General features: G+C 47.4%; 4 protein-coding genes and 1 pseudogene across 14 annotated transcripts in view; 2 read left to right on the forward strand and 3 right to left on the reverse strand.

Moving 5' to 3' along the window:
- LOC8029575 (transcription factor 12) overlaps positions 1 to 8718 on the forward strand; it is a 214047-nt gene extending 205329 nt beyond the window's left edge. For all 9 annotated transcript variants that reach the window (XM_042290360.1, XM_042290370.1, XM_042290373.1 and 6 more), the window contains 3 exons: positions 1591 to 1745; positions 3629 to 3703; positions 5113 to 8718. In XM_042290360.1, the coding sequence (XP_042146294.1) occupies positions 1591 to 1745; positions 3629 to 3682 (209 nt within the window). In that variant the 3' untranslated portion in view covers positions 3683 to 3703; positions 5113 to 8718. The remainder of the gene's footprint in view (positions 1 to 1590; positions 1746 to 3628; positions 3704 to 5112) is intronic.
- Positions 8719 to 17516: 8798 nt separating this feature from the next.
- On the reverse strand, positions 17517 to 30124 carry LOC8039060 (nascent polypeptide-associated complex subunit alpha). 3 transcript variants are annotated; one of them, XM_029979381.4, is made up of 7 exons: positions 30020 to 30124; positions 29489 to 29579; positions 29316 to 29395; positions 27679 to 27903; positions 19356 to 19493; positions 17816 to 17938; positions 17517 to 17706 (listed from the first exon to the last, which is right to left on the reverse strand). In XM_029979381.4, the coding sequence occupies exons 2-7, from the start codon at positions 29559 to 29561 to the stop codon at positions 17692 to 17694; spliced, it is 654 nt and encodes a 217-aa protein (XP_029835241.1). In that variant the 5' UTR covers positions 29562 to 29579; positions 30020 to 30124; the 3' UTR covers positions 17517 to 17691. The 3 variants fall into 3 exon arrangements, with proteins under 3 accessions (XP_029835241.1, XP_002413138.1, XP_040355984.1); XM_002413093.4 differs by lacking the exon at positions 30020 to 30124 and adding an exon at positions 29704 to 29931; XM_040500050.2 differs by having other exon boundaries at positions 29316 to 29579.
- Positions 30125 to 30205: 81 nt separating this feature from the next.
- On the forward strand, positions 30206 to 42065 carry LOC115319386 (non-homologous end-joining factor 1). The gene is made up of 6 exons (XM_029979361.4): positions 30206 to 30699; positions 32010 to 32234; positions 34680 to 34818; positions 34978 to 35039; positions 35104 to 35221; positions 41111 to 42065. Exons 1-6 carry the CDS (start codon positions 30502 to 30504, stop codon positions 41263 to 41265), a joined length of 897 nt encoding a protein of 298 aa, XP_029835221.2. The 5' UTR covers positions 30206 to 30501; the 3' UTR covers positions 41266 to 42065.
- Positions 42066 to 43146: 1081 nt separating this feature from the next.
- Positions 43147 to 44200, reverse strand: LOC115319354 (annotated as a pseudogene).
- A 2121-nt stretch (positions 44201 to 46321) lies between these two features.
- Positions 46322 to 47445, reverse strand: LOC120838067 (tigger transposable element-derived protein 4-like). The gene has a single exon (XM_040207812.2). It carries the CDS (start codon positions 47336 to 47338, stop codon positions 46526 to 46528), a length of 813 nt encoding a protein of 270 aa, XP_040063746.2. The 5' UTR covers positions 47339 to 47445; the 3' UTR covers positions 46322 to 46525.
- Between the last annotated feature and the right edge of the window lie 22769 nt (positions 47446 to 70214).

The following is a 70214-nucleotide window of genomic DNA, read 5'->3' on the forward strand; positions in this document are numbered from 1 at the left end:
GAGCAGCTCGTTTTGGATGAAGGGAATAAAATAAATAAATGAAAATATATAAGAAAAATAATAAGTATGAGATGGAAAGTTAAAATAAAAAGAATGCAAAATTTACCGCAAACCACGCACAAATTGTGGAATGTGCGAGATTGTAAGTTTTGCTGCCATCTTACCTTCGCCGCATTGTAAGGACATCGGTTCTGAGGTCGAAGACTATGGAGGCATTCTCACCTTAGAAGTCTCGCTAAAAATGTTTGACTCGCATGCATTGAAGAATTATAGAAGACAGCGACAACTACAAAACTGAACCTGATCTGCACTTTTCCAGCCGTTGCATTCTCGGACACTGGTCAGGTCTAAATAGGTGTAGGATTTATGCATTAACCTGGTGCTATTTTCATTTTAAGAATTTGGTCTTGCCGGTACTTATGTAACAAAAATGAGCCCAGTTTTAAAGAACAAGAATATGTGCAAACATAGTGGGCTTGTTCGATTTGCCTGCACCAGCTGCGCTCGGCGCATGTCGCCGTATTCGGTAGGTGAGCGCAGCCTATCTGAAAACACAAACAGAAGTACATTGCATTTCCTGCACCAGTGCAGGCTGGTACAGGGAAATAGAATGAGCCCAATGTCTAAATTAATTATCGCAAGGCCGCCAAAAATTGTCACTTGGTTCAAGTGCAGGCAATAACATTATGCCACAGCGCGGAAGCTAGTGAGGGCGGTGGAAACAACAAAAACATAGCTGCGCTAACAAAAAAAAAAAAGATTTTTTTTTTTTTTGGCGAAGTTATTTTGGTTGTTGGAAGAAGAAACCAGTTCAATGAGCAACCTCGTGGTTCACAGTAGTTTAGGTTCCGTGTTCTGTTAAAGACGAGCGAATAATAAATGGTTCGAGCACTGCTTGCAATTTTACAAAAGTAGACGGGTGTCATGTTGGGGATGCGCTTCTATAACAACTGCAAGATCCAAGCACCAGGCTTAGTGCATTGAACAACCCCGACATGCACATGTGCCTACAGCAATTTAGGCCATGGTTTATTAGATTTCTTTGGAGGATGCCTTTGGAGGTGGGCTCCTTCAATTTTTTGTGCAGCAACCCTTAATAGAAAACAATGCTCTAAAAGTGTACCAATTTCATGCTCTTATGAAAAAAAAAAAAAAATGAAAGACGTTTACAATCCCCTGTAACGCCAAATTAGAGCGCAGTTTTTGAGGAGGAGGAGGGAAGGGTACTGAAGGGAGAAGGTGGGAAGTCCTCCAGTACTAACATGGGTGTGGATCGACGTGTGCTTAACGCAAGTCGCAGAAAACGCACATCTTTGGTGAGGGCATCGTGTGTAAATTTGGCGAAAATTTAGCGGGGCGATTACGCGCAGGCATTGTTCATAAAGAGGTCGACCTGTTCTCAGATAAATACAGTAAGTGTGCTTAGTTCTCATAAAAGTTCTCAAACTGGTATATTTTTATTAGAGCATTCCTTTTTACCGTAGAACGTTGGCCGTTTCTGGTCTCAAAATGCCTGGAACGGTAGTGCCTGGTTGAAGCAGGGAGCGTGGGGAGAGATGCTTGAACCGCCTGCCCGTGCTCCCCTTGCAGAGCGCAACTTGAATCCCAAGACGGCATGCCTGAAGAGGCGTGAGGAAGAGAAGAGTGAGGAGGGCCCCAAGCTGGGGGCCCACGGCCTGCCCCCCCACCAGGGCCCCGGGGGACCCCTGGACGCCCTGGCACACCCCAGGCTGGCCTCTCTGCCTGTGAGTAGCCTCCCAAGTACACCCTCCCCTCTCCAGGCCAGGCAGAGGCGCGAGAAGACCCGACAGGCCTTTCCAGTCAACCACGCGCCGCACGGGGCGTTGAGGGGCCGTTGCAACAAGCGCTCGGGCCAGCGCGTATGCTCCACGCGTCCTGGAAGTGGCTCGGTTCCTTCCCTTACACCTGCGAGTTCAGAAAACGTGAAAAACAGAGCGAAGGAATCACAAAGCCTACGTGTAATGTGTTGTCGTCCTTTTTTCTTTTACGTGCTGAAAGTGCGCAACGCTCAACAAGCACTATCTTTCCTTCTACTCGTGGGTACTACTTCGCACGCCTTACGTCGGATTGCCATAGTATGTTGAAAGGACGATGGGGAGCGATTGGTATTTCTGGAATGGTCTACTGAAAGCGGTCGAGTTGCTTCGGCTGTTACAGTTTCGAAAGCACGGCAGAAGCTGCAAGAGCAAGCTCCGAGCATTCGGTGTCCCTGCCAAGCACGCATGTGCTTGTGCAGTGTAGGCATTGTTCGGAGGAATATGCTTGTGCTTGTAGCTTTGCCCTCGTTCGCTCACAGGCTGTGCATTCTTGTTGACCTCAAGAAATGTAGTGAACAGGTTTGGCTCTGCGGCTTACTAATGTCCCCCCACTTGCGGTGAATTGAGGTAGTGGTGTGTTCATTTAACGATACTTGTTGTTTTGTTAAAATGCGCGTGTTCTGAGTGCAAATGGTTTCACTTTTTTTCTTGGACAGCCACTCGTAAAAACTGCGTCATAGAGTTTAGTTACCATACTTAGAAAAAAGTCTCCGCAGTAGCCCCCACAGGTAGTGCCACAAAAGCAAGTGGCGCGACTTGCTTGGTAACCTTCGATAAAGAGTACCTCATTGGAACTCGTCCGTCCTTGGTGGCCGCTGCGTAACTTCGGCCGTGGAGGTTGAGTCAACTATCGCTGGCTCTGCGGCCATTGCGACGAGTTGCGCAGCTAGGACGTCCGACGGAGGCACGCTGGATTCTCTTCGGCTAGAGGTAGTCGATATAAGAGATAACTATACTCTGTCTCATCCTACGATGGACTAAAGCCCAATGCTACGGTCCGCCGGGTCCAATCACAAACCTGTTAGAGACCACGTGGCATTTTGCTCCGTCGTACGTATCGGTGCGCCAGTACACGTCGTGTGGAGGCGAGTTTTTCGTCTGCTTATCGAGCCCTCCCAAACGCTCCGTCTGCTTTCTACTGCTGAAGTTTACTGAAGGGATTAAATACCGTCTAGAAGCGACGGGCCAAGAGAACCCGAGATCAGAACCAGTGGCCATCAAGAAATGAAGATGAGTCGCATAGAGTGTTTGACACAGGAGCGTATCTACAAACCACGTGCAGAAGTGAGATGCAGGTTTGGGTATGTTTTACATGCACAAAAGTTAAATTGGATTGGATTGTTATGGCTAAGGCGAAGCGACTTTATGTCAGTGTTGCCTGCGCGCCGTCCAACTTCTCCAAACAGTTGACCTGTTTACGAAATATGGCAAGAATGTTAATGGGACTAAATACCGTGCACCTTTAGTTCACCAATATAAAATAGAGCACTATTTTACAGAGAACCATACGCATTAGATTAGTGCTCATCGTAGTCTGCGTATCGGAATTTCTCTTGCACTCTTTCGCAATGCGGATGCAAGCTTTTCTGAGGGAGTGATCAGCCCTCCAGCCTTCGGGTCCTAGTCCATCGTAAGGTGAGACAAAGTATAGACACCTTCGTGTGTAAGAGTGAGCATTCTAAACAAAGTTCTTGGACTGCGGCAATTGTCCCTCGCCTGGGAGACCTCGCAGTTTTCCGTTTTCCAATCCTCTTTGGTTCAGTCTCAAATCCTTAACTCGTTATTTCCAGTGGACCGAATTTCCCACAGCCATGGACGGAGAGACGAGCAACTCTGAGATGTGAACTTCAAAAAGAGTTAAACAGGCAAGTCAGTTTCTTGCACCATTGATGAGCCATTGACGCTCGCGCGCTCGTTTCCCACGTCGCTTCGCATAAATGTGCCGTGCTGCGCAGAGCGCGTCCTTGACCAGCGTGTTTAGCGTCTGTCCCACCCACGCATCAAAAGTGGCGCCCAAGTGTCAACAAATGACGTCGCAGAAGCCGGAATGTCCCGCTCTCGGATGTCGCAATCCTGGTGGTTAGTTGTAGAAATGCCGGCGAAAAGCACGAGCGAGCGTCGCCGTCTCCACGGCGTCCTAACTGGTGGCTGTCGAAGCTCCCGGTAACTGCCGCACTTAAAGGCGACCTGCAGTAGAACAGGCGTCTGCAACATACGCTACCGCTGCTGGGACGCCTCCAGGATCGCAGTCAGCGACAACCTGACACTTCTGCAACATCATCGGGTGGAAATCGAGGAACCACTTTTTAGAACGTGGTGATCACACCAGTCGGGCGTTCCAGGAACCGTACTTGGCCCACACCAGCCCATTACCTCAAGTTGACTTTTATCAAAGATGAAATTCAAATAACATTGTTTATTCGTTTGCCTTTTTTTCTTAATATTTTACGTGAAACATTCTTTGACTAGGTGTTCTTCTTTTCGTGAAGACCGCATAAAAGCATGGCCACAAGGCCCGACTGATTGATTAACAGGGAGGTTACGTGACCAGGGGTGAAATGAGGATGGGAGGTGGGGTGGGTCAGAAGGTTCCCGAAGATCACTGGACTTATTGTTTCAAGCGTATACGTGCCATGCATTGAATTATCCGATGAAGAGCGCCTTGAACGTAGGCGCCTGGCTGAACGGGCCAGACGTGCTGCTGAACGATAATATAAACGTTTGCAATGCTAGGACGTTTCACTTATGCAACACAGTTGCATAGCAATTTGCCTTATATTTTAGAGCGCAGCTCTTAGGCGCCCGTTTCCGGCTTGAGCGGCGTCGGCGTAATTGCACGGTGCATTATGGTGCGCGCAACGTCGCTGATGGCGTCACTGATGACGTCATCTGATACGTCATCGGCATCGTCATCGTCATCGTCACGTCACTGATAACGTCATTGGCATCCGCATTGTCACTGATGACGTCATCGGCCTTTGCATCATCATTGTCACTGATGACGATGACATCATCAGTGACATCGCTGATGTCATAGTCACGTGACCTCTAGGGGTCACGTCACATGACCCCCGTGAGGTCGCGTGACCCTCGTGAGGCGACGGCGACGCCGCTCTCAGGGAGGAGTAGCAGACAGGATGAGGAGGCGAGGAGGAGGGAAGAGGGGTATACCTTCCCCTCAGTACCCTTCTCTCCTCCTCAATATCTGCGCTCTAATTCGGCGTTACAGGAAGTTGTAAACGGCTTTCATTATCTTTCTTTTCTTTTTCTGCAGGGTTAATGATGCCCCTTTGCCAACACAAGACAGACTCTTCTTCCAAAGAAGAAAATTCTCTTCCATCTTCAAGTAGACAAGCAGAGCGAAAAAAGGAATTTTACTCTACATCACCAGTTCTTCCCTCGAGCATTTCTACCTTTTTTTTTTTAAACAAGAACTCTCCGAACCCACCAACTGTTTGTGCGCTTTGCCCACTGCGCATTGCGAATGCACGCACACGCCATGGGAGACGTCAACGAAAGAAGATTCCGCGTGTGTGCGTGTGTCGGGTGGGGCTTGCATTTGCATTGCGACATGTATACATACTACCATAACGCATTCATCGGTGCATTTCAGTGTTGCGCGGGCACGGGAGAGAGTACGACGGAATCAGGGGACTCTGCGACGTGTATTTAAGTGGAATGTCTGTCCTGTGCGTGTCATGACTCAGCGCCCTTCCTCGTTTTGGGGGGAGCATTGGGGAGCATTATTGCCCTGTTCTCGGTTCCTCTCCTGGGCAGCAGGCACAAGCTCCAGCGGAGCGGTTTCCTCACTCTTTTTTATCCCCAGTTGGGTCGACGGCTTGTTTGTCTCCACTGTTTTTACTTGGTCTTCGTCCTTGTTTAATTTGTGCTGTTCATTTTTTTCCAAGTTTCCCCCCTTTTCTCGCGGTCAAGAAACATTGCGCGAGTACAGTTTTATTTTTGGGGGGCGTCTGTGTGGCGAGTGTGCGTCTAGAGCGAATGTGTGCGCGAGTGAGGTTATACACATAAAGAAATATATATATATATATATTATACACACACACACACTACACCTTTGGAAAAAAAATGTATAGAATCATCTCTAATTTTTTTTTTCTCTTCATTGTCATTTTATTTGTCAACTGTATAAATTTTTGACGGGAGGCTTTTTTGGGTGTTGGCTTGGCGTTGAAGTGATGGAGAAGCAGTGATTGAACGATGTTTGTGCATTTATCTTTTTTCCGACCGACAACAGCAGCTCTCATTTTTATTGCTCGTGATTTTAATCGGAGCTGTGCTAGGAGGAATCGTGCATTCTATTGTGGGGGTCTTTAATTGGCTTCAAAGGGACAGTAAAGCGATATTTATTTGTAGCCAAATGATGCAGTGTGGCCTAAATTTGCGATGCCTATATTTTTAAGCCGCTATTGAAAACAATATCCTTGGCCCTCTTAGCTGACTGCGGTTACGTCGTGTGTCGAAACCTAGATGAGTTAACTCCCGCATAATCGCTTCTCTGTTTTTGCAGCATGCAAGCGTAGTTAGTTTTTGGTCTCTCTCTGTTGCTTACTAAGGATAGCCTAACTTGAACAGGCAAAAAGTTTTATATAGCATTAACTATTGACCGAAGCCCTGCAGGCATCATTTCATGCACCCCTTCTTAACTTGCCATAATATCTGGAAAGCTATCCCACTCCCATTTTCTGTCCAGTTTGCTGTTCCCAGAAAAACGCAGAAACGTGCCTCCTAGGGGAAATGGTCATTTGTGTTCCGACTAAGGGCAACTGCTTTTTTGACCGCCATTGATCGACAGCAACGGATAAGGAAAGATTTTTCTTTATTTTATGTAACTCGGCTCATTATGCGGTCCAGGGCAGCTGACATAAGCATAAGGTAAAGTAAGGAAATTAAGTCGAGCAATTCTCACAGTTCTCAGGTTTGCAGTACAAAAGTTAGCCCATCTCCCTTTTTCGCCTAATCCGGTGTGCAAGGGCAGGTGAGGTATCCTTAAGGATAAAAATTGGCAGCGACCTTTAAGCGCCGTTCACACATGTGCAACCGAGTAAGACAGAGAGAGACCAGACCGGCTTTAAAGCCTTTTGAGACATCTTAGGACCGGATGCGCTGCAGCGAAGCTGGTCTTAAGACGTCGCAACAGGCTTAAAACCCGCTCTGGTCTCTCTCTGTTTTACCTCGGTTGCATATTGTGAACGGCGCTTTATCTCTGGAGGCCTATAATGCGTGGAATGCCGTATTTATGGAACAATAGTTTAAGTTTGTTTAGAAGGCACTAAGCGGTTGTTTTGGGGAGTGAAGACTGATTGCTTATTATATCTCCACTAAATTCGTGTCACGCGACATCTATTTCTTGGCTAAATTATCACGAAACTGAGCTGGTGTATAGGTCATATGATGTGCCTTTTCCCGTTAAATTGAGCAGGCAACTGAATTGGCGTTTAGTGTACATGACGTCTGTTCCCCTCTAAATTTAATGTGGAAATAGACAAACGGACAAATTTCTGGGATTAGGGGGCTCTGTTAAAAAGCATTCCATGTTTTGGTAGCTTCGAAAGCCAGCTAGGCTTAAACATTATTCGCCTTGCCTCGTATGCTTTCCTAGCTGGTTGGATACCTAAGCCATAGTAAGTTTCTCTTTCTAGTGGTGGCTCTCCCAACTTGATTTCAAAGTGACATTTGTCATGACCACCATATTGTAATGCTTCGATCAAGCTGTGCAGTAGTTTGGCGCTGTTTTAAAAAAGCCTTGGTTTGCAAATTTTAAAAAAAAATTGCTCGAAACTGTTGGCAAAATTTTGTGCATTACCACAATGTGCTTTCAAAGCAACTTTCAGTGGAAGGTTCCTTTACTGTCCTTTTAAGCATGCAATATTAAGGAATTCTTTTTAGTTAGTGTTTAGTTTAGTTGCTGTTAGGGCCCTTGCATGGACAAAAACTGCTCGAATGGGTTTTGTTATCATGATTGCAATTTTTTTTTATCAATTGTTTATTTTTGTGCTAAAATTCAAAATGTTTTTTTTTTTTTATTCCCTTAATGGTGCAGTGGTTTATTTTTACTGCCAGTTCAAAACGGGCAGTTTCGAAATCTTGCGTGAAGCAGCCAAAGCCCTGCACGAAAACTGTGCTCAGTATATTCAGTTGAAGCAAAGAAACCGAAAAGATTGGCCCGTGAAAATGGTTTACATACTTTATGGTGTTCACCACTGACTAAGGTTTTCCAGTTAAGCATTATGCACAGTGGAGATGCCAAAGGAGAGATTAAAATTGTGCGTCGTAACAGGGTTTCTAAACACGAAGGAAACTGCTTGCATGGCAGAGCAGCATTGTACTCCAGTGCAAACGAACATGTGCATTTTTGAAACATGGCAGTATTGATTGACGTTGCATTTTAAGACTGGCAATGCCAAAAGGAGGAGGGTGTGTGCATTCACTGTTCTCCAAGGACTTCCTGTTCTCCCAATCTGTTGCCAACCCTTCCACCACTTTTGACGGAAGGGTTAGACAGTTTTTCTTTTCCGAGGTACTTAATTTTACGGAAAGGTTGTAGTGGTACTTCTCTGTCTGAATGCAGTGCATTTTTATCGAGCAGCAAAGGAGACAGATATGTGCATAAAGGATGATGAACTCTATGAGAGCCCTCTCTGATCGTGTCACTGTTTGTTAATTTGTGATTTAAAAAAAAAGGTGTTCTTTTTGCAGTTACTTGTTGGTGAGTGCACTCCACACGGGCAAATTGAAAAAAAAGCGCTCTTATTTTTTACTTTTCCTTCCGACATGTGCAGCATCTCAACCACCACATGTTAAGACTTCCTCACTGGATGCAATTACGTTTTTAAGTAACTGTGTGTTTTTTTGTTTTTTTTTTTGTGTTGCAGTTGTCTATTTAATGACAAAGGGACATCGAATCACGCGCGTAATCACCAAGCAGCCTGCATTGTCTTTTGAGCTTTGTTTCTTTTCTGTTCCCTCCTCCTCAGTCTTCTCTGTTTCTTGTTTTTACCTATTTGGGGAATGTTCCCCCACTCCCATTATTTTTTTGCCTGTTTTCGTTACTCCCGTTTATTGTTATGCAGGATTTTTCTTTTGAGAAATGCTGTCTTGGCCTCGGTTGCATTGTACCGGCCGAGTTATACATACATATATGCGTGCCGTCTATACACGTCTGGGTGCGTGTGCATTCTTCATTTGTTTCTTTTTTTTTTTCCGTTTTTGTTTTCTTTATGTTGAGTTCTTTTCCTTTGGAAGTGTCCGTTTTTCTTGCTTTGTCCTGAGTTTTCAGGCTGACCATTGCACATACACTTGAGTTGTCCTCTGCTGACGCTTTGTCCAGTCATCCAGAGTAAAGAAAAAGTGCCATTTTTCGTAAAAAAAAAAAAAAAGAGAGTGGCAGCTTGACTTCTTTGTTTCTCCCTCCACCCACCCTACACGGCTTACCGCCCACACAAAAGACGAGGAGCACACACATTAAGTCGGGGCGCAGCCAACGCTTGGAACAGATGGGGCCAATCAGAGACTGCCAAAAGTGTAGCATCACGGCATTTGTCATTGTCATTTCACTTTTCGTCAGCTACAGTCAGCTAAACCAATTGAAGGCACTAAATGTATCATGACCTTGTGCTTTCAATGTGTCTTGACCTTTGACTGCATTCCCACTTAAAGGGGTCATGAAACGCTTTTCCAACTTTTTCCTGTTTAGCTTTCCTCCTCAACTCATAAATCGCGCATTCTACCAAAAAGTTTAAGAAGACGAAAAGAAGGGAGGCCCGTGTTGCCCGGAATCTGGTTTATATGTACCCAGACAGAGCCATTGTCCCCCTAGAAGATTAGCCCGTCGCTCAAAATTCAGACAAATGTTGCTTTCTCCAACCCATTCACCCCGAAGCTGACAGTGCTGTGGAAGCTACATGCTCGTTGGGCCAGCCACACGATCACGCTCCTTCGCGCATACCCAAGCGCAGAGAATGAGGCCAGGTGATGAAACGGAGGCGGCTGATTGGTCCGGCAAGTGCGTAGCTTCCACCACAATGTCAGCTTAGGGGTGAAGGGATTAAGTGAGGTCCGGTTTCGTGTGACGTGCGTTTGGACCCGATGTATCACAGTGAAAAGGTAGAGAGCTTACGAAGGGGAGGAGGTACGAAATAGTCCGCTGTGTATTCAAATTTTCGCACTGAAAGTTGGGCTTTTGACCTTCTACCTTTTTTCTTTTGGCCCATTGAACGATGTGCTATTAGTAAAATCCCAATCTAAAATTATTTATCCCAACACAAAATTCGTTTCATGTGCCCTTTAATGGTGAAACAAAATATAGTTCTGTGCCAGCTCTCATGGGCACCTTCCACTGCGGCATGATGAGCAAAGGCATGTGCTGTAAATTCCCAAAGGCAGTCTTTCTATTTTTTTTTATGAGACAAGTGGGAAGTTGCAATGACTATAAACCTTTCCAAGAAATACTCGGCCCCATGGACCTGGTGCAGATCCTTTTTCGAGCCCAGTCACTAGGTTTGAGACCAGTCTCTAACCGGCATCCCTCCCAACTCTAACAAAGTGGACTGTGATTTCGATAGGTGCAGCCTGCGTACGCACAATTTCAAACACTGTTGGCGGCTACATTCTAGTTTTTTTCCGCTATATTTTGTGAGTCATGGTGCACGTATTTTCCCGAGAACATTGAGAAAGCACTGTACCACATTTAAAAAAAGCAAAAAAAAAATATATTTTTGTTGGGTGCGCCAGAACTAATGCAACTGAAATGTTAGTTGTTGTTTTTCTTTTTTTACTATAAGTTTTGATGGTGCGGCTTCATTAGCCACGTGCCAAACGACAAAGCGCTTAGCTGTTGAAGGTAATTTACAACAGAAGATAGCTGAAAGGCATGCATTTTTCACGCTCGCAAATAACGTGTTTACCGATGGACAGGGCATGGACATACAATTTAGGAAGTGTTAACATACAAACAATACATTATACGTACCACACGGTACATTATCTGTGAATAATTTATTAGGGGCAAAGCTCCTTAGGGTCTAGCCTTGTCTGGCATCCGTGCTCACATCAATTGCACTGCCTACAGGATCGGCCCACTTTAAGAAAAAAAAAAACGTACGCCCGCACGGGGGTTCAAACTCTGGACCACTTGCTTACGAGGCAGGCGCCTTAACCACTACGCTACACTCCTTTTTTTTTTTTCTTTATTGCATGGAAGCACAGACGGTGGGCACATGGGTCATAGTTGCAGTTTTGAAACGAGAACGCACTGAGATTATACAAGCTTATTCAGATACATTTTTACCAACACTTTTACAATTCAGACAAATTTGCATAGCTCTTCAAGTGCGCAGGACTGACCCGACTGTATCAAAAATCAGGAAACAAGAGGCACTTTTCAAGTCCCCAGTACCATCTTGGATTTTCCGGAGTTGATCAAGGACACTTATTGTTGCATGTAGCCGCTCAACGTCTTTACAGGAGAGGGCGCTGCGGTCAAATGCGTATATAATCGCGTTAAACTTTGCATGCATTGGCTCAACCTTTATAGACGAGAGGGCGCTGCGGTCAACTGCATATATAACCACGATCTATACCACACATTCTCTTTCTGACATGGACCTTTGACGTAAAGGGGCCCTGCAACAACTTTTTTACTTTTTTTTAATTTGTACCGAACTTGAGCGCACTGAACGTAGTAACTTAATGAAACTTTTCTCAAATTTCGCTTTATTTTAAAAGTTATAGGCAAATTACAATTACAAAAACAAGCAAAAAATAATGTGCTTCATGACAACGTCGGTCCAGGCTGGAGTGGTTGTGAACTAGAGGAGGGGTAGTGAGCTCATCGAGCGCTCACGGCTGTTGCTCTCCATGTCGACGGCCCAAGAGGGCGCCACTAAAGCATGTTCTGGATAGGCTGTATGAAGCGGGCAGCCAGGGTGGCTCGCATTGCATTTGCTGCGCGATTAAAGACTATTTCAGCATAACACTTCATTGCCCACAAATGACAGCAAACACGGGGTAAAGGTCAGTTCAGAACGGGAGCTACTTTGTGCTGCCATACCGCCAAATGGCCAAATTGCCAGCAGGGCCCGCGTCGAAGGCCTTCGGAACGCTTGGAACCGGTCGGATCCTCGAGCCGGTATACGACCGCAGCGCCACCGCGTACACCCGGGACCTTTCTACGCTCGCCGTTCGTCAGTGCCTCACCCCACTAGCCCTTTCTAGTATGCCCCGATTTTTCCGCCGCATGCTGGCGGGTATGTCGACGGGTCATTTCTTGTTTCCGTACTTAATAAACTGCATTTGTTTCTTTTCTGATCTAAAATACTAAACAAAACTACTTTCATACGTAATTGAAACGGTTCACGACATTTATATTTTGTATCTCAACTAAAAAAAAGCTTTCAGCGGCTCTAACCAGTAGTAAGGCCAGGACCTAAGACGTCGCATATCGCGCGCCCTCGGCAACACGGGTCGCCGTCGTAGGTGGAGGAGGTTTCCGCGTCGTCCGGTTAAAATATGACGCACTGATATTTAGTTACTCTCTCCGTGCCCGCTGGCTTGCCCCAACCTTAAGAGACGTGGAAACCGCAAAATAAGGTAGATAACCCTTTCTGGTCCAGTGACTCCTACAGGAATCATAACGCATCGTAATTTTTTTAGTTGTAAACAGCTAAGCCGAAACCTATACCGTTCCCGACCAATGATTCCTGGAGTATTGGAGTGCTAAACTTGGCCACTAGATGGCGCCACTAGGCGGCCACTCTCGTTCGGTTGCACATCTATTTACATGCTTGCGTTTGCACGAATTTGGGTCCACGTGGAGAACTTTTCGACTTGAGTAAAGCTATACGCACTCCGGAGTGCGCTTCGCGCGGAAATGGCTATACGCACTCCTCCGAGAGATCATGCCGCTCGGGCCACCCTTTTCGAACGGCGCGTGAATCCCTGGGGAGCTCGTTAACACAGCCCCCCGCCTGCGTTCACGCCGCTTTGCGGCGACAGTATCGGCTGCTAATTACAAAGCGTAACCAGTACACGCCGCTTCGCGGCGTCCAGCCGGCAATCCAAGCCCCGCTGTCCCCGATCGCACCTCCGGAAAGGGAGTCCGATACCATTTAGTTCTGCAAAGTTTCTCGACAACATTCAATTTTTTTTTTTTACTATTCATCGCAAAAAAGGAAATGTCGTAAATATCGCCAAATGCCTAAACAAAACAAAATGTTTGAAAAAAAAAAAAAAAAGTAGGCCCACCGCGGATTGAACCCGCGTCCACTTCCGTATGAAGCGGACACCTTAACCCCTATGCCATGGCACCGCTTAGGAAACTCGTTGTGTCCACTCTTTTTATGCGAGAAAAGCGGAGTGCGTATAGCCATTTCCGTCCGAAGCGCACTCCGGAGTGCGTATAGCTTTACTCTTTCGACTTCACTGCAAAGGTAAGCGGCATCGCAGAGATCTGTAAAATTACGAGGATACGTTTAACCTATTGAAGATAGAGTATATATTATTCTAAATATATTTAAAACAAATATTGCACTACTTAGGCTGCATTCTTTCAATGATTCCTGCAGGAGTCATTGGCCTTCGCCATGGTGGACTCTGCCACGTTTTATGGCTCGGCACCAGGACCCACTTCGTTGAGGTTTAGCGACAGAAACGTTGAGGACATCTTTACCGCCGACACTTCAGAGGATGAGCCAGATGACTCTGAACCCTCAGAAGCACAGGCCTTGTTACGAGATATTCATCATCACTCCGAATCCGACAGCGATGATGAAAATTTCCTTCCAAGCGCTGCTAGCGACAAGGAGAGTGGCCTCAGCGATTCATCCGACTGTTCTCACAGACCAAGATCAACTCGAGATGTACGAGTACAGAGGACAGGAAATCACAAGAGAACGAAAACATCTACAAGGAAACTAAAAAAGAGGGCACGACAATTCTTGTGGCAGAAGAGTTCAATCCCTGATGTTGACACTTCGTGGAAAAGTTTGTTTCCGGACCCACCAGCCAAGATACTGACTCCCTTTCAGTATTTCAGACAGTTCTTTGATCGGGAGATGTTTGAGCACTTGGCAGAGCAGACTAACCTCTACTCCGTGCAGAAGAGTGGGAAGTCTACCAACACAGACTCAGATGAGATGGAGCAGTTTCTCGGGATATTTTTGATGACAGGACTGATTCCATTCCCGCAGTACCACTTCTATTGGAATGAGAAGCTGCAGTTTACACCGGTGCCTCAGGCGATGTCAAAGAACAGGTTCAAACAGCTCTGAAGGTATTTCCACGCTGCAGACAACAGCAAAATCTTGCCAAAAGGTGACCCGGGCTTTGAGTGTCTTTTCAAGCTGCGTCCTTTTCTGGATGCACTGCAGGAAAAATGCTTGGCTGTGGCACCAGAAGAAGCGCAAAGTGTTGATGAGCAGATTGCACCATTCAAGGGAAGATCAAGCCTTCGCCAGTACATAAAAAATGAACCCCAAAAGTGGGGTTTTAAGATTTTTGTTCGGGCTGGTATTTCAGGTATTGTATACCAGTTTGCGGTGTACACTGGAGCAGACACCCTAAAAAAAAGCCAAGACTACCAGCTCGGCTTTGGTGGCAATATCGTCATGGCATTATGTGATGGCTTGCCTAACGCCAGCAACTTCAAGGTGACCTTTGATAACTGGTTTTGTTCTATTGAACTTATCGAAGCTTTGAAGAGAAGAGGAATCTTTTCCTGTGGTACAATTCGTGCCAATCGAATGAAGAACTGCGCTTTGGAGTCCGAAAAAGACCTCCGAAAGAGAGGACGAGGCTCCTTCGACTATAAAGTCGAAAACTCTGAGAATGTTGTTGTGGTTCGATGGCTGGACAATAAAGCCGTCCAGCTTGCGTCCTCCTACACAGGAGTTGAGCCGGAAGATCAACTCAAAAGGTGGAGCGCTTCGGAAAAGAAGCACATCCTGGTTACTCGCCCAGCGATTGTGAAGACCTACAACGAAACAATGAGGGGCGTTGACCTTGCAGATCAGCTGATCGAATACTGCAGGATACCAACACGTTTCTCAAAATGGCACATAAAGCTGTTTGTGCATTTCCTCAACTTGATTGCTGTCAAGTCGTGGCTCCTCTACAGGCGACACGCGCAGCAACTTCAGCTTTCAAAGCAAATGACACTGTTTGAGTTCATATTGGATGTGTCAGACGCTCTTCGACGATCAGGCAAGACAGATACAAGGAAAAGAGGAAGGCCTGCCAGCAGTCCTGGGGAACCTTCTAAAAAAACGGGACGACCAGCAAACCCCCCCCCCCCCCCCCCCCCATCGAATGACACGAGGTATGACGAAATAGGGCACTGGCCAGAGTTCCAGAATCAAAAGCAGCACTGCAAAAACCATCTCCTCCTGCAGGAAGTGGAGCTGCACAAAATGCAACGTCAGGCTCTGCCTCAGCAACAACAAGAACTGCTTCGTCGACTTTCACAAGAAGTAGAAGACTACTCGAGGTTGGCCACAACCGGCCAACGATTACTGTGGGAGTCATAACCTTTCTCCGCAAAAATATCGCAAAATAATGCATCAATAATTTTTTCCTTATTTTTTGCCTTTTTTGTACAAAGAAATGCACAAATAAAAATTATATTGTGTGAATTTGAAAATTTGGACCAGAAAGGGTTAAGGAGGCAGTCACCCTTACTGTTACTACCTCAATGTTGTAGTAACACCACAGATTGTGTACTTCTGCTTGCCTTTCATCCATTTTTGTTTCTTTGGAAAACAAGATGCCAACGGCGTATCTTGCCAGATATGATTTGCTGATGCCACAGGAAGGTCTCATAGCAAGCAAAATTGTTTTAGCTCAACACAACAAGCTTCACAATGTGGTGCATAATACAAGCTGTTTCTCATCATGCACCCAGCAACAAGTTCACAAATCTCATCATCCCTGGCAGGCAGAAATTCAGTCATGCAAGATATTGGAGCAGAAGTTGAAAAAGCTGCACAGGGCATATTTGAGCAACTTAGGAATTTACCTTTGCTTTAGAGGATTTTCCACCCCTCCAAGGAACCTCGGAACTTCAACTACATGCAAGCTCATTCAAACACGTATGCCATTTCAAAGTTGTAATTGGGCACTAATAACTATAATTTGAATGTATGTCAGAAATAAGCTCACATCTTTTTGACCTCAGGTTAATGAGCAGAATCAACATGCATTAAAAGCATATTTATTCTGCTCTGCAAGTTCTTTCCCTTTCACTGCACCTGTCAACAAGAGAAAAACAATTCCTTTTGCACAAACTCCAAGGGACAAGATAATCCATGTCGGACTAAAAGCAACATTTCCAAGATCTCAATGTGCCACTGCATGCATTGTTTCAGTTTTAATTTCCCCGTTGATGTAGTGCATCTCGGCACAGCACGAGAAAAATCCACAGGGTCTCTTAGGCTATCTATCTCCAAGAAGACTTGAAAGCGAAAGCCCAACGGGTTTAATCCGCACCGCGCACGCACCTCCGCTGATTCTGGCACAAATAACGCAATCTCGTGGTCCAGTGGCAAACCGTGGGTTTTGGTACCTTTCAAGTCACCGTGTTTTCGTTCAAGGACTGAACGATGAGACGTGTAAAGTTTTTTGCCTTAATAAAGTTAGCGGTTGCTTGCACTGCTCCCACTCATCCTCGTGAGAGCCCCCACTGAAACACGACCTCCAGCGTTTGTAAGGACCTGCCTAGACTTAGCAAGGGGTAGGAGTTCAGCCAGCCGTGTCCAATACCCTTCTGGGAGCCTAGCTACCACTCCAGAGTGCATGACCCTCCCAGCTTACGGATCATTTAAGAAACCGAGCACATTGAGATAATGGAACAGAATGATTGGCCCAGTACACTTCTTCCTGTGTTTACCTTGTTCCAAAACTCGCGCCTCATCGTGGCGTAATGCCACATTATGCACTTTTGGGAAACGTTGGGCAGCCAAATCCATACACACTCTGCTCCTGGCCTACAGGTTCCCAGAAAGCAACCCTTGTGGCGATGGATTTATTGAAGTAGTCTATCCTGGTACGTTGGGGTACCCATAATACGTGTCCCAGCATTTTATCTGTATTGGTAGGCAACACCTACAGTATTATAAATTTAAGGAGCCATATATTCGATAATACATGCTGTTTTTGCTCATGGCTGGATGTTGTGAATTGAGGTCAGCAAATCGAAACCAAAAACGTGAGCAATGGGTTTTCAAGATGCTTTCTGCGCCATTAGGATAACTTCAATTTTAAAAGAGGTCTATTTGGGAGAAACTACTAACCGTGGCACTGGCACCTGTAAAAAAAAAAAAAAAAAAAAGGTGGGAGTAACTATAATTCACTCTTATAGTTTCCTTCAGAGTTCAACTGCTATCTCAGACCATGAGCAAACATTAGTCCTTTTAATGATCCAATCTCAGGAGAAAATACAGTACATTGAACCATAATAGGCAAAAATTGTTTAGAATAACCTTGGAATTCTCTTCAGTGCCATGCTTAGAATGGTTACAGTAAATGGCTCTTTGCAGAAATTTAGAGCAACCCTTTCTTACCTTTACACCAGCAACAAAAACGCAGAACGTGGATGGTTTCCTCCACTTTCCATGTATTTATTCCTTCTATGAGGTATGCATGCCCGAATAACACAAAAACAAGTTCTACTTCGAACACTTTAATTTGCGGCAATATTTAGATCTAGAAGCAATTGCTTCGAGACATTTTGGCAGAAAATGATCTTCGAGTCGGATTCGCTTCTTTTTACAATAATCACAGCTGTAGAGCCCGCTCCAATGCTTGCCGACGGTTTGCAGGTCTTGCTTGCTTACAACCTCTGCTACATTGTCAGTTCCTGTTAACAAAAGCAAAGACATTAGAACATGTCAAAACCACTAAATGAGCCGAACGGTCCAACACATAAAATATGCCAAAACGTAAAGAGAAGAATAAGCAATACATACCATGATTGCATTCACGATGTCATTATTGTTGTTCTTCAATGCTCGTACCGCCTTCACACGAGAAACATTTGCTTGGGACATGACAAGTTCAATGTCTTTGCTTTCCACACCACCCTCGTCGACCTGGAAAAGAATGAATGCTCTCAGAATTTGAAACTATGAAATACTTCCTGCAACAGTGTGTGGGTGCACTGCGGCCCTGTCAAACCTGTGGATCAAGCAGCCAAAATGGTTTTAATTTTATCTAGCAATCGCGCAATCAAAATACGCCTGCTGGACTGAGTGCCACTTGATTGCAGAGATGAGAAGCGGACGTAAATTTAACATTAATTATTAATTCAATCATATCACAATTTTAGCAATTCACCAACAAAGCACCTTGCAGTCTGCAGACCAATGAACTGGACTGCATTTTGTGATGAACAACAGCCCCTGTCATTTCAGGTGTTCTGAGTCTCAAGAAACGACCAAAGTATTATAGGTTTCTCCTTCCCAAAACTGCAAAAGATTTAGAGGTGTGGAGACAACACAATAGACCTATTGCTATATTACCCAAGCATCGAGGAGAATGCCGGGATTGGTGTTCCTCAGCAGTAGAAACTTTTCTAAAGCGAATACCTAAAACAAATGGCACCTTGCACGTGCGTTTGTCAACGCTTTATTTCGGTTATTTACTTTGAATCTTTTATACAGGGAAGGTGTGCGCGTGGAACACCAATCCCTGCATTCTCCTTGATGCTTGGGTAATATAGCAAATGGTCTATTGCTGAGTGACCACACTCGTGCAGTGCCAGAACTACAAACTTCAACATAGTTGGCAACTGGCAGTTTCAAATGTCTACATATTTCCATACAAGCACATCGTTCAGGTGATAGGCCTCTTTTTGTTCCCATTTATCATGGTGAAACCTTCCGGGTGTTCTGCTTAATCAGTAATGCAAGGATTCATGTCTGGCAAACTGCATATGGAGCAAGCTGCATATGGAGCCGATGCTGCTTTCTTTGCAAGGGTTAGTTTCAGAAGGGTTGGCACCACTTTATACTTCGTTTCACTGTATCTTGGCAGAGCAAACGCTATATTTCAACCGAGCCAATCGAAGCCATGGAGGTGAAGAACGTGACAGCCCTCACCAAAGGTACCGACAACCCTTACCACAGGTACAGGTATGAGAGCATAAGCCAAGCAGCTACAGAAGAAGGAAAGGAGGAACTCCCCTATAACCTATGCCTCTTTCGTGTCTACTAAACATTGCTTTCGTTTCCCTCAAAGGTTAGCCCGTCACTCAAAATTCATACAAAAGTGGCTCTCCTCTTTCTCCCCCAGCGGCTTCGACCGCACTGCACGTAACTAGCGCGACGAGGTATGGTTATGTACACCCCTCCGAAGTGCCACTTGCCCTTCACCGTCTGCCAAGTTACATCGAGACGGGCCGTGGCCGTCCTCCGAAACGTGCCGCCCCACAATTCCCGTTGCCCCGGGCAGCTGCCCGCTCTGCCCATTGGCGAGTCTGCCGCCGCCGGCAGCCTCAAATGCACGTACCTCCTCCTCCTCTTCAGACTCCTCTTCGATTGGCTGAGAGACAGCCGTCTGTGCCGGCTCACCCGCGGCGGCGCCGGAGTCGGGAGCCTTAAACTTCTCGGCAGCAGCCATCTGGGCCTGCTGGCTCAGGTCCTCAATCTAGAAAGAAGCAGCATGTAAGTGTCACAGATCACCACCCAGCAAAGCTGACGGTGGCACATAAAAAGCACATTAATTCGGACACACACTCAGGACTGCCGAGGATGATTTCGATGCAACACAGAAAAGACCATGCCGGAAGTATGCAGCACCTCCCGTCGTCTGTTCCAAGCGCTATGACAGTCCCATGCAAAGGAGCACCGACAAATAGAAGGAACAATTCATGTTTTGTTTAGAGCCTTGCGATTTCGTAATGCAAAAATAAGAGGATTGATAACAAAAAAGGGTCTGCTGGACGGAATGCTCCCAGAATTCTTTGTGCTGCACAGCAAAAGGGTTATTAACTAAACTATGTATGTAACCCAGAAGGAAGCTTTTTCAGCTGTAATATCTAACACTCAAACCTGAAAAAAAAAAAAAAGAAAACAGAAGAAATATTAACTAAGTACATTGTCGCGCAAAGAAATCGCTGAAGACGGGGGATGAACAGGGTCCACAGAACAGCAGTAAATCTACTGCTTCTGCCACCGCTCATCTCTGTATGAGCCAGGGTCTCGCAGACCTTCAAACCTGGATGTTACCTATTTTGCTTTGTGGCATATGAAGCTGACAGTAAGATGTTGTTAGATCTGCGCTCTACGGACAGACGGACACAGTGTGCACGTAGCGGTACGCTTCAACGTGTTTATCCCGTCGGCACCCAAAAACAATTACGTTGTTTTTTTTGTTGTTTTTTTGCCAAAGCAACATAAGTCATCTGGCACGCCCCGACAGAGAACTGAGGATTAAGTTTGACCAGAAACGGGGAGACTGAGACTTGTTGCGCCTTCTCCACAACAAGCCTCCGTCATATTGTGGGCACGTCAGCCGGAATTCGAGGCCAGTGCCTTGGAGCCACAGCGCCACCATCAAAACCCGTAAAAATCACTTAGGCACAGCAAGCACTATGTGCACTGCCAAATCAGGCAGGCACATGGTGGTGATGAACATTGCCCATTCTAACTACCACACGACTGTGCAGTTAGCATGTTCCGACTGAGGGTCGAGGCAGCATAAGTTTCCAGACCTTTTTATAACATGTAGCGCACAGAAAGAGAAACAATGCATGTTCCATATACTTTGCACATCCCAGGTTTTATCAAAAAGTACTTAGTTGAAAGTATGTGTTGAGATGGAACTCGCTGCTTGTCTTTTTACTGCTGAGACATCCCACAAGTGAACAGTGCTGTAGGCATTGCCGAGCAATTCCGAAAAACCGCGTTACTGGTTCCCGACATGCCAGATTTTCGTCGAAAGTAAGCAAACGTAAAACAATGGATTGCAAGCGTCCCGGCTGGTGCCTCTGTCGTGCAATCATGTTCGCATGCACGGGGGGAACTTCGGCAGGCTTGAAGTTGCGCGTAAATCCCCTTGAATTGTTGTGAAAACACGTGAGACACGTGCCACAAGCGCAAAAAAAGCGAATGGTGCTTCGCAGCCATTCGCTTCCAAGGTCCGCTCATCTCAGCGCTGCGCCGCCACTTACTTCGAAAGGGTCGCTCGAGACGCGGGCCTCGTGCACTCGCGCATTCAACTTGTAAGACAACCGCAACCACATCGAGGGGCTTTAGTTGCGAGTGCTTTGTCGCTCGAGCGGAGACAATGGCTGTTCGATCGATACCGAAACCATGCCACTACGCTCCGTCGCTAACCATTTCCCAAAACGGTATGCAAAATGCAACTGTCGAGCATACAACAAAAAACAGTCTAGCGGCGTGTGCTTGCCAGGCCGGAAACAAAGTACAAATTAAACATAAAAAAAGAACTTGAGCTATTGATGCAAGACATCGCAAGCCAGGGTCAAAACGTTCTTGGAGCGCTTTGTGCAACGACTGAACTCGAGACAAACAAGTGCGCTGTGAGGGTTCAGCGTGCAGACGTTGAGTTGCCTTCTTTGCTTTTAGCTCACTTCTTTTCATCAACCTTCTTTCACGGCAGAGTGTTCACGTATACCGTAGTTCCTCTCGAAAAAAAGCCCACTGAGGGACACAGCGTTCATTGAGTTAAAGAGGGATTTTTTTAGTAACTTATGATTTAAACAAGAACAGGAATGTTGATGAACATGTGGCGGTACTTAGTTTCATCTTAAAAAGCACCATATCTGCAGCGACGTGGGGACGGCAACACTTGACGTCGCGCGTCCACGGTGACGGCAAGGCAGGGACAAAATATAGGTTTTCCACGGCCGTTGCTATCAGGAGCGAGCGCTTCAGTTCACAAAGTGTAGCTCCCGCCGCGCAAAAACATGGTTTTGTTTCACAGCATGACGGCGTGGCTGGTACCTGGCACGCTAGCGTCGGAGCGGCCGCACACACCAGCGTTTATCATTGAAAATATAAATTAAAAAAAAAAAAAAAGAAGAGACGAGACGAGGAGAGTGCAAAATGCAAGATGGCGAGAAAACCATGCAAGACCGGATGGACAATTGATGCAGGGTACTTTGTGTTGGGCGGCTGCTTGTGCCACATTACACATGCATGCTCCAATTAAGGTACTCAGTTTAGTTTCGGTTTCGAAAAACAACCAAAATTGTTTTTTTGGCGCAGGCTTGGCACAGATTGCTCCTATTTTGCCAAAATGTGGCAAGATGTAGCAGGGTTAGCCACTTGGCGCAGTTTGGCGCAAGCAATCACATCGCTGTGTTTATAAAATACGTGTTTGCTTGAAGTGGATTTTACAAAACAAAAATAAAAATATACATTTTCTTCCTTTTGTGCATATATACTGGACAGAGTGTCAGTGTCAAGGACCCCCAAGAAGATATAATAACTGTGATTATCTTTCGAGTGATGCGAAGTGTCCCCGGAAGGATGATTACATATTTTATAAATACGATAAAACAATATGATAGCATGACTTTCACCGTATTCTTACACGAAGAGTTCTTTATAGAAGTAGAACAAGTAGAGTCGAAGAAGCCACTTGCAGGTTTCTTCTACATTCTAGTGACTTGCATGTTCTAGTTTTTTTTAAAAAAACATTTTATGCTTTTTTTTTTGAACGAAAGGAACATGCTTCCCGGGACGACTGATACTCCTGCATTCTTTGCTTTTTCTAGGGACAGTATTTTTGGCGAGATAGAACGTTCTAGAGCAATATTTAGTGAGAATAACTCCTTTATAGACATAATGATTTTCTCCCCGATTGGCACCTTTAATCTAAGAGTGTAGTTTGCCCCTGCAATACAGTTGATGATGCACTGCATAGTATCACTCACTCATTCACTATACACTGTGTGGTCACATACGTTCACATACGCTTCGGCAAAAAAAAAAAAAAAATCTAGAACTGGACTTGCGGATAGACGCATCCGCAGCCCCTGGCATCCGATCCGCAATCTGATTCATTTTTATCCGAATCCGCCAGTTTACTGCGGATATCCGCGGATAATCCCAGATATGCAAAGCTCTACTTATAATCTTCCCCTGGCTACGCCACTGCCTGCTAATCGTAACAATAAGTGCCTTGCCTTTTCTGCGGCTGTAGAACGTGCAGCCTTCAAGATAAAGGAAGGGAAGTACTGTGAAGGGTACATTGTTTTTGCCAACAACGGACAGCTACCAGAGGTGCTAAAATAAACGAAGGACTCGTGGCCGAGATGCTGTTTACCACCTAAGGAGAGTTTTTAAGATGTCCCTAAATTGCCTTTCCCGGTCTGGTGTCTGCAGAATTGCTCAACAAGCGTAGCTCGTTGAGCTTGTCTATTTTGATGAGTGTGAATCCTTCTCCGAGGTGTTTAGAGGAAGATCTCCCCGACCGACGTAGTTTGCAACAAAGAATTGTTTTAAAAGCAGTGTGTCGAACCGAAAAAAAATACGGGTTCGGTTACGGTTCAGGTAAATTTATTTTGTTCCGGTTCAGTTCCGGTTTTATTAATTCGATTCGCGAACCGGTTCGGGGCGCTGAACCGGTTCGCGAACCGGTTCGGAAAGTATAAATGACAAATTGCAACATCAAAAAAAATTACAAATAAAACATCGTCGGAAAGCCAGCGCGAAATAAGTATAGACAAACGGCGTGTTTGTGAGAAAAAAAAAAAGAGGAGGGTGCACACCCCAAAGGTGTACGGGTCATGGCAAACGTACGTAGAATTCGATTCGCTCTGGCGCGTTTATTCATGTATAATACGGACACCGATGAAAACAAATGAAAAGTAGTCGAAACTAGTAGTGCAAAACGTTTATAAAAGCCTGTAGCCAATGCAAGCGGCAAACAATGACTGTCTGATGACAGGACTGTCTGTCACGGGCGCCAACTCCAGCGTCTGCTGAGCGTTGGTTTGAGCGCACGCGCCCGCTTGAGTCCCATGACTACGTTGGGCAGGCGACGGAAGCAACAGAAGCTCGGTAGATCCTTTGTCAAATTCGAAAGTGCGCGCAGCTTCGCTTCTCCGCGAGCGACTAGGGTTTGTATCCCTGTTTTTTTCCCCGAATTTATCGAGTTTCCGGTACGAAAAAATACGGCATGTAAATCTTGACACTTCATAGCTCGATATACTCTGACCGGTGGTTGGGGCAGCGAAGAGCAGATATAATTCATGAATGCTCATTTCAACTGTAAATAAAATTTCTTTCTCTCCCTCAAACATTATCAAACTCCACAGCCTTTTCTTTTCTCATTCCGATGGAAGCAAGCTTCAAGAAATCGCGCGTTCTAGAAACGTGCTATGAAATGAGCACACAGCAGCATTTAGGATTTACGAGATTGTAGGAAAATTAAATCCCGTGACGCGATTTTTTTTTTTTTTTCACAGCCAATTCTTTTTTTTCTGTGCAAGCCGCTACCAGCGCAATACTGGTTTCTATGTCAAGATTCATGGATGCAGCATTTATATTCCCAAGACTGAGTGGAGAAGAAAAATATGTAAGCGAGGTGTGTGTCAGTTGACGGCACTTAAAAAACAAATGGCATTGGTAGCACATTCATTGTCAACAGCGCGTGGCCGAACCGTTTTGACATGAGCCGGTAACCGTTATTTTTTTTTTCCGGTTCAGTTCCGGTTCGGGTTCATCGCGATAACAATATAACGGTTCGGGTTCGGGTTCAGTTCCGGAAAAAATACCGATTCGGTTCCGGTTTTCGGTTCGGTTCCGGTTCGACACCCTGGTTAAAAGTACATGTCTTCCGAAGCAATGTGTGGTGCTTGTTTTCATGGCAGGACTGACCTAAGCCTAGCACCCCATGTAAACTATTTTGCTTGATCTGGCTTGGTTTCTTAGTTTGCACTTGTTCATGCTGAAAAACAAAGTTGGTTCCCGTAAAAGCAGCCCTGCTGGTTTTAATACTGAGAAGATGCCTACACAGGTAAGAATTTGTGAGCCATATGGCTGCAGGCAATTGGGCGTTCGGCTAGCATCAAGTTTTGCAGCGCATGTGACCGGCCCAAGCGAATATTTTTAGGTCACATTATAGTTGTGCATCATGACACTCACCCGCCTTGTTCGTACATGCCTGTCAAAAAACAAGAACGGAAAAGTCGAAAAAGAACTGCATATTTATCTTGATTTTTCTAGTCCTCTTGGTTGTTTTTACCGCACATTGGCAGACTCATGTCTGCCAATGTGCATGATGGAATGCTAGATGGCCCGTGCATGATGGAATGCTAGATTGGCACTTCCATGGTCGCACCTTGCGAGCGCTCCAGACGTTTACAGATAGGGGCAGAATAGCAAACCAACGCAGGCAATAATGGACGCCGACGCACAGTTTTCATTGACGCGTCTTACGGGCCTTGAAGATGACAATAGATGATGGTGAAATAGCAGACGATGCCGGAGGCTACCCCAAGTTTGCTCACTCAACTAGCAGGCAGTGTCGGACGCCAGACCAGACGAACCGGATGTCGGGAAAGGAAGACACCAGGCTAGTTAATGTGTTCGCCGAGAAACCAAGCCAATCCAGTAGTAATGGGAGGACCACTTCTCTGTGGGCAGGTCGTGACCTCCACTAATAGACCATTTCCAGTATTCCCAAGCGCCCCGGCCTGCACTCAAGGAATCATGGGAACGGTGTTCCTTCAGCTACCTAGTCATCGCTAATTTTGGACCAACTCCATGGTTACACAGTGTTTGAGCGTAATTCGAGGTAACCCTGAACAATCACCTGATATACCCCAAGGACCTGCCATATCACTTTTAAAATTGCTCGTCAACGGCAGCATTTTTGATACTGCGTATGCGATCCACCTTTCAACCTGGCTGAGCTGCAGAAATCTCTTACAATATTATCATTCTCGTGATTGTTGTTTGAGCAGGAATTGCTTAAAAAGCCGATAATTCAAAACAACAAAAACCAGGATTTAGCTCGGAGTCCGCGGGGCTGTTTACAGCATTCTTAGCGTTTTTAACTTAAGATCAGCATGATAATAATGTAAGAGATTTCTGCAGCTTAGCCGAGTTGAAAGGTGGACAGCATGCACAGTATAAACAACGCTGATATTGAGGAGAAATTTTAAAAGCGATATGGCAGGTCATTGGGGTATATCAGGCGCTTGTTCAGGGTGACTCCGAATTACGCTCAGACCCTGTGTAACCCGAAATAGGGTCGAAATTATCGATCACTAAGGGACTGAAGGAACACCGTTCCCATCATTCTTTTAGCACGGGGCACTTGGGGGATATAGCAAATGGTCTATTGCATCTGACGCAGATATTTCTGTTTGTTAGGAGATAATGAATAAATTAACAAAACTGCAGTGAGTTCATGGCCGGCATCAGGCAAATATGCTCGCCCGCAGGTCACCATTATAACTAAGAGCTCCTGGCTAGGACTGAGCAGGTTGCTCTAGTACCAGAATTGCGTGCCTGCAATTCTAGTACTATAGCAGCTTGTTTTGTTCAAGAGCTCAATATTTCACGGTCTGAAAAATTTGGGAATATGTGGCGGGCACAAAATTTAACAATTTAAAGTGATATGCTATATATACATTACTATGGATTGACATATTCGTGTGACCAAAATTTTGTCACATTTTCCAAGTTCCAAAAATTGGGCCCTCGCAAAAACTTGCAGTACACAATACCTTGAAAAGGAGAATGATAGTATTTTACTAACTGTAGGGCATTAAAAAGCAGTAATTGCAGAAATGGAACCAATCGAGCATGTATCATATGTAATACAGCTTCAGGCAATGGTGTAACAATCGCCTAGATACCTCACAAGTGAGACAGTCTCCTTATGCTGTATGCTAATTATCACTGCTAGATTGGTTATTGTCAATCCTCAGCAGTCCAGAGAGCTGAGGATTATAATTTTCTTATCAAAATTGTATCATTATTATCTTGGAGGAAAGTTATATCCACTTAACAAAAAAAAATATATACACTTCTGCATTCAGTTGACTTCTTACAAGTAGGATTCCGTATTTTCTGAGTATATTTCGTGGCAAATTCCGATGGTGTTTTGTTTAAATTTTTTCCAAACATTGCAGTGTTTCCTATTTAAAAGATACAAAAGAATGTGTTGAAATAATATTTAACTTAGATTTGGCATCACTACCCTTGCCAATACTAACCTGTCCCAAGACAAAACTAACTTGCAAACAAATGTTGCTTTAAAATTCCTAACCACCTGGAGGTAGTTGCTTGAAGCTCATTTTCATACCATCCTATTCCATCACCCCACCCTTCGCGACATACGAGTGGTAAAGGGTGTAATATAGAAGCTTCACCTAGTCTGGACCTATAGTGTGGTCTAGACTAGAAACGAGAACAGTTGCTTTTGCCGTCACCCAGAAGTAGAAAGACCGGTTGTCCCCACTAATGAATGAACCTTGAGGAGATAAATGGTAAGACCCCTTTTTTCAATAATCCGAGATTTAAAAGTGAACTGGGACATTGAAATTCTAGCTTATCGGATAAATTTGAATTGACAAATTTTACTGCCAAGTGTTTTCAGAGTTTTCTGGACTTACGCAAAAGCACGGAACCCTACATATAAACAAGCCCGGGTGACATCAAACAGTCAAGCCGATTCCCACATTGCACACACACCGGCACAGTGTGCACAGACACCGTCCACCGGCGAACTGTGACCTGCTGCGCTGCAGAACGAGAAACCCGACTTGGCAGCAGTGCTTTCCCAAATGGAAGTAGCAAAAAGAGGTATCGGAGGCTACCTAGAAGAAATCTGTCAAGAGACACGGTACCTTGGCTTCTCCGAAGACAATGTAGGTGTCTGACGCCGGGCTTTTGTAAACGTCTGGCTTGGTGATGACGAAGAGGATGTTCTTGGACTTGCGGATGGTAACCCGACAGACACCCTGCACTTGCTTCAAGCCTAGCTTCGACATCAGCTTACGAGCTTTCTTTTCACTCCGGCTTTGTTTGGCCTTGCTGACCAACTCCTCTGTGATGCCAGCTGCTTGTGCCATCTGTTAGAAAATTCGGTACAAAAAAGCCAGTGTCAGATGGATCAGGTTCTCTATCAAATTGCTTCTCTTAAATACCCCGATTTTTCCACAATATTTCTATTAGATTCCTTGACCATTACAAAAGACGAAAACGCAGGGATAGGAACAGTGGCTGTTAGAGCTGTTCCTGTTTAATCGGGTGAATCAGCAGGTGGCTTGCGCTGCCTTGGGCGACTGTCGAGCTATTCGCACAGTGCATATTTTTGGCGAGCGAATCGGATGCGCCGTTTGAACACAACGAGAAAAGGTAGCACGTCCTCACCTTTGGAGCAAGATTTTGCTGAATTCTCACTAAGGTCTGTCAATCACCCAAAGAAACACGGACGATGCCAATGGCCGCTCGACGTCGCTGCGACGTCTGACCTTCGAGGCAGAGCGAAAATTTGGAGGAGACTGAATTTTGGGCGATACCGTATCAAAAAAAAAGTCGAATTTGGGAGCTTTACGTGCCAAACCAACGATGGGCATCTGGCACGCCCCAGAGGAGGACTGAGGATTAATTTGGACCACCTGGGGATCTTTTGATGTGCAACCGAAAGCTCGGTTCCACGGCGCCTTCTCCGCAAAAGTTTCAGTCAGATTGCAAGCACCTCGGCCAGGATTTGAACCCGCCACATGGGGATCCATAGGCTGGCGCTCTCGCCTCGGAGCCACCAAGGCGGCAATCCCATATCCAAACTAAAGCCGAAGAGAAAAAACAAACATGGCTGCGAGCGACAAGTGGGGATGCGGTGTGCAGGGGAAATCCGGGTTGGCGCAGTGCAGATTCCTCAATAGTTGCGACGAGTTGCGTATCAACATGACTGATCTTTTAGCGGTGCAAAAATTTCCAAAATACTTCCCAGATCCTCCCGTTTCTTTATGTTTGCAGTCTTTCCTCCAGTTTGGCAGGCCTGGTAAACCGAGCGAGCCAGAATCGACAGTTTATCGAGTGATATTAATAAAGCAAATTGTCTCTCCACACAATGTGTACTTCATATCCCTTTGATGCGAAACGCTTGACATTCCCGGTGCAGATGACAAGGTCTGGCGAAATTCTGGCGAGTCAATATGTCACAGATTTCGCGCGTCAAATTCGACGTGCGAAGAGGCCGGGTGCGTGTTCAAAAGATGCACTGTGTGAATAAACCTGTAGGCCATCCACGCCGCACCCTCCCACTTCGTTGCGTGTCACTGCGCCGTCCAGATCACCCATTTTCCCCGACTTAGCCAACTTTTAACGATTTCCCCGACCTTTCCGGGTACCTTGAAATTCCCCGACAATTACAGCCTTCCGAGCTTGGCAGACAAGTGTGGATTTTTAACCGAACACTGCGATCACGCGGCAAAGAAAGGCCTAAGGCAATGGGCGAATAACACGAAGAGAGAATCACCTGGCTCTGTCCTGTGGATTTGCCAATGTCGTCCTCGAGATCGGGCACTGTATCATCACTGCCGGAGTCTGTATCACTTCCTAAAGGAAATGGTCGAGCACCATGAATGCACAGCAGCCCCAGCTGAGCATACGATCGCACACCCACAGCAAAGAAGCCACAATCGAACTCACCATCTTCAACGGTTACTTTGTCGTCCAGCTTGGTGTCGCGTTTCACGGAGTCATTCACGCTGAGTTCAGGCATGTTTGCTGCGCTGGATTGCTGGAAATGCAAACATTGACGGTTACCGGCAAGCAGTTGATGCCTTCGGGAGTCTAAAACGCTAGAGAGACTGAAATCTTGCGTAACACCACGGACAAACGAAGGCGAGCGACTAATCCCTTGCCATTGTGCTTCGGTTGGCGGACACGGACGTAGGAATGGCACGCGGTGGCCCACTCCTACAAATTAACAATAGCGTCTAGCAGATCGATCCCAACAAACACTAGAGGATATATTGTTCATACTTGGAGGTGAAAACAACCGGCAAGTATGCGCCTCACGTTCGCTCAATGTTTTGGTGCGAGAACGTTCTAGGCGAAGTCATTTTGAAAGGTTACTTCGAAAAATGTATGCTTGTTTATTGCGCTTGAAACTGCAGTATTAAATACCAAAAGGTATCCCAATAATAAGCAGATTAAGGTGGATTGAAAATGACTAACCTTCAGACGTTGAGAAGGCGACGCACGGTGCGCAAAAAGCACTGCCGCCGGAAGAGAGGCCCTCTTTGGGGTAATAAGTGAAACTTGATAATCAATAAATTATGTTTTGTAGCATAACTAAAATGAAATATCCGAGAAGCTAAAAAAAAATATAAAAAGGAGAGTTATTTAAATTTCAGTTATTGGTAGACCCCTTTTTAATCTCCGAGTACATTCTCACGTTTACTTCCATGTGTTGTGTTGAAGATTACGGAGGATAGATGACACTACTAAAAATCACGCACCGGTAGCACCGGTAGTGCACCGGCTCTGACACGCACTTCATGCTGCTTTATGTTTTATGAGATTATGAGAGAGACTGGACCAACGTTGGGTGCGACCAAGGGGTGCGCGCGCATCGAATTCAGCAGTTTCTGCAGCAAAAGAACGTAGAGCATTGCTTGTTTGAAGTTAGTTTGGATAGCATAGTCTAGTGTTTGAACATGGCAACATCAGTTGGTGACACTTTGGAAGATGATGTAGTCGCTATTCCCTGGACAAGTTTCTGTGACAAAGCCTTCAACTGCTTGGTCAAGCACAAGCACGACGCTGCAGGCTCCTTTCTCCGCATCTACGCCTCCGACTTCATACGTGTTTACGATGAAATCCTCGATCAGGACTTGCTGCTCGAGAGATGCAAGGTAGTACGATACTATATATCACGGGTGGCCAAGCTGCGGCTCGCGAGCCGCATGCGACTTTTTGCGTGTTAAAATGCGGATTGAGTGCTCATAGCCGGTCCAGGCCGGTCCTCCAACTTTTTCACTGGCTACACAGATGAAGACTGAAGCTGCCACACAATTAATTTCGTCTGCTTTCAAAGAGGTTCCTCACCTGACCTGGGGGGCTATGTTCGACAAATGTTTCGCTTCTTAAAAAAAGAAAGGGAAGTGACAGAACTTACGGTATAGCGTCCGATTGGCGGTGTTGATGTCGCTGGCCTGTAATAAGGCGGAGCCTCCTGAGGGGGCGGTTCACCGAATGATACTTTAGCGAATAGTTGGGCGCCGCGAAGCGGCGTTTACGTGTGGGCCAATACACACACACATGTGGGTTCACGTTTTTTGTAATGAGCCGCCTCAGGCTGTCGCCGCGAAGCGGCGTAAAGCGCAGCGCGGCGGATGGGTTAACGCGCGCCCCCGTTATTGCCCCGGAGGCTCCGCCTTATTACAGGCCAGCGACATCAATACCCGATTGGCTACAGGCTCAAATGACGAAAGAGGGAACTTTCGTCATTTGAGCCTCTAGCCAATCAGACGTGATATTGTCAGTTCCATCAGTTCCGTTACTTCTTAGGAGAAACGAAACATTTGTCGAACATAGCCCCCCTGAACTGCAATTCACAAACCCTAAGTTTGTATAAAGCTTTCCTGTTGAGATTCGAAGCCGGTCAACGCCGAGGAACCGTTTGCTTGAGCGTCGGCTTGTCCTGGTTCCTGATGGTTGCCGGAGTTCTAAACGAACCAACACTGCTGGCCGTAGCTCCATTCTGTCGCCAACTTTTACGGCTGGAACAATTACGGCACAACTGACCATTTTAAAGCTCGAGTGAGTGGACAAACTACAGTGCAAACACAGCCCCAAAGCACACAAGACATAGCATAACAACGACAAATGCCTTTATCATGGATTCCGGTGGGTTCCGGCGAGATTTCTGTACCGGGAGTAGCGTTGCATCATGGTCTCATGCAAGAACCCTAATACAGTAGTAGTCGTTCACCCTGCTGATTGTAAGGTGTCAAGTGCTCGCAGAGTGAAAACTCGGGCAGGCTGGTGAACATTTTGATGACATGCAACTCTTATTGGTTCAGAACGTACAGAGCAGAAAACCTGTCTTTATTTCCCAACAGGATTAGGCACCTTTGTTAACCGCTGTTGTTACTTGGTATGTTGATTTTGGCACCGACTACCATGATGGAGCTGTAGTGATGCATGCATATTCTCCTTTCAGGAGCTGAACCCAGATCTAGAGGTGACGGCAGCCTATCTTTCTGAGCACCTTTCCCAGGGCATCACCAAAGCCCTGAAACAGACTTGCTCTGCTGCCACCCAGGAAGCCTGTATGGAAATAGTAACCTGTAATGCGGGCTTACTTGTCATGCAGTTGCATACAATGATAAGCGGAGTGCCATTCCTGTGGGAATTTCGAATGCCTGCTCAAACTGCTAGTGATTCGGTAAGTGTTTGGTCACTGCCTTTGTTCTATTGTTTTGTTGTTAAAGCACAGTTTTATGCACAGTTGTCTAAGCACAGTTTTGTTGTTTAAAGGGGCCCTGCAATCATATTTAAGTGTCTACCTTTTTTGCGTTTTCCACGTCTCTTGAGGTTCGGGTAAGCCAGCGGGCATGGAGAGAGTAAAGAAATATCAGTGCGTCATAATTTAACCAGACGACGCGGAAACTTCCTCCACCTACAAGGGCGACCCGCGTTGCCGAAAGCGCGTGATATGTGACGTTTTTGGTCCTGGGCTTACTACTGGTCAGAGTCGCTAAAAGCTGTTTTTTTAGTCGATATAAAATATAAGTGTCGGGAACTGTTTCAATTATGTATGAAAGTAGTTTTTGTTCAGTATTTTAGATCAGAAAAGAAACAAATGCAGTTTATAAAGTATGGAAACAAGAAAAGACCCGTCGACAAACCCGCCACCAAGCGGCGGAAAAAACGGCGCATACTAGAAAGGGCTAGTGGGATGAGGCACCGACAAATGGCAAGCGTAGAAAGGTCCCGGATATACGCGGCGGCACTGCAGTCGTATACCGGCTCGATGATCCGACCGGTTCTGAGTGTTCCAAAGGCTTTCGGCGTGGGCTTGGCTGTTGATTTTGCCATTTGGCGGTATGGCTGCGCAAAGCGGCTCCCGTTCTGAATTTATATTTACCCCATGCTTGCTGTCGTTTGTGGCCAATCAGGCGTTAGGCCGAATTAGTCTTTAATCGTGCAGCAAATGCAATGCGAGCCGCCCTGGCCGCCCGCTTCATACAGGCTATCCAACACGTGCCTTAGTGGCGCCTTCTCGAGCCGTCGACACGGAGTGAGGCAGCCGTGAGCGTTCAATGAGCTCACTACACCTCCTCTAGTTCACGGCCACTCAAGCCAGGACCTACGACGTCATGAAGGAGGTTATTTTTTGCTTGTTTTTGTAATTCTAATTTGCCTATAACTTTTAAGGTAAAGCAAAATTCGAGAAAAGAAAAGTTTCATCAAGTTACTACGTTCAGTGCGCTCAGGATCGGTGCAAATTAAAAAACAGTCAAAAAGTTGTTGAACAGCCCCTTTAAGCACCATATTACATATATGTCAGGGTGGTTGGTTCATGCCATGTCGAATTGCCTCATTCTTCTACTCGTCTCATCATTCTGATTTGGCAATGGTACTCTATAGATTACTAGCTTTGATGCAGGACAACTCTTCAGAACCAAGAAAATATTGTGTAACATTGTTATTATACTAGCTTGAGCCAGTGAAAGCAGTTGTGCACCATTTATACATTGTGTCATATCTGTGTGGTGTGTATGTAGGCATGTACGTCCCAGGTTGCAGAACAATTAATTCTCTTAACATGAAGCCAAGAAGAGATAAACCGGTTAATTCAGAAACAGAACTGAGCAATGTCAGTAGAGCTAAAAGCTCTTAAAAAGTAGCAATGAATGCAGCGATGCACATACAGCCCTTTGAGAGAACTTGGCAGCACAGACCTGAACTGAGCTAGAGAGTTGCCATGCTTTTCCAGAACTCGCTTGGGACGTGTGCCGCACTTATTCATGCAACAGTCAAGAACTGTACTTTTACTTGAATGCAGCTGAGCTGATTATTTTCACATTACCAAAAAAATGGCCATCTTTAGGTTGATGCCAGATGCTGATCAGTGCCTGAAAGGATACTCATCTACAATTGGCTTTAATCATGCAGTAACACAAAGTCTAGGTGCGATGCTAGCTAGCCTATAAACTGTCTACATGCGATGGCGGTAAAAGTCGAATAGTACCGCTTCCCATATTTTTATAACTGAAGTGCATACCATGCTTCATCTAGCCTTATGTAATCCACCGGGGATACAACTCCGTAAAGCTGGGGAGGGGCATTAGTTTCTGTTGGAACACTCGAGGTAAAGGGTAGATTCCTTTAGAAGCCCTACTTTGGCACTTGTATCGCTATCGCATCTAAACAGCAAGAACAACTTTTCTCTCACGCTTATGCCCCCAACCGCCTCAGTGGATCTGAGGCAAAGCGCCGGCCTACAGATCCCTAGGTGGCAGGTTCGAATCCTGGCCTAGGTGCCCTCAATGTGACGGGTGCTTATTGCAAAAAAGGTGCCATATAACTGAGATTTTGGTTACATGGCAAAAGATACCCAAATGGCCGAAATTAATCCTCAGTCCTCTCCTGGGGTGTCACTGATTCCTCCCTTTGTTCCCATTGATTTAGCCCATAACCCTATATTCCCCTCCCCTTCACATTTTTGATGCTTATGCCCCTCTCTGTCAGATGTAGCCTCTATATTGCTGGCTGAAAGTCTGGTGGCCAGCATTTTTAAATACTCTCGCTTTATTGTCACATAACTTATGTTTGCTCAATTGAGCTGTGACATATGTTTCTAACTCTTAAACTGATATTCTTCCAGTTTTACAGACATGTGACTTTACCAATGATAGTGATGATAGTGGGTCTTCAGAAACAGCAGGAAGACTTGTTTGCTCTGCTGAACGACAAAGACTCTGAAATAAGTGATTACAAACGCTCGGGCCAACATCTTTCAAGGAGTGAGTATGCCTATGCATGCCCATGTTCTTTTTTTTTAGTAACTGGCACATAAGTTATCATTCCCACTGGATTTTCCTAAAAATATGTCTGACTATATGGCAAGGTTATGTTTCTTTCTTAAGCTGTCTGCTTTATCTTCAACTTGTAATAATTTGCAGAGCACCTGGAGACTAAGGTCTTTGATGCAGGAAGGTTTAGAAGAGAAACATTAACCCCCAAGGTGGGTAAATCTTAACTTCATCTGCGACAGAGTTTGCTGATATATATTGTTGGGACTATTACAGCACCTGAAGGACTGTTTTAGCAACGTCCACCTGAACCCTTTTGGCAGTGAGGCAGGTCTGATGTACAGGAAAATGATGGAAGCTTACAAGGACATTACGACATCTGCTCGTGAGCCAGGTATAGTTACCAGACCCCACCGCGAAGCAGTTAGCCCTGGCTGGCTTGTAGGCTTACAATATGAGAGAATGGCTACACCAGTTTTCTTCACTTTAATATGCATGTGTTCCCAGTACATTAAGCCGTCTTCCCAGTACTGCACTGGCAAAATTTTGACAACCCCTGATTTGCCTGGACATTGGTTTATCCTATCGATAGGCATGGCTGAGCTAGTAATTCAAATAATAGATTTAAAAATAACTTTTTTTTTTCACAGTTATTTAATTTTTAAGTTTGGTCTCCTCTGTTTTTTTAAAGGGAAAGGTTTTACTATACCTGATTTCAGCTAAGTCCAGACGCAACGGACGCTACTGGGTAGGGGGACCAATCAAGCAGCATCAAAAGTGCAAGTCACTAGGCCTCTATGACCATGATGGTGCACTTTTCACGCTGCGTGATTGGTCACACAATTTCGTAGCGTCGGCTGCGTCTCGACCTTCCTCTGAACAAAGAGGAAAAGAGACAGGATACGGAAGGCAGGTATCCAGGCAAAAGCGGATTTGGTATCTTAAAAGCCGCTGGGATGGAGATCTTGCGTCCTTCAATGGCGTCCTACGGTAGTTGAATGGCACCTTTCCGAGGCGCATAGACAAACTACCGGTCTGAAGTCTTTTTTTGAGGCCCTCCTTGATGGTGCTTACGGCTCTCTCCGCGAGACCGTTCGATTGTGGGTGGTACGCCCACAATCGAAGTGTTTCACGGGTGGGTGGTACGCCCACAATCGAAGTGCGCAAGTGTTTCACGTTGTTGTTGGACAAAAACATGGCAAACGCTTCGGATGTAAACTGAGTGCCATTGTCACTCACAATGGTTTTTGGTGTGCCAAACCGGCCGAAAATCTCGGCCGGTTTGACTCGGTCGTGGCATGTTGCATAGTAATTGCCTCTATCCACTTTGAGTGCGAATCCACTGCAACCAAGATCATCGCACCGTTTACTGGACCAGCGAAATCCAGGTGAACACGCGACCAGTTCTCCTGAGTCAAAGGCCAATTAACAGGAGTCTTCGCCGGCGGCATCGACCTTGCTTGTACACAGGTGTGACAATTGCTCGCCAGACGTTCGATCTTTCTGTCAAGTCCAGGCCACCACATGATTGTACGTGCGACAGACTTCATTGCTGAGGCGCCCTGGTGCGTCTCGTGCAGAAGCTGCAGCATCTGGTCTCGTGCGGGCTCAGGAACAATGACTCGGTGGTCCCACCCAGCAGATAAGACCTTGGAGAACGGTCATTTCTAGCCTCCTAGTAAAATACGCTTGCATGCGTGGATCAGACGCTTTCCTCTCCCGAGGCCAACCTTTGAGAATGTATTACTTCACCGTACTGAGGACCTCATCCTTCAAAGTTGGTTGGCGGAGCACTTGTGTTGAAAGATGAGTATTGTCATACCAACTCGCCCAACTTTCCATTCGAGTATTGTCGAGCTGTTTAAGCTAATCTACATGCTCAGGTGACTCATTGGTCACTTCCTCAGGAGTCTCTAGTGGAAGTCGACTGAGTGCGTCGGCGTTTTGGTTGTCTGGCCCAGGCTTATATTCTATCTTGTAGTTGTAAGCTCCCAGCAGCAAAGACCAGCGCTGGATCTGAGCCGTGGCCATGACTGGTGTCGGGCGGTCCTCACGAAACAGTCCAAGCAAAGGCTTGTGATCTGTGACTAAAATAAACGATCGACCAAGCAGATAGTTGCGGAACCTAGATACTCCGAACACCAACGCCAATGCTTCACGCTTGAGTTGAGAGTAGTTTCTCTCGGCCTTTGACAGTCTTCGGGATCGGAACCCAACTGGCTTGTCTGTTTCCAACGCGATGCCACAACACCGCTCCTATTCCGTACGGCGACGCGTCGCACTCCAGGCGCAATGGCTTCGCTGGGTCGAGGTGCGTGAGCAACTTTGCTTGTCGCAGTGCTTATTTGGACTTCTTGAACGATTCTTGCTGCCCCGGACCCCAGGTCCAGCGGCGATCCTTGGCTAGAAGGTCGTAGAGCGGAGCGAGCAACATAGCCATGTTCGGAAGAAAACCGTAGTATGTTAGAAGCTTGATGTAGGAACGAATTCGCTTACGTCCTTAGGACTTGGAGCCTTCATCACAGCATCCAGGTTCCTCTCCAGAGGCTGCAGTCCGTCGCTGCTGATCTTGTGTCCCAGGTAGAAGACTTCGGGCATCCGGAAGGTGCACTTGTCCTTCCTTAACTTGACACCGTTGCTCCTCAGAACTGCCTTGAGGCCCTTTCCACCATCATCTCTCTTTTCTGCCACCGGGACATCATCCAAATACGCCTGCACGCCTGGAATACCCTTCAGCATAGTCTCCATAGTACGCTGAAAAATAGCGGGCGCGGAAGACACCCCAAACGGCAGACGGTTGTAACAAAACAATCCTCGATGGGTATTGATGACCGTCAGTTTCTTAGCCTCTTCGTCAAGGGTAATCTGATTGTAAGCGTCGCGAAGATCCAGCCTGCCGTACACATCTCCCTCGTTGAGAGCGGCGAAGAGGTCATCAATCACAGGTAGCGGATATTGCTCTGTAACGCATGCCGCGTTCGCGGTTAGCTTGTAATCGCCGCAAATTTTAAATGATCCGTCCTTCTTCGTAACTGGCATGATCGGGGTTGCCCACTCTGAGTGTGCCACCAAAGACAAAACACCGTTCTTCACTAGCCTGTCGAGCTCGTCAGAAACCTTATCCCTCATTGCATACGAAAGAGGTCTAGCCCTGAAGAACTTTGGAACCGACCCCTCCTTGACATAAAGGTGTGCGGGTGGAATCTCGAACAGTCCTAGCGTTGGCTCAAATGCCTCTTCGTACTCGGTCAAGATTTTATCCAGATCCTCCTCCCTTTAGATTGGCTTTTCGAGTTGGACACACTGAGAACAGGAGTTCCCAAGTTGTTTAGTGGTTGAATCAGGTCTCAACCACACAAACATGGTCCTGGCTGGCGAAGTACAGTCGTCGATGCTGTGACAGTCTTGTCGGCATACGAAACAGGATGCGTGAGCTTACCTGCAATTGGCAGTGGCCCCAAGTAGCAAGACAACTTCAGGGTTGACTTCTCCAGTCTTGGCCAACTCTCCCTGTGCTGGTTGTAAGCGTCCCAGGATATCACGCACACAGGTGATCCAGTGTCGGTCTCCATGATAATGTCGACTCCGGCCCAACAGAACTTGCGCCAAACTGGACCGACGATCTTGTTCTCCCCAATCAGATTTTGCTTCAGGGACAGCAGGTGCGAGGAGAATGATGCGTCGCCGTCCTCAGCGAAGTTTTCAATTAGTGCGAACGTCCTTTGTTCTCGCTTGCCCTTAAAGCGACACATTAGTGCGAGGTGTCCCTTCTTTCCACACTAGAAACACTTTGCATTCTTGAAAGTGCAGGCCATCTCGGAGTGTTCCTTGCTGCCGCACCGTTCGCACGCTAGCGATGGTCCACATTCTTCCTTGCTGTACTGGCGTGACGGTCCCGGTTGTTGCCTACCCACCAGTTTGTGCAGTTCCGGCTCTGATTTCATGTCTGAAGGCTTCATGAGCTTGACACTTTGTCTCGCCGCCTCCGCCGCCAGCACGATGTTCTCAGTTTCCTGCAATGTCAGCTTGGGCCTGGAAAGTAGTGCCTTCTGAACGTCGATATTTCGAATTCCGCACACTACCTTGTCTCGTAGTATGTGGTCTAACATGTCGCCGAAGTTGCATTTATCGGCCAGCTGCCGAAGTTCCACGATGAGTTCCTGAGCCGACTCTTCCCCTTTCTGAACCCTCGTGAAAAAATTTGAAGCTCTCAGCTATCTCGTTCGGTCTCGGTGCATAAAATTCTTTGAGAATTTCAATCGCTTGAGTGTAGGTTAGTTCTTTAACCTTCCTTGGTGCGCAACGCCCACTCAAGACGTCGATTGCTCTTGAGCCCAGTGCCGAAACGAGAAGCGCTCTCTTCTTTACGTCGTCCACGATGCCATTTCCCTCGAAGTAGGACTCAATGCGGATAATATACAAAGTCCACTTATCGTTCATCTCGTCAAACTGTGGTACTTGGTACGTCATCACCGCAGGCTTGGAGTTGTGTCCGTTGACTTCAGAGGCTGGTTCGGTACTCGTCGCCATTGCTAGACATTAATAGAGACGTTACTAGTGCTCTTTAATCTATGTACAAGTATTTACACGAGATGTGCTCTTGGTAAAGACCAGGCATCGGCAGCTAGTTGGGGTAGGCCATCAGTTCCATGATTGCTCGCGCGTTGTTCTCGAGGCTGTCTGTGAGTTGCCGTCGTCGTTGTTTTCCCAGATGATGTCTGCGATGCAGCACTTCACTTTAGTATGCATGTATTCCCAGTACATCGGTACTGCACTGACAAAATTTTCACAATCACTGATTTGCCTGGAAATTGGTTTATCATATTGATAGGCATGGCTGAACTAGTAATCAGATAATAGATTCAAAAGTAACTTTTAGAGTGCAGCTCTTAGGGGCCCGTTTCCAGCCTGAGCGGCGTCGGCGTAACCGGGGGGCGGAAGGGGGTCACGTGACCCCCCTGCCCCCCCCCCCCCCCCCTCCCGAGGTCACCTGACCCCTCCCAGGTCACGTGACCCCGCCCCCGAGGTCACGTGACCCCCCCCCCCCCCCCCGCCCCGAGGTCACATGACCCCCCCCCCCTGAGGTCACGTGGCCCCCCAAGGTCACGTGACCTCCGGGGGGGTCACGTCACCTGCGGGTAGTCACGTGACCCCGCCGGGGTCACGTGACTACCCGCAGGTGACGTGACCCCCTTAGTACCCTTCCCTACTCCCCCTCAAGAGCTGTGCTCCAATTCGGCGTTACAGGGATTTGTAAACGGCTTTTTTTTTTCTCACAGTTATTTAATTTTTAAGTTTGGTCTCCTCCGTTTTTTTAGAGCGCAGCTCTTAGGGGCCCGTTTCCAGCCTGAGCGGCGTCGGCGTAACCGGGGGGGGGGGGGGGGGGGGGGGGTCACGTGACCCCCCCCCCTTTCGAGGTCACGTGACCCCCCTCTGAAGTCACGTGACCCCCCCCCCCCCCCCCCCCCCCCCGAGGTCACGTGACCCCCCTCCCCCGAGATCACGTGACCCCCCTCAGTACCCTTCCCTATTCCTCCTCACGAGCTGCGCTCCAATTTGGCGTTGCAGGGATTTGTAAACGGCTTCCATCTTTTTTTAAAGGGAAAGGTTTTACTACACCTCGTTTCAGCGTAAGTCCAGACGCAACGGCGCTACTAGTCGGACCAATCAAGCAGCATCAAAAGTGCAAGTCACCAGGCCTCTTCTGTATATGATTAGTTCAGCGATGACAGGGCATGTGCAGAAATATGACGAACACCATGATGGTGCACTTTTGACGCTGCGTGATTGGTCACACAATTTCGTAGCATCGCCTGCGTCTCGACCTTAGGTGAAACGAAGTGTAGCAACAACGAACACACGGACAACAGACGTAATCTGGGGACTGCAACTTGCTTCCAACGGGTTGCAAGAAGTTTGATAAGGATGTGAAATGAGCGCCGGCCATTTCATAGGTTCCTTACTTGCATCCTTTAGTCTGCAAATTTGCAATTTGTGATGTTTACAAAAGACACTTGCGTTCTTTAGGCCTGCAAGTTTGCAATATGCGACGTCACCCCACTGAAAAGTGCTAGGAAGGTTTGAATGTTGGCATCACCTTCGTTTGCTGTTCTCTCAATAGCCATATTGAATGTCAAGATAGTAAATAGCACGTTAAAAAGAACAACATGCTATTTAGGGTAGACATTTAGAAAATGTAGTTAGTTTGGGTGCCTCGAAACACCACCAAAGTTCCCCTTTGAAGTTTTTCAATCTTTATAATTGTTCACTTTTCGTTTCCCAGAAACAAGATCTCCAGAAAATCACAGTTCCTCAAACATTCCTGTGGAAGTTGTAAAGGAGACGAGGGAAACCACGACGGCCATGGATGTGACAAGGCTCGAAGAAGAGCCCAAGCCACACAAGGTGAAGAAAGCCAAGAAGCGTATGAGGTTGTGACATCCAGTTCAAACTTCATGAGGGGTAATTTTCTAAGAGTAGCAAAGAGTGTACAGTTAGTTCACCTTAAGCTATCGAAGGCAGGAATCCCGCTAACTTGTGTTCCAAATGAATTGATATATAGTTTCGATTTAAACCTAAGCTGCCTAAAAATTGACATTTGTTGTTTCGCTTGTAAAGGGGCATGCGCCAAGCGGCGAGAGTAGGACACTGCAGGCTCCACTTACTCGCGGAGCACTGTGACACTCCGTGGTGCAGTTGTTGCATCGGTGTAAAGATTAACTTGATGCATGGAGCTGCTTGGCATTATGCCCTTATAAGCATGTGACCATGAAATTATGCTAAAAGCTAGGAAGTTTCTGATGAAGTCTCTCCTACAGCCAACAGTAGAAGCAAAGCACTTTTAGCTCACTAGAGGTGATGCTTCAGTGTAGTACAAGATACACTGAAGATGTCATAATTTTCTGACATCGCAACTTTCATTTGGGGACAAAATCAATATAGAATATTTTGCATCTCTTTGAGATGATTTTGTGATAAAATGTTTTCTTATTTTGTTTAAAACTTTTTTAAAGTCTCTGCAATGGATTAGAATTGTGCGGGAATGTGAAGACGGCACGGTACGAATCTATTTGGCTGGAGTGGCTCTTTGTGACTGCTGTTCGGTGGCCACAGGCAAAAGGATGCCTTGCTTTTTTTTTTTAAATCAAAATTGACATTGAAATGTGAAGTTGTTTTGTTCTTTTATGTTCTTCAGGTTGATTTTGTAATGAAATGTTTTTGTATCAAAATTTGTTTGACGTTTTGGCAATGATTTAGAAGCATTCAACAGTGTGATGGAGGCATGGCAGACATCTTTTCTGCTGGAGTGGCTCCTTATGGACGGTGGTTCGGGGGCCACAATCAGGAGGATGTTTTTTTTTTTTTTTGTTTTTCACATTGAATATGACAGTTATTACTGGTAATTCTTTAGGTAATATAGTAGTTTCTATGTTTCTGTTCTGAAGCATGCTTTGAAAATTCCAATTTATTTGAAGGGATGGTGCAGTTTTTTTTAAAGGCAGAACAAATTGGGGGTACAAACTTTATGATAAACCTTGGACAGCTCTCTGAAAATGTTCACGCATGTTCTACCCGTCGTGGGGAATGTTGGGAGGTGGTCATTGGAAGAACAAACTATGGTACAAAAATGCCTAAACATACCTTCCCAAAAATACCTAACCTACTTGAAGATAAAGGATTGGAATTACCAGTTCTGACGAAGGGTATTTGCCTGAAATTAGAGCGGGAATTATACGAAGCCTATCGAAGCACTTACTATCAAGTTCACAACTGCTTTTCCCTTTTATACAGGAACTGACGTCAACATTTCAAAGCTATCTTGAAAACAAAAAACTAGGAAGTGCCCTCCCCTTCCGACTTCATTTTTCGGAGTTAGTGGTTACAGCACAGCTTATGGCTGCGTTGAGATGGTGGGGTTCCCACCAGAAAAACAAAGCAAAGGCATTTGTGCACTCAGAACGCTTTTATTCTTCGTTCTGGTGGTTGCACCTGGTTGGAGATCTTGCGCTACCTCTGGTGCCATGAGCCACCTCGACCTGCGACAGGGAAGAGAACATGACGATTCACTTTGAAAATGGGCAGGGATGCAGTGGGAGTGTGAACTTGATAGTAAGTGCTTCCATAGGCTTTGTATAATTCCCGCTCTGACTTTAGGTGAGTACCCTTCATCAGAACTGGTAGTTATAATTCAGCCTCTGTTGCACTTACTATCAAGTTCACAACTGCTTGTTCAAACTTTGGCTTGTGTTCTCAGTACCTGGGTTCCAAATTGTGCCCGGGTAGCTGATTGCCGTCGGTAAAGCGGTTAAATGTCGCCTCTGAGGACCAATCAGCTACTGCTAAAATGTCAGCAAGTGGTATTTTGAGCTCCACGGCTTTGGAGTTGGCCACTCCTCACGTTGAGTGCCCTTTGATAGTCGACGTGTCAATGGCCGTAAGCGTTAGTGTGTGTTTGATCCAGTGAGCTACTGTGTCCTGCGCTACTGGACAGAATGGCTTCTTCATAATGAGCAGAAGCTGCGTGTGGGCGCCTCAGAGTCCTGCAGTCCGTTCGAGGTATACCTGCAAGCATTCCACTGGACACAATTCCCAAACCCCTTCGAATGTCGGGAAGGAGTGGGTGGAAGGGGGGTATAGATGCCCCAGAAGTCTTTCTGAGCCCGCTGAGTGTAAGCTCCCAAACGGTCGATTGCTTCCGCATGTAGCATGTCGAAAGCAGGCACATGTCTGACGTGCTGCTTGCTGAGACAAGGGCTAACAGCCTAGCTAGCTTGCTAGAGGTTATTTTAAGGCTAAAGTCCTTTTGGGACCCCACAACTGCAGGAGTGCTGTCACCGTTTCTGCCTTCCAAGTTGTGGGGTATCGCAGCTTATGGGGTTTAGAATTCAACATTCCCTTCATGAGACGCACCACTGCTGGGTGTTCCCCTAGAGGGCAACCGTCAAAGTTCTGCAAGATCTGAGATAAGGCAGGGCGGAAACATCCTATAGTGTGATATGCCAGACCCTCCTTAAAGAGGCCAGAGAGGGAGTTGAGTGCCTGTGCTAGAGTGGGAAAAAAGGGATCAACAGTCCAGCAAGAAGTGTAGGTGAGCTATGTTCCCCACCTCCATGATGCCTCGATGAGGTGTGCAGCCTGCTTTTAAAGTTGGCTATGTGTTTGCTGGAGTTGTTCAGTCTCCATGCTTGTAGTGTCAGGCTCCCCATGCTGAGCATTGGATGTACCTGCCCGTCGTGGCTGCAGAGTAGGTGGTGTGAATGGGGAAGAAGACATGGTTCCTCGTACGAGTGGTGGAGCAGCGATGCGTACCATGGCTAAAATGGCCCGACTGGAGTTACTAGAATGAGCAGACTGTTGGAGGTCTGCAATTTGGCAATGCATCTGTTTGCAAGGCTGAACGGTGGGAAGGCATAGAGGCCCTGACCCATCCAGCCCAGGCTGAGAGCATCTACTGCTACCACCTGAAGGTCCAACTGCCAGCTCTAGTGCCTCACCTGGTGGTTGGAGAAGTCTGCAAAAAAGTCCGTGTGCACGGGGCCCCATGGACTGTTGACCCTGCTGAAAATGAGTGTGCACAGTTTGTTTGTTTGTTTCTTTATTTAACTCCAAAGAGTTGGGTCACTGTGATCAGGCATTACGCCCATACCGAAATCTCCTGGATGCTTGGTCTGCACCCGTGTTTGTGCGCCCCGGATTGTGTAGTGCCCTGAATGATATTCGCCTCGCCCAGCACCACGACCATATCTCGTGGGCTGTCCTGGCGAGTTCTGGAGAGCAGGGTCTGCCCCTCCTGTTGATCGCAGCTACTGCTGCTGTTTGGTCTAGCTCGAGGAGAATAGAGCCCTGAGGCACTTTCTTTGTCAGTGCCTGAATGCCAGGAAGGCTGCCATCAGCTCCAGGGCATTGATGAGCCAAGTAAATTGGAGTGGGTCCAGTGATGTTCAATCGTCCACCCCTTTGAGCATGCTCCCCTTCAACAAGCTGTCCGACTGTATTGTCTGCACTAATGGGGGTGTCTTGATCTGGCCGTTTGAGGTCTTCCTCGGTGCTAGGATCCATCATGCTACTGTATTTACTCGCAGAATGAACGCACTTTTTTTCCCGAAAAATCGATGCAAAGTTAGGGGGGGCGTTCATTACGCGAAGTAAAATTTTTGTGTCCGTATTTACTCGCATAAGGAAGGAACCTTTTATCCTGAAAAATTGAAGGAACTTCTTATCTCTTTGCGCGCGGCGCCCGCCCGACCCCGTAACCATACTGTGCAAAAAAAAAAAAAAGTGTTTTCTTTTATTTTTAGTTCCTTTTTTTGCCGCCTTTCGCAAGCTGTTTTGTTTGCTCTCCGCTTATCTTTCTTATCTCCTTGCGCGACCCCCCCCCCCCTCCCCCGGTAACCAAACTGCGCTGTGCAAAAAAAGAAAAAAAAAAAAGCTCCTCTTTTTCTTTTTTTTTCTCAGTTCCCTGGGTTGTTTCTTTTTTTTTTTCCTTTTTGCCGCCTTTCGCAAGCTGTTTCGTTTGCTTAGAGGGTCCGTAACCAAACTGCGCTGTGCAAAAGAAAAAAAAACTGTTTTTGTTTTTTCTTAGTCCTGTGTTTTTTGTTTTTTTTCTTTTTGCCACCTTTCGCAAGCTGTTTTGTTCACTTAGAGCGCTTCTCTTTCTTACCTCCTTGCGCGTGGCGGCGCGCGAACCCAAAGTCCAGACCTGCGCTGTACAAAAAAAGAAAAAAAACTTTTTTCGCGATGGGCACATAGAAACCCATCGCCTCATGCCATACGCGATGATCGGTTTTAGGCCGCACCTGTCCACGCAGGACGTGATGCTACAGCTTTCTAAGGAAATCGTAGACCCGGGAAACGGCCACGGTACGCGGGCCATCCTGGGGTTGGATTTGAAGAAGGCATTTGATAACGTCTCGCATGAGGCGATACTCTGCAACCTCTTGGAACTAAACGTAGGGCGCCATACATACGACTACATGAGGGATTTTTTGTCTAACAGGACTGCGCAACTCACCATAGGGGATCTGAAGTCGGCACACATACCACTGGGAAATAGGAATACACCACAGGGGTCGGTGTTATCCCCTTTTCTATTCAATACCGCGCTGATCACGCTCCCTAGGAAGCTTAACGGCATAGAGCGTACTAGACACACCCTATATGCTGATGACATCACAATTTGGACGAGTCAGGGATCAGACGGGCAAATCGAGACTGCTCCACAAGAGGCGGCGGACATCGTAGACGCCCACGCCCGTTGGGCAGGACTGGAATGCTCCCCACAAAAGCCGGGACTGCTAGTTATCCGTAATAACGGAAGGGCCTGCAAAACGAAGCCGAACAGGATACAGTTGAACCTGTTTATAACGAACTCCATCGGACACGCATTTTAGTTCGATATATCAAGTAGTTTGTTATAGCAAATATCGCTATTTCGTGAGGACAGCAAAAGCGAGAGAGATGAAAGGAAACCGTGCGGAATAGCGGCGAAGGCTGCCGAGCGTAGCGAGCCTCACGCCGGCGCTCAGAGCCGTGTTATCGCGAGGCAGCTTTCATGATGGAACATATGTATTCATATTTCTATCAATAAATTTCAATATTGAAACATATCATCTAAGAAAGCCCGAAAATTTCTAGGTAACAGACAATAAATGAACACGATAATTCCGTAAAATTGAGAAGGAAAAAAAAGTTGTGGCACTTACGACAGAGAGAAGAGCTTGCCGCCATGGCACTTCTCGCCTTGTCGTGCCAAGGTCCGACTGGGTAGGAGCTGCCAAAACAGTGCGGTTTCGTCGGTATTATAAATATCGCAGGTCCTGTACTGCTCCGTAATTGCTGGCCAGTTTTCGGCGATCCACTTCTTAACGCTTTCATTGTCGACTGCTCGACTCTCGCCAGCGACAACTTTGCCGACAATGTCGTAACGTTCCTTGAACCGTTGAAGCCATCCGGATCCGCCTCTAAAATCTTGAACGTCGAGCAAAAAGGCAAAGTCTTTTGCTTTCTGCTGTAACATGGGGCCCGAAACTGGAAGGTTTCGAGCTTGAATATCCAAAAACCACGCGTACAGCGCCTTTTCCACTCTGTCAAAGGCAGGCGCCCAAATGCGCTTTCCGTCGGCGTTCGGTCGATCTCGGGCCTTTTGCAGGATCGCTGGCTTGTTTTTCAGTATCGTACCCAGCGTGCTTCTGGCGATCTTGAAGGATGCGGCGACTTCTGTCTTCTTCTCGCCGCGTTCAACGCGCCGGATTATTTCCACCTTGGTAGAGAACGGTAACGATGAACGCACCTTGGTCGCCATCTCTTGCGGGAACAGGAAGGACACAAAGAACAACGAGCCTCCTCGGCAAAACGCTAGGAACAAGAGAGCCATGTCCGGCCTGGTACGGCTGCAGGATGATGTCATCAGAACGTCATTGCACGCTTGCTCTATCATTGGCCAGCGCGCTTCCGCGAAGGCCGGTTGCGGGCGTTCGCAGTCGGTGTTGTGACTCATCTTCTCAAGGGTCATCGTGTTTGTGGCCACGCGCCACTATGACATCTCTAGAAAAAGAAGAGAAGGTCGAAGCGCGAGGCCCACACCACCCGGCTGATGAAGGCAGGACAGTTGTGGCGAAGGTGGCGCGAGGGAGGTGCGCATGGTGTTTAGGGGGAATCCATGTCGTGGGCTATGAACGATGGAGTCCCAAAGTTGCAAGCTGAAGAAGCGATGCTATAAATGCCACGAAACCTGCTTGATGGGTCGACCAGGAAGATGTGGTACGCTGTTGGCGAGTGTGGGGCCAGCGCAATCCATAAACGCAGGTTTTATGCGGTCGGTCCCTACAAAGTTCTGATGCGGACTTCCAAAACATTCACGCTGGACATTAACGGTCGCGAAGAAGTTGTAGCGGCCGACCGCATAAAACCTGCGTTTATGGATTGCGCTGGCCCCACACTCGCCAACAACGTACCACATCTTCCTGGTCGACCCATCAAGCAGGTTTCGTGGCATTTATAGCATCGCTTCTTCAGCTCGCAACTTTGGGACTTCATCGTTCATAGCCCACGACATGGATTCCCCTTAAACATCATGCGCACCTCCCTCGCGCCACCTTCGCCACAACTGTCCTGCCTTCATCAGAATACAAGCCTATTAGCCTTGATTCCTGGGGGGGAATCCTGTGGCCACGCGCCACTATGACATCTCTAGAAAAAGAAGAGAAGGTCGAAGCGCGAGGGGATTAGAATAAAAAGCCCAGCTGGATTTCGGACATCAACCTGGTCGGTCGTCTCTATAGTGTTTTTCTTGGTTTTCTCTTGTCCTGTGTCGCTCCGTGCATGGCAGGGAAGCCAGCGCGCTTTCGCGGGGGTCGGTTGCGGGCGTTCGCAGTCGGTTTTGTGACTCATCTTCTCAAGGGCCATCGTGTTTTTCTTGGTTTTCTCTTGTCCTCTGTCACTCTGTGCATTGCAGGGAAGCCCGCACGTCTCCACGGGGGCGGTAGCGGGCGCTCGCAGTTCGATATATCCGATGTGTGGTTCGTTATAGAAAGTATATTTCTCATGAATATTGATCTTAAAATTTCGTGTGTTCGATATAGACCATAATTCGTTCTAACCGGGTTCGTTATAAACGGGTTCGACTGTACAGTTGAAAATTCAGGGAAACGAAATCTTGGAAGTAGACACAATGCGAGTGCTTGGGATGTACATACAATCCAACAGATGCAACAAGGTAACGCTGGACAGGTTGACGACATCGGTCCAGCAAACTATACGGCTCATTAAGCGCGTGGCGACTAGGCGACAGGGCATGAAAGAGCGCGATGCATGTCGGCTTGTTCAGGCTTTTGTAATCAGTCGGATCGTGTACGCCACTCCTTATCTAGACCTCAAGAAGGCCGAGAGTGAAAAGCTGAATTGTTTGATAAGGCAGGCGTACAAGGCGGCTCTTGGTCTCCCCAGGAACGCGTCCACCGTGAGACTTCTATCTCGTGGTTCACAACACTCTTGAAGAGCTCATTGAGGCACATCTCACATCGCAAGAGCAGCGGCTCAGGCAGACTGAGACGGGGCTCTGCATCCTGAGAAGCTTAGGCATGAGGAGTGGAGATCCTTCAAGCCAGATGACTTTACCGGTAGAGATGCGCGAAATCATTCGTGTCAAACCTCTCCCCAAGAACAGGCAAGCGGGTCGTCACGAAGGCCGGAGGAGGGCCAGGGCGAAGACATTAAGCAAAAAGTATCAAGGGGACGATAGTGCCGTGTACGTTGATGCGGCAGAATACAACCTTACTACAGGCCAACATGCTTTCGCTGTGAGTGCGGTGAGCATCTCGCGCAGGGTAGTGGCCACAGTGATCACGGGCCGAGTGGAAGAGGCCGAAGAGGCCGCAATAGCACTAGGGATTGTTCAAAAGAGCACTAACACCATTCTAAGTGATTCCAAAACGGCCCTTCGCAATTTCTCGAGGGGACGTATCTCCACCACTGCATACAAAATTCTTAGCACGATGCCAAACGATAGGAAGGAAGTGGGTCTGGTATGGGTCCCGGCCCACGTGGGCGTCCCGGGGAACGAGTCCGCTCACCATTATGCTCGAGGTTTTGTCAGCCGAGCAGGTGATGGGGACTTGGACGTCGGGGCCCCACGAGGTGAGGCGCTGGATACGTATCAGGCTATAACCAACTATTACAGGGAGCTTAGGGTGAGCCTGCCTCCTCCGCACGTTTCGCTCAGCCGAGAACAGGCTACCACGTGGCGGCGGCTGCAAACGCGGTCGCAGCCAAACCCGTGGACATACGCCAATATCTTTTCCGATCTAGTAATCCCGTACTGTCAACTATGCGGCGAGCCTGCCACCTTAGACCACATAATCTGGGACTGCGCGAAGGATCCGCCTCCGGCAGATCTAGTTTCATCTCCCTCACTTGAGCAATGGGAAGCTGTGCTGGCCAGCCGGGACCTGGACGTCCAGTCCCGGGCCTTGGCAAGAGCGCAAGAGGTCGCCGACAGACTTCAACTGCCGACCATGTGGAGCAGCTGAAGGAACCCAAGAAGGTCACCATCTTACTGACACATAAAGTTTTTTCTCTCTCTCTCTCTCTCTGTTTTTGTTTTTTCTTAGTCCTGTGTTTTTTCGTTGTTGTTTTTTTGCCACCTTTCGCGAGCTGTTTTGTTCACTTAGAGCGCTTCTCTTTCTTACCTCCTTGCGCGCGGCGGCACGCGAACCCAAAGTCCAGACCTGCGCTGTAAAAAAAAAAAAAAAAAAAAAAAAAAAAAAAAAAAAAAAGCTTTTCTTTATGTTTTTTTTTTCTTGCTTCCGTTGAATCTTGGCGAATTTTTTTTAACGCCTTTTGCAAGGCGTTTTGTTCGCCCAGCTGCCCATGCGTTCGCGACCTCGCTGCACCAGGATAGAAAAGTGCGTTCATTTCACGCGCGTGGGGTGAGGGGGTCAAAATTTTGACTTCCGAGTTGGGGGTGCGTTTATTACGCGAGTGGAAAAAAAAGTCGAAATTTGGAGAGCCGACTTGGGGGGTGCGTTCATTACGCGAGTGCGTTCATTGTGCGAGTAAATACGGTAAGTCCTGCTGCATGACCCTGGAATGTAAGAGTGGTCTTGTGGATGCCTCTCTGTAGGGCTAGCTTGTCTCAAATGTGTTTGAAGGTTCCTGATATTAAAGGAACCCTCCGGCCACACCATTAGGCATGTGTTCAGTAGTCCCGCCAAGCTTGCAACCTGGCAGGCCATGATCCCCAGTTGCTCTAGCCTCTGCTGTAGGTGGTCCAGCGGGTTGGCGAGTTTCTCTCCTGGGAGCTCAAGCGTCAATCGTCTCAAGTCTGTTGATAGTCCCAGAAACAATAACTCCTGGGCTGGCGTTAGTACTGACTTCTCCGAGTTTACTGCAAAACCCAGGTTTTGTAGGAGGTTCACGATTAGACGTCCCTGGTTTGCCAGTAGGAAGGGGGATTTGTCCACGACAAGGATATCGTCCAAGAACATGACGATGCGAAGTCCCCTGGAATGGAGATAGGCCGCCACTGGTTTCAGTAGTTTTGTGAAAACTCTCGGTGTTGATCTGAGGCCACATGGCACCTTGTTCCAACGATAGACATTTCTCCCGAAAGTCAAGCCACAGGCGGTCTCGATGGCAGATTGGGACCGACAGGTATGCGTCCTTCAGGTCGATACGTATCTTGGAGTCGCCCTGGTGGATAAGATCCCTCGCCCAGTGCCACCCCTCCATCTTGAAGTGGTTGTGTTCCACCGACTCGTTTAGTTGCCTAAGATCTAGGATTGGGAGTACCTTGTCGTCCTTCTTTGGTGCTACAAAGAAGGGGGAGAGGAACTTCACTTTAGAGGGCGGTACCCGAGAAACTGCTCCTTTTTTTTTTACTAGCTCGGATACGGCCTCCCGGACCTGATTGATTTGACTGCCCTCAGGTCAGCACGCTGTGCGACCCTCGAATCGCCGGTACCTCTGTAAACTCCAGCTTGTACCCCTGTATGGTCTGAAGGACCCAGGCATCGTGGGTGAGTAACCTCCATGCTTCGCGGCAATATGCCAGTTGGCCCGAGGGCGGTAGTGCTGAGATGTACGGGTTTATACTTGCCTTGATGTCCTTGGTTGAGGTAGGCTCCCCTCGTGTAGTCCCAGGGAGGGGGCCTCTTGTGAAAGGGCTGCTGGCCCGCACTCTGGCTCTGGGCGCTGGCCCCCACTCTGGCTCTGGGCGCTGGCCCCCGGGGCAGCCGAGCTGCGGGGCCTCTTAGCTGCCGGCTCCGCGGCGGGAGGGGCTGGTTGGCGGGCTTCCTGGCGGACCTCGAAGGTCTCGTTTTTTGTTTGGAGCTGCCCCAGAAAGCCCTCCCCGAACAGCAAGGGGGATCCCTCATCCCCTCCGTCATGGGCCACCATCTGGCAGAGGGCTGGGGCGACTCGTGCAATCACCCCCTCCCGGCGCTCGCGAGTGAGCGATTCAAAAAGCCACCCCAGATGGGCGGTAGCTGCCCCCAAGTGGTCCTTCACCATCCTCCTGTCGATGACTTCCTCCGAGAGGCCTATCTCCAAAAGGCCTACTAGTGGCCCCATAGCTGAAGCCACTGCGTCTCGGCCCTCCTTGAGCGCCTGGTCCCGCGCCTTGACACTTGCGGGCCCTTTCGAGCCTCCCTCTAGGCGGTGGCTCTTCTCCTTTGCCAGAACCTTCATTTCCGGATTAAACTCCGGCACCGTGACGAAGGGGAGCTGCAATCATGGGAAGCTCGTCAGGGCTGCCCTGCACCGCTCAGAGTGCCCCTCGGAGCCCAAGTGCTCCTGGAGGAAGACCAGGACGGCAGGGTCCCCCTTTCGGGGTTGGCCCTCCGTCGGTCTCCCCAGCCAGGAGCGGGGCTCCTCAGCGGGCCCTAAAGGTTCCGGGTCTGGCATGGCACTCTGTTTGCTGTTTTCTAATTCAACCTCCTCCGTGGCCAAGGGAGGGAGGCGGCTGTTGAGCGTTGCTACCAAAGTAGCGATGCCCGCCACCGTTCTCTGGACCATACAGTTTCCCAAAAACTTGGAGATGACTCCTGGGACCCAACGTTCTCCAGTTCCAAAGTTCCTTTCGAATACAAGATTCCTTTCCGTGAGGCTACTAGTTCTTTCCAGATCCTCCCTTGCATTCTGATGCTCAGTGATGAGGTCCATTTGGACTCTTGGACGGGAGTTGAGCATTAGCTCGGCTGGAGATTGTCCTTGCGTGGCAGATGTCGTGCGACAGTGCATCAACAACCATCTAGTCAAGCGTGTTTCCCAGGAGCCGCCAGAAGGTTTCTTTAAGCCGTCCTTTACTGTTCTCACAGCTCGCTCAGCAAGCCCGTTTGACTGCGGGTGGTGAGTTTGCAGATTCCGTTCTGGGTGATGAACTCGGTGAACTGTGATCCAGTGAATGGCGTTCCATTATCCGAGACCAGGCAGACAGGAAGTCCGAATCGGGCAAAGAGCTTCCCCGGGTGGTCATCTGTAGCCATGGATGTTGCTGCTGACACCAGTGCTTCAGTCCAACCTGAGTAACTGTCCTCCATGATAAGCACCATCTTTCCTTCGATAGGTCCAGCATAGTCCACATGAATTCTTGTCTATGGGGCCGTGGTTGCTGGCCAAGCTTGTGACTCTGCTGCTTGTGGCTTCGGTGCAGCCTGTTAACATACTGTGCAAGCTCGTAAGGCGTCTTCAATTGCCTTATCGATCCCTGGCCACCAGAGTATTGACCGAGCTAGTGCCTTCGTTGCATTGATACCCATGTGCGTGTGATAAAGTTCTTGGAGGAAGGTGTCTCGTGCTTTCTCAAGAATTACTACTCTCCACCCCCCCCCCCCCCCCCCCCCTTATGAATGAGAAGGCCATCCAAGGTGAAGGCGTCCCTCTGTTTGTTTATTTATTAATTCAAGTTCCCTTAAAGGCCCTCGTTGAGGGTTTTACATAAGAGGGGTACACGACACGGGAGCATAAAACAGTAACAACAACATATGCGAATACATGGGGTGCTGCAAAACACCGTGCCTGTCGCCACGAGCAAGGGGTAATGGCAATACACAAATTAGTCTGGGGACATGGGGAGCATAATAAGGGGATGAAACATTATGGTACATGGCAACCAGTAAGCACATGACAAACAAATAGAACGGCACAGTTTTGATCAACAGAAATGAGAACATTGCAAAATGCAGTGAGATCCGTCTGGGTTATAATAAGAGGGGAGGTCGCTCCAGTCTACAATAGTATGGGGTAAGGAGGAGGAGTTAGAATGGGTTATGCTGCCCGAGATGCGGGAAACGTGACATGGGTAATTTAGCCGCGATGAAGATCATCTGGGGGGTAGGAATAGAGGGTCTCGGAGTGCAGAGAGGTAGTAGTAAATTCTGTGAAAGGAGACAGAGTCACGCTATCTTACTTCGGACGTTTAGTAAAGGAAGGTTCAGTTCGCTCTTTAGGGCAGATACACTAATTGACCAATCATATTTCTTCAAAATGAACCTGGCAGCGCGGTTCTGGACTGCCTCGAGGTGATTTATTAAGTATATATTTGGTGAGGGCTCCAAATGGCCGCAGCATATTCCAATTCGGGTCGAATGGATGTCTCGTAAGCCAATTTTCGCACGAATGGGGGAGCCGATTTTAGGTTTCGTCTTATGTAACCGAGGCAGCGAGACGCCTCAGCACATAAAAGCTCGATGTGAGCGTTCCACGTGAGATTGTAGTTCGAGTCACAGTGAGCTATTTATAGGATGGGATGTCTTCGACTAAATTATTTTCTAATTTATTTGGGAACTGAGCTTCTTGTCGTTTTCGTGAAAACTGGACTAACTTGCATTTTGATTTGTTTAGTCTCATTAACCACCTGGTGCACCAAGCCTGGATTTGGTTTAGGCCAGTTTGAAGTAGAAGATGGTCTTCAAAAGAAACTATCCTTCAATATAGGACACAGTCGTCAGCAAGGAGGGCGGACGTTAGAAGAAAAAAAGTGAAAGCCGTTTACAAATCCCTGTAACGCCGAATGGGAGCGCAGCTCTTGAGGAGGAGTAGGGAAGGGTACTGAGGGGGGTCACGTCACCTGCGGGTAGTCACGTGACCCCGGTGAGGGTCACGTGATCTCGGGGGAGGGGGGTCACGTGACCTCGGGGGGGGGGGGGGGGGGGGGGGTCACCTGACCCCCCCCCTCCGGTTCCGCCGACGCCGCTCAGGCTGGAAACGGGCCCCTAAGAGCTGCGCTTGAAAAGTAGGGGACCAAGAACCGACCCATGGGCAACTCTTGAGGTAACCTCAGCGTGGGTGGATAAGGAACCATTAATTGTGCTTAATTGAGTGCGAAAGGAGAGGAAATCCCGGATTTAGGAGGGAATGAGAGGGTCAATTCCGTGGCATGAAAGTTTGGCAAGCAGGAAACAGTGGGCAATGCCGTTGAAACCCTTCGAAAAGTCCAAAAATAGGGCATCAGTTTGGCGGTTGGATTCAAAATTAGTGTATAACTCGTGGGTGAATTCTACAAGTTGCGTTTCACAAGAGTGTCCCTTACGAAAACCGTGTTGCTTGTTGTAAGTTATTTCTCTCAGAAGAGATTCAACATTTGAGTCGATAATATGCTCTAGAAGTTTTGAGGCTACGCATGTTACAGATATAGGCGGTAATTCGAAGCCGAAAGATCAATCCCCATTTTTAAAAGACCAGAACGACCTTACCCAGTTTCTAGTCGAATGGTAGGCACCTCTGCGATAATGACCATGAGAATATTAAGGGGGGACACTACCTTGAATTGCACCTTTTTAAAAAAAAATGCATAATCAGAACTGCAAAGTTTTGGCATGTAGGGATAACAAAGAACGCTCTCACAGTCTTGTCAATGTGCACTGACAAACAATGTCAAAAATAATTATTCTTTATATGTTGGTGAGGTGTGCTGCACTGCGTAGCACTCGTCATCCACAAGTGAAAATGGCTGAAAGCAATGTCAGTATATCAGAAGACGTTTGAGGAAGACATCACATACACTGGTGGAAAGAATTTCTGACATTTAAGACACAAAAATAAATTTTTAAAACGTTATCATGAAACTTCAAGTGCATTTATCTCAGCTTCACTTTTTAGTATCAAATATTAGTTCAGGGAAGCTATCATTTCATAATCAAATTATGCGTGCAGATATGTTTTGGTTTTTCTATATTGAAATTTTCTGGAGAACACGATTGAACTTACTTTCTGCATTTTTATGCTCTTTTGTTATGAAAAGTTTATATTTCTTTTAAATCAAACGTACACCAAAACAAAACAAAAAACTTTTTTCCAGATTTTGTTTTGTGAATAAATCTTATAATTTTTGAAATTTCTTTTCATAGTCGTCTGAAGCAAGTATTCTGCTGTATATTCCAGCACATATCCAGAATCTGGATATGCGCCGTGAAAGGGGAAAAGCAGACGCCGTCGGACAACGATTGCTTGGGTAGGAAGCACTTTGGGTTGAATTCACGAATACTTGTGGTCATCAGATTTATTTGTTTTGTTTCAACATGAACGCTAGAAAACCAACAAGTTGTGCGGACCACCTGCGGACTACATTCAGTGCGTCTTCAAGTTCAAACGGCCGCCTGATCGTTTGAGCTGTCGTCTGCTCTTTCAAACGTTTCTGCTTGTCATCTGCTCCCTTAGACGACGCTGGCCCCTAGACCAAATGTTGGCTTGGTACTTGCGATAAGAAGTAAGTGCAGGCCTCAAAAGACTTAAATTTGAAGGTTAGTAAGCAGGCTCGATGTAAACAGTAGATGCAAACAGATGTGTATCATTGTTTCCAGTGGCCATCACCGACTTGTTATCCCTAATTCACTTCATCCGATTCTGCTTGCGATTTTCAGTATCGACGTCGACTATCTCAGCTACAATTCACGCTTTTGCAGCCCGAGCGGCGTCGCAACTGAAAATTGTGAGCGAAATCGCATCATGCGACTCAGGCTTTAGCATACGTACTGCGGTGTCCACGCGGAATGAATCGCCACATGTCACTTTATTCAAGCGAAGTTTTGCGGTGTAACGAGCCTTGGTAATTTCGCTGACGCTGCTCAAGTAGTCTGACATCGCCAGGAAGATGTAGAATCAACAATTCGAACACGGAAAAGGGCAGGGGGACTCGCACCGACGCTGACATCGCATTTCAATGGTTTGTTTATGGGCGACGGCGAGCTTCTTGCCCACACCCCCATCGTGCATGCGCGGCGCCGGTGGCATCCGCTAGGGGCGCTCCGGTTTGTTTGTAAACATGAGTTGGTGTATACCTAACCCCCCTCCTTTCCCGCCTCCCTCCCGGCGACATGAGCGCTTCACCAAAAAGAGAAAAGGAACGAGTTTTAAATCGAGACAGCTTGCGATTTGGTCCTGTGCTACCGCTACCATACGTGCATACAGTTGGACTGCTTTTGACTTGGATACAGATCTAAAGTAGTTCAAGTTTCATTGATTGGTTTAAAAAACGTTTGGATCCCCTCCCCCCCCCCTTTTTTTTCTGCCTTTTCTCTTTCAGGCGACCCTTGGAACTTTAGTGGTTTTGTTTGCGGCTTTTAGGCCGGGTCAGGCCTGGCCACCTATGGCTTAGAGTAATACGTCTAAATGGCTGCGAAGTTCTAAATTACTGAACTTAGAAGAAACAAGACCATTTCCAGAACTACTGGAAACATTTTACCCTTAAAACAGAGCATGTAGGAGAGGAGTTTGAAAATACCTCCTTGATCTTCATAAGAGATGCACGGGAATGTGCCCAAAATTAATTATTTCTTGTATTATTTGTGTGCAGAAGTCTATTAGTTTAGGACGCGAGAGTTTAGTTATTAGAAGAGGGTGGACGAGGCTGTCTGAGCCCTAAATACTTTAACCACCAAGATTACTTTGTCGTATGTTTTGCTTTATTGTTCAAGTCCCCATATGTAAGATATGAGTAAATAAATGAATTTAAAAAAAAAAAGTGAGTAAATAAAGAGGTCATGAAACAATATTTGGTTGGAATGTTGATGACTTTGAAGAGGCGTACTCATCCTAGCCTCAATGTATGGGCTCACGGTATAGGTGGTGATAATAAACCTTCTATAAACAGTAAAATATTAGGAATGTCTTTTTTTTTTTTTTTTCCTTTTTCTGTTTATTTTTTTTTTTCCTTTTTTTTTTTTTTTTCGGTTGCTAGCCTTCCTACCCCATGTAAAATATACTTTCGGAGTCCATGGTTGAGTGACATTCTTTGTAGCCACTTCAGCAGCTCTTGAGATCCCCAGTGCCTCGTTGAGATCTAAGGTCTTTGGCTTGGCTAGAAGTACCTTCTTAACCTTCTTGTCCCGTAGGCCGACGACGAAAAGATCCCAGAGGTTTCGCTCCAGTGCACTGCCAAAGTTGCAGTTGTCCGCAATTTTTTGGAGTTCGGCGACATAGTCCGACACTTTTTCACTTGCATCTTGGATTCGCATTTGGAAACCGAATGTTTCGTAGATCTCCAAGAGCTCCGCGCATAGGTGTTGTGTTAAGACTGAGTATTTCCTCGTAGGATTCCTCCAGTAGCTTTCTGGGCACGAGAAGACTCCGCAGTCGTGCATACATTTCAGCACCAACTGACGTAATTAAAATGGATTGGTTTTGCTTGCTGTCGACGATTGCATTTGCTTCGAAGAAGGCTTTGAGTCGTTTTCAGCGTAGTTGGTCCACGATTCTACGCTTTGGTCGAAAGCAACAAGAGTTCCGAATGCCGACAATGGCGGTTGCGGCTGTTGCAACATAGTGATTGAAACGGCGCTAATGGCGCTGAACTCTCACCGTTCTTGCCCTTGCACAATCGTTGCATCCCATGCTCGTTGCCAGTTTTGCATCGAGGATGTCGCGGGGGAATGTACAGAACTGTTAACTACAGAATTACGGCGGAATACGGTCTGCGTCGTGCTACATGATGGCAGGGCACACAACAAAGCTGCAGCTCTTCTTGCGTGGGAAAAGTCCCCTGAAATACTAGCCCTCTGGTGGCCAAATACAACATGCCACCTAGATTTTTGTTTTCAAAATAGCTTTGAAACGTTGACGTCAGTTCCGGTATAAAAGGGAAAAGCAGTTGTGAACTTTAAAGTAAATACGACAGAGGCTGAAGTTTAACTCAGTACATTGTCCTTTAGAAAAATTCAACTAATTTTCCCCACAAATGATTCTGAGTATGAATTAAACTTTTGGGGTCTCATAACTTCTGTCTGCAAGTATGTCATTTTTCTGTTATAGCCAGTGATAAAATATACAGTCTAAGCTCGTTATAACAGACCTTGATTTTGGCCAAGATTTCGGTCTGTTGTATGTATACAGATATGAAGTTGAGCCAATGGTATGTAGAGGAAAACCAACCAAACTTCACAAATTGGTATGTTATATCCAAATGTCTGTTATAACCAGGTCTGTTGTAATGAGCTTAGACTGTATTATGTCTGAAACACGCTTTGTTAAATTGTAATAATCAAAATTTATTAATGTTTTTTTTTTTTTTAGTTGCTGCTATTAAGTTTTGTAGGCTGTCAAGGACTTGTCAAGCATACAGCTTTTTTCCTTGATTGCCACCATCAATGTACGAAGGAAATAAACTCTTTATTATTATTATTATTATTATTTCATGAAGTTTGTTTTGAAAAGATTGCTTCTTTATCAAAATGAAACATGAGGACAATGTTAGTCACTTTTTGATGGTTGTCTTCACTCCTACTTTTAAAAATAAACAATTGCACGCTATGGCTTTAAATTTGCTACTGCCGGAAAAAAAAGAGGCACCCGATAAAAATGTTGGTCATGGAGGTGGCTACTAGGAGGGAAACCTTGCTCTGTCTGAGTAGAATAGTACTTTGAAACATCTGTCCTTGGGATCTAATAATTCATTTATGTATACCTTATTTTCAGAAACACAAACTGTAAAAATGACCCTTAGAAAATAAAAAGTAAACTTAATTGCAGTCTAAATGAAGCTATTGAAACTGGAAAGAAATAATGGTTCACCCACCAATTGTAAGTGCTAGAGGAGCACTTATATCATCTCGTATTTGGGAGACTGGTGGCCAAGCGTCTTGGTGCAGCTTAAAGCACGTGGAGTGAAAGCTCGAATTGCAGAACCTAGAGATCCTGGGCTGAATAGCCGCCTCTGCTCATATTGATGTGAATGAGCGCTGTACTGGTGTTCAGTTGTGTACCACTACAGTGATGTACAGTCCTCATCAAACTTATGCAGAGCACTATAGTGGAATATTGAATGCAGAAAAAAGATAGAATATGAAAGAACTGGGCATATTTATGTGAACTGAAGGTATGCTACATACATAGTGGGACAGAAAGAGAGATAGCTTAGGGCTAGCGCCAGCTATGCACGCACACATAGAAAAAAATAAAATAGAACAAGCGAAGAGTAGGCTTAGCATATGTTCCAGATAAGTTTGCTGAGCACTGTACATTAGATACCAGGCCAACAGTCGCACTGGACTGACTAAATTTCTCCTATTCAGCATGGTGCCACACTATGACAGAATGACCTACCTCTGTCCAAACACCTAACATTTAAATTGCTTTTCCTTGGCGTTCTATTTATATGAAGTAGCCTGAGCTCCACACATTTCAGTGCTTCCATCTAGAGCTTGCTTGCCGAATCCACATGTTTCAGCGGTGGACGTTGCCGCGTGCATGGCCGAGTGGAAACGCACCCGACTCGCACTGAGGGCCGCGTAACTTTTATTATTGTGTTGTAATAATAGTTTCTACAACATTCAAGAAGCTTTTCGTTTAGAATGTTCGAAGGCCGAACATTCTAGTTTGATTGTTTGTGAAACTCATGCTTCTAGAAAAGGTGCTCTGCGCGTGGCTCTACAAGGCCAGTTCTTCGCCAGTGCTCGATCCTGCTACTACGCCGACATTGACGCTCGCCTATGACGCCTGTTATTATTATTATTTTGTTTTGGGCACAAGTTTGTCCCATTAAACATATATTTCTTCCTGTTTCTTTATGGTTCTTTTCGTCTCCACCTGTGACATTCTGGTGGAGGTGCTGGGTATGCACCCTATGTTTCTTAACCATACCCCTCCGAGGGCCTGTTCGGCAAACCCCACTCCAAGTCGACCATTTGTAGAAAAGACAGGTCCCCGGGCAAGCCAGCGTCTCCGAGGACAACACCCTAAGCTTGGACTACTGCCGGACAGGACAAAGAGCCCATCGAAGCCGATAACGAGCTCCACGGCCCAGCAGATGGAAAACCCTCCAGCAGCGTCGTCCTATGTGTTCTTGCCTGTGGTTCCCCGTGTGACAATGCCATCCATAGTGAAATCTACAAGGACGTAGAAGACTAGCTCCAGCAGTACGACCGGGTAGCCTGCTACAACGGACTGATGAGCAACACCTCCAGAACATCTACTTCTCTCTGGAAGGAACAGCAAGGCAGTGGTACGAAAATCATGAAGTCCCCTTGACTACGTGGGATGTTTGCAAGAAAGAGCTGAAGAAAACATTTGTCAGTCAGCACCGACGGAAGAGGGCCGAAGACCTACTTCGAGGGAAGAACCAGAGACCCAAGGAAAGTGTCGCCAGTTTTGCTGAAGACATCCTTCGCCTGTTTTTCCGTGCCGACCCACAGGTCACTGATGAAAAAAAGCTGCGGGTACTCATGCGAGGTGTCAGGGATGACATTTTCGGCGGCCTTGTACGCAATGCTCCGACGACAGTGGAAAGCTTCGTCTCGGAGGCAACCAACCTTGAAAGGGCGCTCCTCGCGAGGGCGAACCATTACCAGCACCTTACCAGCACCATCGTGATTGCACCATCGAACTGCAGCATCAGTTCTGGCAGCTCTGACCTCTACAGTCCATGAGATTGTCAGAGACATTGTCTGCAAGGAGCTTAGGAAGCTGGTGCCAGCAGCAGATTGACCAGCTGTGCTCTCACTCATTGAGCTCGTCCGGGAAGAAGTGCAGCGAGCCTTTTGACTGGAGGTTCTTGTCAACATCGCTGAACTCGAAGAACCGGTGGTGACCTACGCTTCAATGGCACGACGATTGCCACCGGCTGCCCGCCAATACACTTCGCCACCTCGTTGACAGTTCCAAATGCTGCCGTATATCTGACTCCAGGAAGCCCGGGTCCAGTACAGCCATTTCCAACAAACAGTAAAAAAAGACCGACATCTGGCGCGCGGCTGACCAACGACTGCTGTGCTACCAGTGCGGTGAGGCTGACAACGTCTACCGGAGGTGCCCATACCGCCAACTGGGCCTACAAGGGTTTGCGCCGAAGGACCCCTACCCAAGGTACGCCAAACGCCCTCGCGACATCGAAGAATACCTCCGTCGCCCTCTGTCGCCAGCGCTGACAGCACCGCAAGTTTCCTGTTCTTCATCCCCCTGACGCTCCGCATCACCTTTCCGTCGGTCACATCGTGACAGCCTGTCTCCCCTGTCCCGCCGGGACATCTAGGTACGGCAATGCCTGGGGGTGGTGCAGTGTTGTACAGAACGGCGTTCTTGGAATGCATTCCTTTCCTTTTAGGAGGAACGAAGGAATGCTGCCTTTCCATCTTGAATCGATGGAACTGGAACGGAAACGTTTTACATTTTTACTGGAACGAAAAAAGGAATGGCGTTCCTTTTTTTCATTCAGAGGGTAATTTTATTTTATTTCTATGAGGAAAATTCTGAAAGTATAAAAACAATATCTTTACATAAAGCGGAACCTCATTATATATATATATATTTTTTTTTTGTGTCTTAGGGTTTTATGTGGTCCTCGCTTGGTAACAGTTGGGTGCAGGAGAGCTAGTGGACATCGATTGTTCTTTGAGTGCCCGAGACTGCAGTACAAAAAGCAAAATGTTTAGTCGAAGGAAAAGACACAGGAAGAGGGAAGTTTCAAACTCAGCTACTTTCTTTGCTTTCAAGAATCCTCATACACCCAGCAATCTAAGACCGACTACTGCCATCACTGAACTTCCACAAAGAGACCTGCAGTTACAACAAGATGGCAGGTTACCAGAGATTGAACGCGTCCTTGTATCCCAAACATTGGTCACTTAAAAGATACACAAAAATTAACCTTTCGTCCTTCTCCCCTTGTCCCCCCCTCTTTCAAACTGACCAACGAATTCAACCTTCACGAAGAAGGACCTGAAGTTTTCAAGACTGACTTTCCAAAAGCCCTACCCGCTCCTTCACTAGCTTGTCTTGTGAACAGGAACATCGAGAAGCAACTTTTGTTAAGTTCGAAGAAGGGAATTTGTAATATAGAAACAAGTGGGGTTGTTTTAAAACGCTCGTGCGATCTGGGGTAACAGTACATTTAACTTGTCTGAATCGTCCGCCACAAACGGGAATATGGTTAAAAGCTGAGATTTTTGAACTTGGATATATGAACAAATGAAAGTCTGCTTTCGCTTGTGTTTTAGAGCGCAGCTCTTACGCGCCCGTTTCCAGCTTGAGCGGCGTCGCCGTCGCCGTAACCGCGCGTTGCATTATGGGTAAATTGCCCGCTAAATCTAGCGGAAAAATTTCCCCGCTATATCTAGCGGAAAAATTTCCCCGCTAGATTTAGTGGAAAATTTTCCCCGCTAAGAAAAAATTTGCCCGCTAAATCTAGCAGAAAAATTTCCCTGAAGGGTCACGTTACCCCCCCCCCCCACCCCGAGAACACGTGACCCTCAGTACCCTTCCCTCCTCCTCCTTAAGAGCTGCGCTCTAATTCTGCGTTACAGGGAGTTGTAATTGGCTTTCACTTTTTCTTCTGGTGCTTTTCCATCACGTGCTTTTCAAATTCGTGTGTTTCCCTTTGATAAGATAGAAAAAAAAAAAAAAAAACTTTGCTTGATTTGACTAATTACGGTAATCAGCAAAATGCAACTGTAACATATATGTAACGGTACGTTCCATTTTGTTAACTGTAGCGGGAACAAGTTCCTTTCTCACAGATGGAACCTGTAACAGAAACGCGTTCCAAAAATGAGAAGGAACGAGCTTTCATTCCTTTTTTTGAGGAACATGTACAACGCTGGGCTGGTGTAACTGAAGACGGTGAATACAAAGAGCCTCCAAGAACGCCAAAGAACTCCCATGCCAATGACGACTCGTGTCGGAACGATGCTCCCGCAATAGCGCCCAACAACCTCAATGTTGTCATTGACAGCCACGATGCGTCGGCACTCATGGACATCGGGGTGGACTCCTCCGTTTTGATTGGGAGACTCTCGACGCCTCTTGGAAAGTCACTACACCGTGGGATGGCTCACAGATACGCACCGCTGGAGGGCACCTTATTACACCTGTTGAGGTGCACCGCCCGGGTCAAGATTAACGGCGGGATGTGTCCAGTGAAGTTTGTCGATCTGCAAGACTGAGCGAGAGACGTTGTGCTCAGGATGGACTTTTTGTGTGGATTCGACACCATCATCGACCTGGAAGCGAACGAGTTGATGCTGCAGGAGCCTGTTATAACATTAGATGATCGGAGAACTATGTTGGCCATGTCAGCTGCAGTGCACATACTTTCCAACCATGTGAACTTGCCATCGCGTTTGAGTGTGCTTGTGCCTGTTGGAATTGGAACAGCTTTCTGTGGAGAAGCTGTGCTGGAAGGAAGCGTTTAGCTGCTCCTAGGAAGAGGAATCGGCGTCGGAAGAGGCATGGTGGAGCTTCAAGACAGACGCACGGTTGTCCTCATAATGAACTTCCTGCAAAAGGCCCTGCACCTTATGAAAGGCACCGCCGTGGGCCACGCCAAGGAACTCAGGGATTCGGCCTCGATCTCCAGAGTCTTGAAAGATGTCTCTTCGTCGCAACATGAGACGCCATCTTCGGTGACGTCGACCAAACTCTCCCCATCTCACAACGATGGCAGCTGACGGACCTTCTCGCCGAGTTCAGTGAGTGCTTCGCCAAGTCATCAAAGGTACGCCAAATGTCAGTTGTGAAGCATCGAATTGTTACTGACTCTTCCTGTTTATTGGCCACCCTTCCAAGTCTCCGTGAAAGAGAAAGAAGCCATCCAGAAGCAAGTCCGGAAATGCTCTACTTTGACATCATCCGGCCCTCAAACAGCCCTTCGGCTTCCCCAGTGGTCCTGGTAACGAAGTACTACGGAACTCTGAGGTTCTGTGTGGACTATCGTCGACTGAACGCTGTAACAAAGAAGGACGTCTATCCGCTGCCTCACATCGACAACACCCTGGATTGGCTGCACCCTTTCCGAAACATCTCGTTGATGGACTTGAAGAGCGGGTACTGGCAGATTGAGGTCTACAAACGGGATCGTGAGAAAACTGCCTTTGCCACACCGGACGGACTGTACGAATTTAAAGCGATGTTGTTCGGACTATGCACCACTTTAGCTACCTTCCAGCACATTATGGACACCATACCTTCAGGCTTGAAATGGCAGAGCTGTTTCATCTACCTCGACGATGTCATAGTGTTCACAAGCGACTTCAACAAGTACCTAAGATGACTTGGAGCCTTGCTACACGTTGTGGAGACTGCTGGACTGACACTGAAGACGTCGAAATGTCGGTTCGGTTATGGTGAGTTTGGGGGGGGGGGGGGGGGGGGTTGTGGGATATTTATACAGCGTGTAGTTGGTCAGCCATTAAAGTTGCGACGAGTCACACGCTGTAGATGAGCAATTTAGCCAGTGCAGTACAACCGCTAGCCTGGGGTCTTTAACGTGCATTTTGCAGTAGTGATACACGACCGCACGCCGGTACGATGCTCATCTAGATCGAAACGGGCAGGGGTGGGGCTCGAACCCAGGATCCCTGGGTTCTGAAGCGCGAGCTTTCGCTCCACACGCGTCGAGCTGGGTGTGCACTTCAGCCCACTCGGCCACCGATTCCCCCCTTATGGCGAGTTTAAATTCCTTGGCCATGTCGTGACTGCTCAGGGCGTAAGCCCTGACCCCGCAAAGGCCTCTGTTGTAGCTGAATTTCTGAAGCCATGAGACAAGAAGGCCGTCCAAAAATTTCTTGGGCTGTGCGCCCACTATAGACGTTTTATTTGCGATGATCTCTGCACCACTCACATATTTGACGAAGGGCGACGTGAACTTCTAGTGCGGAAACGAGCAGGAACAAGCATTCCATAAATTGAAGCAAAAACTCCAGTCGCCCCCATCCTCGGACATTTCAATCATTCAGCGGAGACGGAAATTCACATGGACGCCAGCAGCACCAGACTCGGAGCGGTGCTTATCCAGCAACAAGAGGGAGCAGAGAAGGTAATCGCTTACGCAAGCCGGGCCTTGTCCAAGGCAGAGTGAAATTACTTAACGACCGACAAGGAGTGTCTTGTTGTCGTCTGGGCGATAACAAAGTTTTGTCTGTACTTGTGCAGGAGTCCATTTCGTGTAGTCGCAGACCACCACGCCCTCTGCTGGCTTGCGAATCTGAAGGATTTGTCAGGATGCCTCTCCCACTGGAGCCTTCGTCTGCAAGAATTCGACCTGACCATTGTGCGCAAGTTCGGCCACAAGCACAACGATGTTGTCTGTTTGTCTAGGACCCCAGCTGAATCTCCTTCCACCGATGACGACGAAGACAACAGTTTTCTCGGCGCAGTTAGTGTTAGCGACATGGGGCACTTCAACGAAACAGTCTGGAACTTCGCACCATGATCGAACACTTCAAAGGTTGAAGAAGTTCAGTCCCCCCCCCCCCCCCCCCCCCCCCCCCGAGTCTTTTCTCGAGACCTGTCAAGTTCGATCCTTCGACGAGGTGTGCTCTTCAAAAAAACAACCTCGGAACCAGCAGCCATGCGTGGCTGCTGGCAGCCTTCGAGCAAACTTTTAATGCAAAAGCATTAACTGTCTCATGGAGCGAACTGACGTCATTAGGCTGAAACGCGATAACGGCAGATAGTTTCCTTTGGTTCCATTGGCTGGAGCACGTCGACGGGGCTCCCATTGGCCGCTGCGCTTGTCAGTTTCCACGACCGCTCACCCCATGGCACTGCGTGTCCATCAGCGTGGAGCGTCCAAGGTCACCAAGGGAACGCACGTGCCGACCGGCGACGAAAAGTATGCAGCAGACGAAAAAGGGAGCGGACGAGCGGCTTGCATGCTTTCGCATTCACAACTCGTAAGGAATGCCTAGGTGTACCTCAATCTTTTTCAAGCTTGCCACGACGACCCAACAGCTGGACGCCTCGGCTACAGCAGGACAATCGCCCGGATTCGTGACAAATACTGCTAGCCAAGACTTCTGAAGACCGTCCATCTGTATACCCGATCGTGTCACGAGTGCCAAAGGTGTAAGAAGATACCAACAAAGCTAGCAGGACTCCTACAGCCGATATTTACCCCGGCTATGCCTTTCCAGCAGATAGGAATAGATTTAATATTAAAAAATTCGAACACCAACCAAGCCCTTCTGTAGGGACCCAACGTTTCAAGGCCCATTCGGCCTCTTCTTCAGGGGCGACTACGGCTATGGTCGTTGAGGAGCAGTGTCCTTTTCTTTTTCTTCTACGGCTCTGCCTTTTTCAATAATGTGATGAAGCCCATTCACATAGGCGGATGGTAAAGCCCCTAAAGATATGTTGATGTTCTGTGGCGTTGTTTGAATGTGCCATGATTCTAGGAACAGTCTTTTTCGAGGATTTGTCTCAACGTCAACGATGTATGCGTTGTCGAAGTCAATGCGATGGTCCTTGACGTCGCAATGCTCAGCGACCGCGCTACGCTTGTGATCGAACTTGCGCACATCGTTTTTATGTTGACGGATTCTCTCTCGAAGGTTCTTCGTTTCGCCGATGTATAAGGCCGCGCAAACCCCGCACGGAATCTTATATACAACGCCTTGGGCCCTTTCTTTACCAGGGCGATCTTTTGGGCGTGGCATGAGGGAGGGGATGGTAGTTCGAGACCAGCTGGTGCTTTATACCACGATGAGCCAGGAACCTCTTAAACTCCTCGGACGTAAACTGGGGCCCGTTGTCACATACGACACTCTCTGGATACCCCTCGCGCGTGAAGACCATATGTAGAAAATTTGTCACCGCCTTAGTGGTGACGTTGGGGCAGAAGTGTACTTCCGGCCACTTGGAGAAGTAATCGACCAACGTGATTACATAGCGGAGAGCTGGTGGTGCTCTCTCGAAGGGACCGACAATGTCAATTCCGACCTTCAACCACGGCCGCTCTGGCAGTGGGACTGGTTGCAAGGGTGTTGGCGATGTCTTCGCGCATTTGTCAGCGGTTCTGCAACCACCACATGCTTGTACCGCCGCTTTTACGTCCGCTTTCATGCGTGGCCACCAGTAGAGATCACGAAAGCGAGCCTGTGTCCTGACGATGCCTGGGTGACCCTCGTGCGCCCGCGCGATGAGTGATTTTCTCATGCTCGCAGGAACGACGAACTGATCACCCCGTAACAGTAGTCCATCGTACACAGAGAGTGTGTCTTTAATGCTGTAGAAGATGCCTTTGTCAGAAGACGGCTCCCTCCACGGTGGCCATTCCGAGGTGATAAAGGACATCACGGCGGTCAGTTCCGGGTCGTCAGCTGTTTCCTGTTGAAGTTGAGCCTTTGTGATGCATTCGTCTTCCAACGCGGTGAAAGACACGATCTCTTCGTCGAAATCTGTGCCACCTTCGTCAGCTGGTACAGGGAGCCTGGAAAGTGCGTCCGCGACCTGATTTTCGCTGCCCCGCTGGTATTCCACTTGGAAGTTATACTTCAGGAGGCGTGTCGACCACCGAGTGATTCGGAGTGGACGAAGTCCAGTTCCTCGCGTGCTCAACAACGACGCGAGAGCCTGGTGGTCTGTGCGTAAGGTGAAACGGCGACCCCAGAGGTAGGCGTGCCATTTCTCGCACGCCCACAAGCAGGCAAGGGCTTCTCGCTCTCCCGTGGAGTACTTGCGCTCAGCCGGAGTGAGCGTACGTGAAGCAAAGGCGACAGTTTGAACTTCCTTGCCGTGAAGCTGCTGCAGCACTGCTCCCAGTCCATAGGCGGAAGCATCCGTGGCTACGATGATGGGCAGGCCTGGATTGAACATCTTGAGGGTTTTAGCAGATGACAGCAACCTCTTCACACGCCGGAAGCTCTGGTCCGCATCTTGATCCCAAATGTAAGGCGTGTCCTTTCGAAGGTACCTACGCAGAGGCTCCACCTCTGAAGTCAGATGGGGTAGGAAACGAGAATAATATTCGACCATACCGAGAAACGATCTCAGTTGCGTCAGATCTGTTGGAATGGGAGTAGCCTGTAGGGCATCCACCTTTGGTTGCAAAGGGGCAATTCCGGCTCCACTAACTTTGTGTCCCAGAAAAGAAAGTTCTGTGACGTCGAAAACACACTTGTTGTTTAGTTTCAGGCCCACGTCAGAAATCCGTTGGAGCACTTCCCGCAGACGTTCCAGATGTTCTTGTGGGGTCCTGTCGAACACGACAATGTCGTCAAGGTAAAACAAAACCCCTTGACAACCATGCAGGATCTTGGACATCATATTTTGAAAGATTGCTGGTGCGGAAGCCAAGCCGAAACATACTCTTTTAAAGCGAAACAGCCCTTCGTGTGTGATGAAGGCTGCGATATCACGGCTGTCGGGATGTAAGGGCACTTGGTGGTATGCTGCTGCAAGGTCCAATTTCGAAAAGTGATGTGCACCGTGAAGCGCATTCAGTAGCTCTTCGATGTGTGGGAGGGGGTAGCTGTCAATTACCACCGCTTTGTTTGCGCTACGGAGGTCCACACACATCCGAATGGTCCCGTCCTTTTTCTGCACTACCACAATGGGCGACACCCATTCTGAGGCATTGATGCGTTCAATGACCCCTGCTTCTTCGAGACGCTTAATCTCTTCCGAAACAGGTTGGCGAGCAGTTTGTGGAATTCGCCTCATGCGATGTTTGACTGGTGTAACTGAAGGACAAATTCTCACCTTGCACTCGATTCCCTTGACTCTACCCAGGCCAGGGGTGAACAGGTGATTAAAGTGCTCGAGACACGGTGGAAGTCTCGGCTGTATAGATGCAGGCTTTGCCGGCGTAGCTGCGGACGGTGGCATCACTGTCGCCCGTGCTTGTGGCTGTTGCCGAGCCGCCCACTCTTCCTGCAGCGCCGCCGAAAAGTCATTTGGTTGTGACGGTATGGCGGTTGATACTGAAGAATTTGGTTGTCGACCTTCTACAATGTCAGCAGTCTGTGTTTGTAACAGAGAAGGATCTGACGGGCTCGATGACGCTTCGTCAAGTTCGCCGGTCTCCGTGTAGAAGCACGTTTTGGTCGCTCCACTCATTTGAATGTCCAGTGCCACTATAGCGTCCATGCCAAGTAGCGACGTGCCTCTGTCTGCGATGTAGAACAAGACTTGTGCCTGTCGCGTCTTGAACATTACTGTCGCCGTGAAGGCACCCAGTACGTTGATGGGTTCACGGGAAAAGTTCAGCAATGTAACAGGTGGTGGCACGACTTTTGCATCACTGGCGAATCGCTGTGTGAATGTGGACTTGTCCATTATAGAAACGGACGATCCCGTATCTAACAAGAACGACAGTGGTGTCCCAAACACTTTGACGCTGATAAAAATACGCGTTTTAGAGGCTCCCGTAATGTGATTTACGAGCCCTGCTTCATCGTCGTCATCGAAATTTGATAGAATTTGTTCAACTTCTTCCCGCCGGCGCCGTTGAGAGTAAGCTCTGCGCACGCTTCTGCAAACATCGCCGAAATGACCTCGACGACCACAGTTGTAGCAGTAAAGGTTCCGTGCTGGGCAGGTGTCATAGCTCCGGCAACGTTCCCAGCCGTGACCGCAATTGGAGCACGTGCGCCCATGACTTCTTGTGTAGTCCTGTCGGGGAGACTGGTGTCTCGCGAAGTCTTGCCGCGAACAAGTTGATGGTGTAAAGTGGACCACTCTGCGTT

This window comes from Ixodes scapularis, unplaced genomic scaffold (genome assembly GCF_016920785.2).
Source record: "Ixodes scapularis isolate PalLabHiFi unplaced genomic scaffold, ASM1692078v2 PGA_scaffold0__279_contigs__length_252992795, whole genome shotgun sequence".
Classification (NCBI taxonomy): Eukaryota; Metazoa; Arthropoda; class Arachnida; order Ixodida; family Ixodidae; genus Ixodes; species Ixodes scapularis.

Coding starts and splice junctions, on each gene's coding strand:
- LOC8039060 (XM_040500050.2), bottom strand. CDS start 29,561: ATGCCTGAACTCAGCGTGAATGACTCCGTGAAACGCGACACCAAGCTG. Junction 27,904..29,315: donor AATCCACAGGACAGAGCCAG/GTGATTCTCTCT, acceptor ATTTTCTAACAG/ATGGCACAAGCAGCTGGCAT. Junction 17,939..19,355: donor AGTCTGAAGAGGAGGAGGAG/GTACGTGCATTT, acceptor ATTCTTTTCCAG/GTCGACGAGGGTGGTGTGGA.
- LOC115319386 (XM_029979361.4), top strand. CDS start 30,502: ATGGCAACATCAGTTGGTGACACTTTGGAAGATGATGTAGTCGCTATT. Junction 30,700..32,009: donor TGCTGCTCGAGAGATGCAAG/GTAGTACGATAC, acceptor TTCTCCTTTCAG/GAGCTGAACCCAGATCTAGA. Junction 32,235..34,679: donor CTCAAACTGCTAGTGATTCG/GTAAGTGTTTGG, acceptor ATATTCTTCCAG/TTTTACAGACATGTGACTTT.
- LOC120838067 (XM_040207812.2), bottom strand. CDS start 47,338: ATGACCCTTGAGAAGATGAGTCACAACACCGACTGCGAACGCCCGCAA.